General features: G+C 39.2%; 4 protein-coding genes and 1 pseudogene across 5 annotated transcripts; 2 read left to right on the top strand and 3 right to left on the bottom strand.

Moving 5' to 3' along the window:
• Nucleotides 1-6,315: 6,315 nt before the first annotated feature.
• LOC145769605 (mediator of RNA polymerase II transcription subunit 4-like) lies at nt 6,316-7,541 on the top strand. The gene has a single exon (XM_082581269.1). The coding sequence runs from the start codon at nt 6,316-6,318 to the stop codon at nt 7,075-7,077; it is 762 nt and encodes a 253-aa protein (XP_082437395.1). The 3' UTR covers nt 7,078-7,541.
• A 3,709-nt stretch (nt 7,542-11,250) lies between these two features.
• Nucleotides 11,251-27,329, top strand: LOC145768920 (lipoyl synthase, mitochondrial-like). Its single transcript, XM_082580524.1, has 8 exons — nt 11,251-11,256; nt 11,499-11,635; nt 11,978-12,152; nt 12,997-13,153; nt 23,424-23,610; nt 23,877-24,022; nt 24,327-24,397; nt 25,620-27,329. The coding sequence occupies exons 1-8, from the start codon at nt 11,251-11,253 to the stop codon at nt 25,791-25,793; spliced, it is 1,053 nt and encodes a 350-aa protein (XP_082436650.1). The 3' UTR covers nt 25,794-27,329.
• On the bottom strand, nt 18,193-19,874 carry LOC145769553 (uncharacterized). The gene has a single exon (XM_082581206.1). It carries the CDS (start codon nt 19,016-19,018, stop codon nt 18,254-18,256), a length of 765 nt encoding a protein of 254 aa, XP_082437332.1. The 5' UTR covers nt 19,019-19,874; the 3' UTR covers nt 18,193-18,253.
• LOC145768226 (uncharacterized) lies at nt 19,483-22,954 on the bottom strand (annotated as a pseudogene). Its single transcript, XR_014288924.1, has 3 exons — nt 22,705-22,954; nt 20,332-21,543; nt 19,483-19,893 (listed from the first exon to the last, which is right to left on the bottom strand). The product of XR_014288924.1 is annotated as an uncharacterized LOC145768226 (transcript).
• A 7,112-nt stretch (nt 27,330-34,441) lies between the features above and the next one.
• Nucleotides 34,442-51,228, bottom strand: LOC145768509 (acireductone dioxygenase-like). The gene is made up of 5 exons (XM_082580016.1): nt 51,048-51,228; nt 50,383-50,502; nt 37,318-37,415; nt 35,412-35,493; nt 34,442-34,960 (listed from the first exon to the last, which is right to left on the bottom strand). The coding sequence occupies exons 1-5, from the start codon at nt 51,165-51,167 to the stop codon at nt 34,841-34,843; spliced, it is 540 nt and encodes a 179-aa protein (XP_082436142.1). The 5' UTR covers nt 51,168-51,228; the 3' UTR covers nt 34,442-34,840.
• Between the last annotated feature and the right edge of the window lie 20,861 nt (nt 51,229-72,089).

The raw sequence follows: 72,089 nt of genomic DNA on the forward strand, positions 1-72,089 counted from the left end.
TAATTTAAACTTTACTATTAAAACATCAATTACTCCAAAAGTGATAGGCCTATGACATTTGGACAACACCATGAACTCCAAACAGACTTAAGCTATGATATCCATAAGCAGACAATAGGCAAAAAGTGTTTACTAATTCCCTTTAATTGAATCTTGCTTGAACATTTTTAATTATTCCAGACATGTTGGATGAATGTGCTTGGCCTACGCAGTTTTTGAAGTCAAGATTCAGTTGGTCAAGCAAAAATAGTAGGCTACACGTTTAGCCAAACGCAGCAGCACCACTTTTCAAGATTGAACAATAGAAACCCTTTAATGATGCAGAAATCAGTAGTCTTAACAGCATCAAATTTTACGTCTTGAAGCAGTTTAACATCGCCTATCTTAATACGAGAAGTAGAATGGGGTGACTTTGGTCCAGTTATGAGACACCGCTTACTTTAATTTTACAATGGTTCTGGGAGAAAACTTTAGTTTACCCATATTGAGGGCTATCAAGAGCCCTTACATGTTACCAAGTTTGAAGTCATTTGGTCCATGCGTAGAGTTTAAAAAAAAAAAAAAACTATAAGTGGTTTTCACTCCAGTGTTTTAAAAAAACTATAAGCAGTAATCTTTTTTCAAGACATGCTCATTGCCAACCCCAAAAAGGGGTGTCACTGGCCTCTTTCAGAGTTTTTAAAATACTTTGGTTTGGTATTTTTATTGTAAAAAATGAATTGCGGAGAATTGGTACAAAATAGTAAAGTTTAAGTTAACGCTACATACATATAATGCCTACTTTGGATTGGCAATTAATCCATTCGGGTAGATGAAGCATAATACCATCCAACGATAGTAAAATTGTTAGAATCCGAGCAGAAATGAGAAAGCTACAGCATATTTGGTGGAGGCAGTATTCATCGATCACATGAAACTGTGGGCGGCTTATACTGAACCTCGATCGAATCGCCTTGAAAAATGCATTGGAAAAAAGCTTCGTCGAGCGGTTACGTTTGAAAAACGATTGCTCGTTTTGTGGATTAGATATAAATGTGAAAGTTAACATATGAATAAACCAAGACATACTCTTTTAATTTGTGTTGGTTTGGTATTTTTATTGTAAAAAATGAATTGCGGAGAGTTGGTACAAAATACTAAACTTTAAGTTAACGCTACATAAATATAATGCCTACTTTGGATTGGCAATTAATCCATTCGGGTAGATGAAGCATAATACCATCCAACGATAGTAAAATTGTTAGAATCCGAGCAGAAATGAGAAAGCTACAGCATATTTGGTGGAGGCAGTATTCATCGATCACATGAAACTGTGGGCGGCTTATACTGAACCTCGATCGAATCGCCTTGAAAAATGCATTGGAAAAAAGCTTCGTCGAGCGGTTACGTTTGAACAACGATTGCTCGTTTTGTGTATTAGATATAAATGTGAAAGTTAACATATGAATAAACCAAGACATACTCTTTTAATTTGTGTTGGTTTGGTATTTTTATTGTAAAAAATGAATTGCTGAGAATTGGTACAAAATAGTAAAGTTTAAGTTAGCGCTACATAAATGTAATGCCTACTTTAGATTGGCAATTAATCCATTCGAGTAGATGAAGCATAATGCCATCCAACGATAGTAAAATTGTTAGAATCCGAGCAGAAATGAGAAAGCTACAGCATATTTGGTGGAGGCAGTATTCATCGATCACAGCAAACTGTGGGCGGCTTATACTGAACCACGATCGAATCGCCTTGAAAAATGCATTGGAAAAAAGCTTCGTCGAGCGGTTACGTTTGAACAACGATTTCTCGTTTTGTAGATAACATATAAACGTGAAAGTTGTTAGGTTAATAAAACAAGACATACTCTTTTAATTTGTGTTGGTTTGGTATTTTTATTGTAAAAATTGAATTGCTGAGAATTGGTACAAAATAGTAAAGTTTAAGTTAACGCTACATAATTATAGTGCCTACTTTAGATGGGCAATTAATCCATTCGGGTAGATGAAGCATAATGCCATGCAACGATAGTAAAATTGTTAAAATCCGAGCAGAAATGAGAAAGCTACAGGATATTTGGTGGAGGCACTATTCACCGATCGCGTCAAACTGTGGGCGGCTTGTAATGAACACTCGAAACTGATCGCTTTGTGTTTGCATTGTTTTGGTAAAAAGCTTCGTCGAGCGGTTACGTTTGAACAACGATTGCTCGTTTTGTGGATTAGATATAAATGTGAAAGTTAACATATGAATAAACCAAGACATACTCTTTTAATTTGTGTTGGTTTGGTATTTTTATTGTAAAAAATGAATTGCTGAGAATTGGTACAAAATAGTAAAGTTTAAGTTAGCGCTACATAAATGTAATGCCTACTTTAGACTGGCAATTAATCCATTCGAGTAGATGAATCATAATGCCATCCAACGATAGTAAAATTGTTAGAATCCAAGCAGAAATGAGAAAGCTACAGCATATTTGGTGGAGGCAGTATTCATCGATCACAGCAAACTGTGGGCGGCTTATACTGAACCACGATTGCTCGTTTTGTAGATAACATATAAACGTGAAAGTTGTTACGTTAATAAAGCAAGTATTTTTATTGTAAAAATTCAATTGCTGAGAATTGGTACAAAATAGTAACAGTTTAAGTTAGCGCTAGATCAATAATAATGCCTACAAATATTTAAAAATCAATAGGCTTTCCGCTTTTACTTCTATTCCGCGTTTTTGCACCCTTCCTACAAGTAGTTGCGTTTTTTTGCATGACGTCACAGATTTTTGTGACGTCACTAACCAAGGCGGCCGATCCTAAACCAGCACCATATAACCCAACGGTTACAAAACCCGCCGACATGCCAACAAATGTCAGCGACAAATTAAATTAATTAATATTAGTTTTTGAAAAAATTTGCCGGACTTGGGTCGTTTTATTTTTATCCACAGTTATCAGACAAAAATACCCCTATCTACAGGTCGGTCACCGCCGGTTGCATCAACACAGTGCTCTATTGAGATGAATTTTTAATTAAGTTGGCTAGGCCTACGTAAAGAACTACGAAAACATTTTGCGTATGCCTAGGCTATATATTGTAATTATCGACCAAGGATTTTTTAAATTTAACTTTTACTTGCCCTTTTAGACTCTGAAACAAACCAATACAAAGAAAAAGGAAAGTGGGGCTGAAGGGCGAAAGAGACGAGACTTGCAAGCAGCAGAAGCTGAAAAGTCAAGCAGACAAGCTTATGTCCGATTGATTTTGTCCAATAATTTACTTGGTATAGTAGGCTACAGTAGACTATACACACACAGCGTCAGATGAAAAAGTAATAAGCCGCGTTGGCTAGTTTTTATGTTAGAAATAACTTGGAAAGGCGCAATAGCGCAGCATTCTATCAAATTGATTAGCTCTGCAGAGAGAACAAAATTTGCATGACGAAACAATCTCTCGTGACTGCCTTTGAACATTATAAAACGGCAATAATACATTGATTTATTTTCTTCACGATTTGTTCATAAAAGACTTGTATGCAATATTTAACTTAAATTGTTAAAAAGGGCGCACATTTAAACTTTGCCATGGGCGCCATTTTGCATAGATCCGCCACTCGTAGCAGTGGGCTACCGTATTCGTAGGTTATGTTATTTTAAAGAAATAATAATAAATAAACAAACTGTTTACTCGTCAGCAACAAAATAATTAACCCTGGCTAGCGGACATTTGAAAAAAAATTAGCCTAGAAATTAATTTTTATTTTTGAAATTAAAATAATTTGTTTGTTCATCTGAACAAAAAAAAAATTGTTTGTTCATCAACTAATCCCACAAGTTGTACCAAACTGAAAGAATAACGTGAGCATTGACGCTCGAGCTGAAATGCAACAGCCCGCCGCATTTTGAAGTCTGTTCGGCAGCGTGATTCATGATCACTCACTGGAGACGACATGGGCATTGACGCTCGAGCTGAAATCCAACAGCGCGCCGCATCTGAAGCTTTTTTTTGCCGGCGTAAATTATTGCGCGTCCCGATGTATGAGGGTACGACATCGGCAGGGGACGACATCGTCGCCACCCACCTGGAATATAAGCGGAAGAAGTTCGCCAAATGATGATCACTCTCATGTCGTGAGCAGTACTGTATCAAGAACGAGGGATCAGAAAGAGAAAGAGGAAAAATCAATGAATGTCATCGCAGAGGTTGAAGATACTTTACTTCAAGAGCTGTATGCCCTTGAAAACAGCAATGTTGGTGAAGTGGACCTCGTTAAAAGAAATATGCTAACTAAGCCATCACAGCACCCTTGAAACAGTGTCACAGTGATAAGGCTACCTTTCTGAGTAAACGTTTTCAAGACTTGTTCTTGAAATACAACACACCAATACCATTCAGCGCTGCTGTGGAACGCATGTTTTCGCTTGGAATGGAAATTATGCGTCCCAAACGCAGCAGATTGTCAGACAAACGTTTTGAGATGCTTAGAAGTAACTAATAAGCTAAAGCAGCTAATTACAATACAAAACATAAAACCTGCTCTTTATTTATAGCTATTGTTCGCCTACACTTGGTTGAAATATATTCTTCTGTTTTGCAAGACCCTGGCTAAAATAGTGCTAGAAATTAGCACTGACGCCGTCAATTTGTTTAAGAGCTGACGCAGTAAATTACGCCGTAAAGTTTTTAGGCAATTCGTGCTGACGCCGTCAATTTATTTCATTGACGCGTACAACACTGCCTAACCGATACTCCGAATCCAATACCCTAACCCTTTTATAATGTTTGCGAAAACTGCGATCAGCGACTTCGGCTTTTTTTAATTTTTCTCTTGATTTTTTCAAGGTATGAACTGATGGTACGAATTATTCATGGTATGAAATAGGTTGCATCCTTATTCAACCTATATTTGAAGAAGTTCCAGTGTGGTACTTTCAGCATTGAAGAGCCCCGGGTCTGAAAACACTTGTCACGTTTGAGAAAAATATATTCAGAGTAGTGTTGGGCGATATATCGAATTTTCGATACGATACGATATCTTTTCAATATCGATATTTATTTCAATATCGTTCGATAACTCGTAACTGCAAACCCCTACAAAAACGTTGCCAAAGCCAAACGGCAAAAGTTGAAATTGCCTCAGCAATTGCTGTGAACGTTTATTACGAAAAAAATTGTTCTAAACATGGAAAACGAGAAGCGAAAAATATGTTAGAGTAGTCCATCACGACCGCACTGTTTGATTTTTTGTGATGTAATAATACCAAAAGTAGCGATAAAGCGAGCAACGCGATACGCATGCTGTTACGGTAATTCACGTTGAATAACTCACGGGGAGGAAAAGTAAGTTAATTTTGGGTTGATTCAACGTTCGAGTCAGCTATAATCGATTTAATTTTCCCGGCTGGTTATAGTGGTTATATTGCATAACAACAATGCCCAATAAGAAACTTACGTTTGTTTTACATTAATTCGACATCTAGCGACGTTGAATTATCATAAAATAATGTTAATTGCTCAACCAAGTACCGGTAACAAATTAATCGCTCCCTGCGAGAAGACTGCCTCGATTTAGGTATGCACTAACATAATTTCGGCACAGTTGGGATACTGCGAGCAACACAAAGTCTGTTTGATGAAGAACTAGCTGTCAGAATCGGAATCATCAGATGCTGTATCGGAGGATGAAGTTGTCGTGTCATCACTGGAATCGGACACATCAAGAGGCTCATCGCTTGGCTGTAAATCTACACTGTCTTCGCTGTTTGCAATGAAGCGTCCACGTTTTGCCGCTTTCGTGCTTTGATACCCATCCACACGCCTCTTTCGCAGAGCTCCATCAGGGTGTTTACTAAGGAGCAAATCTATGGCTGTGACATAACGACTTGGAGGAATGTCTAACCCTAACCCTACAAGCGCTCGTGTGGCCTCGGCATTTTTATTGCCGACGCTAATGCGCCATTCATGCATCTGCGTCGGCAATCACCTCGGCAATTGCCGACAATAATTTTGAAGACTGAGAAACTCTTTTCTTAATTAGTACAAAAATATCGAAAAGTATCGAAATATCGAGTATTTTTTCAAATATCGTATCGTTTTGTTTTTTTCAATATTGCCCAACACTAATTCAGAGCACTGTTAGTCATTGTATATTACTAACAGTAAAAATGTATGCAAGTGGATAGAACGGAAAATAAGCTAACCATACTTAAATAATAATTAAACATTTCATAATAGATCTTTTTCAGAGCACAGGACATAAAGTGGCCTATTGAAACTAGACTTGGTGATTATTTGGTAATTTTAAAAGTCAGTTTACTTGTTGCAATCAAAACATGGATGAAAAAAGCAATGTCAGCACAAAGAATCGACTGTTGCTGCTTGTAGATGATGTTGATCTTATAATTCGTCAATTGTTTGATACTCTTTCACAACAATCGATTAAAAACGAATCAACGGAAAATGAAAATGTGGCATTTAAAATGGATCCTGGTCAGCTTACGGATCTTCTCATACAAAAAAATGATGCATTAATTAAACTTACTTCAACTGCAAGAGAACAGCAAAAGCTTTACTATCATATTGAGTTGGTAAAAGAAGAAATTGATCGTCAAGATAAAATGATTGCATGTTTACAAAAGCGTTTAAAACAGTCAGAAAGTTTGCTAGCATCAGCTTTGTATCAAGCTAAAGAAAGTTTACGTTCATTTGATGATGCAAAGAAACAATCTGTTATGAGCGAAGATATTGTTCGGTTTGCTCATCAAATCAGTGCTTGTTCCTCCACAGCAGCTCCACTTAATTGGACACCTGGTGATCCTAGAAGACCTTATCCACAAGACATACAAATGCGCTGTGGCTGGCTGGGTCAACTTAGTAACTTGTCAAATGCACCTGGTGTGGATACAAATTTGAAACCTCCACCATTGCAAGGCACCGATGGCATAACTTTGCCTGACTTTTCACAATTAGACCAACGTTGGCAACAAAATTCAAATTTATCTAACTTTAACTCAATGAAACATGGTGATGAGGTTGATGTGATGTCATCCGATTCATCCAGCTCAGATTCATCTGATTCTAGTGGAAACGACTAATCATAATTCAGCGTTTGTGAAGTTTTCATATATACAATTGAGCCCTGTTTGTAGCAGGCAAAATGTCTCAACCATGGCTTGGTCTCAACAAAACACCGCTCTTGCACTCTATCTGTCTTTGAGCTACTTTGGAGAAAAACATTAAAGCTTTGTTGGTGTTGGAATTGATTTGATGTGCATAAAAATACAAATTTATGTAATAATGGTTTGACTGATATTTTTTGCAATTATTTTCAAAAATTGTATTGATTTTTGCCACCTTTGCATTCAGTAATATTGAAAACTTTTCATTTGCAGAGCACTCAAAATAATAGTTTATGACATTTACACAATATCACTTTCACTTTTGATTCTTCACTTTGTTCAGGGATTTTATAACATTTGCACAATATCACTTTGACTTGGAACAGATTGGTTAGCTCAAAACCAGATTATTTTGTCATTGGTTTACTTTGTTCTTAGGCCATTCTGGCACCAGGGCATAACTATTTTGAGTGAAGAGTTTTGTAACTGTGTATTTTGTTTAATGTTTCAGTGGTTGGTTAAAACAGTTGCAACTGCGTCATACTCATATGTCACTGTTTATTATATGGGCAAGTGATGATTTCACAAAAATAGAAGGCCATAATAATAACAGAATTGAACGTTGAAACGAAACGTTGAAACGTTTCTGTAAGATGTTATGTGTGTATTGATTGGCACGCAAACTAGAGAAACTAGATAATTCGAGTGTTTGCCGTGAAATGGACTAGGCTTGTAATAATTTGGTCGGATTCCTAAACATTCTGACAACAATGTGAACAGAGCTGCGATTTTTTCTTTCTTGTCGAACGACCAAAAATTCTGCGTCTGTTTGTCGAATATTAATATGACGTCATAAGAGTCAGATTATATGCGTTTGGCTGCGAATTGCCGTACAAGTTGCGTGGTATCAGAGTCACTTACTTAAGTTTTTAATCGCACGCTGGTTGAGTGATTGCAAAGGAGTATCAACCGCTAAGTTATGTACAGTCTACCGGACATGTATATTATTTGTTTTGCTCCATGAAGAGAACTGTTGTAAACGCGAAACCGAGGATCGCAAAAGATCTTTTGATTGTTGGTGGTACTTAAACATCACAGGTCGTTTCAACTTCCTGATGAGCTTGAACATCTAGTGAAGCCGTGCTATCGCCAGGGCCTGACCTTGCATTTGCAAATGGTAGCTCACCGACCGAACTGCTTGTGCAAACTCAGAAACGTCATCACTGCCTCGTCGAGAAAAAAATGTAGGCTATCGATGCGTTGTTCCTTATGCACTTGAACGGTTTATCTATAAAATTTTATTGTTGAAAACTGAAAACGTAGTAGGCGCATTTTACTAAGCATGCTTTTGCTTACCACTATTAAATTAAACATGTTCAAAATTGAGAATGCGTGCGACGTTAGGCTACTAAATGCTATTAGCCGGAAGTTTACCTGAATGATAAGTTCCAAAGTGACGTGGCAATGCTTCTCTCGATAGCTGCTTTGAACAGATCCCGCACTTCACTCGCTGTTTGCTGAACCTTAACCGCTTCTCGGTAAGACCGACCGAAGCTTTTGCCATCCGTGTTGTCGGAGGATTCTTTCGTTTTTTAGTCATTATAGGATACTGACTACCTGAAGACTATCCTATCTGTATTTGGGCAAAGCTATGCTGTTCTTACAACTTGCCTATTACCTTGCCTTGTCCACTCCCAGTGACCACCTACTATTCTTCTAGAAGCGAACTCCTATATACAGCGACCTTATCTGTGTTTCTGATTCTGAACATCTGGTCGGAAACTAGGCTATTTTCTTGATGTAAAAAACTTGCGCAATAAGTAGGCTTTATTGTGTTCTTTTATTGTGTGCTTCTGCGATTATTTTCTCCTGTATCAACCACTTGCTTTAAGTTATATAACGGAAAAAAAATCTTAAATTTGTTTTCGTCATCATGCACTGGCTACATAAATCTATCATTGTTAAATCTTTCAAAAGATGGCATCTCGCCTGGTGCGAGACAAATTTCCTGCAGATGTCCAAACTTCCCAGCCAGCAAACTTGTTTATACATGTCATGCATTGTGATTCAACGTCTGCAGACGAATCAATGTAAAAACGACGGGTTTTGCTAGCTGGGTTGTGTGCTTTTGTGAATGTGCAAAATCGCCCATTACGTAATCACAGAAACTCTTTTGGTGGAAGGAAGTCGAGTTGCAACCGTGTTTATCTGTCTACTATTCTTTATTCACATTGCAAAACATTTCTGCAATCTTGGAACAACAAGTGCATAAGTCAGACATAAATACAAACTTGCAAACACGTTGACAACTAAAAGTAGCCTACTTCGGTTATTTTATCTATAAAAGAAACCCGTTGTGTTGAATAGCATGAAACGTGTGTGGCGAAATGTTTGATGACAGGCGTTAAAACTTCGATCAAAGCATTTTCCGCAGTGTTCAAAATGTTCTGGAAGAGAACTCCTTTCCATAAAAATAGCGGCTTTTTTCATTTGTATTTCTGAACATCTGGTCGGAAACTAGGCTGTTTTCTACACGTGAAAAACTTTCATAGTAAGTATCCAAAAGTCATTTTACCAAAGCAATATTGTTAATTGGCTCAAACGGCGAAATACAAACTGGCATAGACGTTGACAACTCAACTTAGCCTAAGTTATTTCATCTATGAAAGAAACCCGTTGTGTCGAATAGCACGAAACGTGTGTTGCGAAATGTTTGATGCCAGGCGTTGGAACTTCGATCAAAGCATTCTCGCGCAGTGTTCAAAATGGCGGCGCTGAGCCACTGACGCCTTGGGAGTTTCTCGTGTGAAGCGTCGCTTTTAGACCTTGCTTTGAAGTACCTGGCGCAAGAAAGTTTACGTAAGTCAGCACTTTTATGATTGCATCACGTGATGTCCCCCCCCCGATTGTTTCTCGACCTGACGACGTTTTGTCCTCTCTGTGTTTTTTTTTTTTTTTTTTTTTCCTTTTTTTTCGTTTTTTTTTTTTGTAAGGCATGGCGTTTGTCTAATAGTGATGGCGCATGTTGAGTGACCTCGTCACCAAAAAAGGCGAAAATCGCAGCCCTGAATGTGAACCTACCAATTGAGGTCACGTTTTGCTGATATAAGATGAGGAACATATGACATTATTTGCAAACGCAATAACGCTATCGGTCTGTCTCCATTTATTGTGTTTTGTGTATCTTGTAGGCAAACGCAATGTATTCAATTCAAACTTTGGTATATAACTCTCATTATGGCTTATTTGCCAAATTGTTGATGATATTAATTTTAACAATTGCAATTTAGCGTTATATGTCTTGGTGAGAGCTCAGCACAATGTAACAGGTACGGCAGTACACAGATCAACATTTATGGTTAACTAAGTAGGTTATACACGATTACACGGCCTCATGCTAATTATAGAGAATCGGTTTTTAAAACATTCTCTGTAATGACACATTGCATATTCGTGAAATAAACAAAAAAGGTTATAAAAAGTTTATGTCCTATTGATCAGTCAAACTTGTTTCACTTTTAATATAACCATAAAAGTTAGTTTACTGCAGCTTACTGAGTCAACATGTAGTGATTGATCATTTTTTGGCAAAAATTCAACATATTGTGTACCGTAGGCTAGCCTATTTAATGATGTTACCACTTTACTTTCACTCTGCAGAATTTGAAAATGTGAAAAATTCAATGCATGTTTCCTTACAAGATTTTTCTTGTCAAATTCAGTTATTCATTTCTTTAACTATTTACTCACTAAGCTAATGCCTCAGTGCTCTTCAACAGTAGGGTTTCGTGGAATATGTAGTGGGATTTCATAAGTTTAAAGAGTTCCTCCTGTTTTAGAAAAAAAGATTTCTTGATTGATGCATCATTGTGAATGTTTAGATCACCGTGCCACATTCACACTCCAAGTTGGCCAGTTAGTTAAACAAGACGTTGACTGCAGTCAATAACTTGAAAAAAACACTGATAAATTGCATCACATGTTCATTGATATACAATTAACAATTGAACGTTATTGTTTTAATCTAGATTTTGTTACTTGAAGTTCCGTGACAAGTGTAAAAGTAAATCAGGGGTTCCGTGATGATAAAAAGGTTAAAGAGTGCTGATCAACTAGCTCTTTTATACAACATTGTAGCATTGACTAGTTATGCAAGTATGGTGCATTAGTGTCATGCAATGTGGAGAAAAGGTTTTGGGCTTTTTAAATAAACTATTATACAAAGGAAGCCTTTTTTGATTACATATGAGATGTTTTTATTCTGGTATTTCACTGCATGCATTTGTGTTTTTCCAAGGTTAATTATGCAGTCTGCTCATAGTTGTAGGCTACTATCATCCCTATCTGTCAGAAATTGCTTTTTACAAAAGTCAACTTTCACTGAGCGTTCTGCTAAGGTTATACAAGAAACTGACAAAAAAAAGGCTATTTTAAATGGACCAGGGTTAGAAGAATTTATCAGTGGCGATGTTGGCGTGGACGATAAGTGGTCCAATTATACCGGGGAGCTTGTGAAGGAAAAGGGCATGAAGAGGTAAAATGTTTAAAAGATGTCACACTTAACAGGTTCAGGTGCAAAGATGCGTTTTGTATTGTGAGTAGCCTACTGGTAATACCAGAGAAAATGAATTTTGACATATTCCAGGCAACAGAACAAAGGCACATATGTGTATATAATTCTCTATGATGCATTAAATGTGAGGTCATTTTTTATAGTAATAATTTTGCAGTGTTCCAGTTTCAAACAAAAATATGGTTTATATGTTTCTACAAAGACGGTATATGTTTTCTGGCTCACATACATATTCAATTGAATCAGAGGATGCATGTCTACTGTCCAGTATTAACAATGTGTTTACTGGTACATGTTTTTTAGACTGCGGTTACCTCCATGGCTTAAAACTAGTTTCCCAGCTGGAAACAATTACAAACGAATTAAATCTAACCTTCGCAAGCTTAACCTACACACAGTTTGTGAAGAGGCTCGCTGCCCAAACATTGGAGAGTGCTGGGGTGGAGGAGAAGAACAAACTGCCACCGCTACTATAATGGTGAGCTCACAAATAAATTACTGACATTTACTGCAATAAGTGAGTTATTCAAATTTCAATAGACGAAAGAAAAAATATCATTGGACTAGAGATGGTCTGTAAACTGTTGTAGGCCTACCTATTTGGTGTTCCTAACTGTGTAACTGTGATCACCAATCCTTAAGGCAACATCCTGTTTCTTGAAGTTAGTGTTTGTAAATTGTTTACACAGCAGATTGATTGATTTATTTCGTTGTAGGTAAATATAGTATAATACAATAAATACAGCAATAAAAAAGGAATTTCCAGCAACGGGAATCTGCGAAGAGACCATGGGTCTTCGAGTCAAGCAGATACCCCAGATTCTAATAGAAGATCTAGAATTGCGATAACAGTTAGTTACGTAATCTAAAAGATCACTACAAATAAGCGACATAGGTTAGAGAACACAATGAATAATTCAATAACGAAAATTGAGACAAGGTGTTAGATGATAGTCTTGCACAGAGAAATATATTTAGTAGCCAAAGTAGCCAATCGGTAGCATGAAGGTAGTACAAAATTATTCCTGCTAATATTTGGCGATGAGTGAATATTTGTGTTGCTTTTTAAAAGAATAAAATGACAATTTACGCATGCTCGTTGGTAAGGAGTGCCAGACTTTCACTCCGGTATATTTAATGCTGCGCTGGAGTCGGGATGAGGCGTAACGTGGGACAAAATAACAATCATTGGTAGAGTGTCTAGTAAGACGTGCAGTATACATGAGTTTGGTTTTTTCAAAGTAGTGTGCGAAAGGCAGAGGCAATACATCCGTATTCATATTTGAGGCAAATTCATATTGGCTTTCTTTTCCCTTTCTCAGTTGTTGGGAGACACATGCACCAGAGGATGTAGGTTTTGTTCTGTGAAGACTGCAAGAAAACCTCCTCCTCCAGACCCTAATGAACCCACAAATACTGCAGCAGCGATTGTGGAGTGGGGATTGGACTATGTTGTGCTGACTTCAGTAGATAGAGATGGTAAGACAAGTTATTTGTTTGCTGCACAACACTGTTTGTTTTTAGGAATAGTTCGGTAAAACTTTATTTTTTACTTTACTGTGGTATTTTAGTTTTCTTACAAATGCGAAAATAGTATACTAGACTATGATACTAGACGTATTGGAGTTTTCCACTTCCCCTACACCAGTTTCAGGTGGCTTTTTTGGCACATTCTTTCATTCAAGAGTTGTCTGATGTGTCGAGTGCTTGTTTAAACAGCAGACATCACTCCAAATTTTTAAAGTTGAAAGCTATTACGACTATTTACCCAATTTATCCGTGTATAAGTCTTATTCGTGTATAAGTCGCACCCCAAAATTTGGCTCAAATATTGGTACAAAATTTTTTTTAGCAAATTTTATTGAAAAACAACAACCAAGATTTTAAAAGCCTTCAAACTCGTTTTCATCTTCACTGATGCCAAATAGTTTGTCCCATTCTCATTGCAATCAAGCGTGCCGCACACGCACATGCGAGATGTTCGCGTTAAAATTCACATGCATGCTGTGCAGTGAGCATGTTAATGCGATGCTCGCAATCCTCGCACGCAAAATACAAACGCTTAATAGCAGCGCTAACGCGCGATCTGCGGCATTCGTTTGTCGAAAGTTCAGAACCTTGTGTATAAGTCGCACCCCAACTAGGGATGGGCAAAATAGAATAATTAGCTATTCTAGAATTATTCTAGAACAATTTTTCGAATTTAGAATTTCGAATACCTATTCTAGAATAATTTTGTTTAATTTCAGAAAATGTCGAAAAGCTTTGTTTTTATTCTGGTTTTATTGAGGACACATAATGAAACGAAAAACAACAGTAACTGCCCAGGAGAGCAAGTCTTTGTTAATTGTTACAGTGAAGAATGTTTAAATCTTCTAAATGCTCGCCAGCTATCTGAGTTGCAATTGCAGTTTTGATGCTGTTAATCCCGCACTCGCGAAGGATCTTTCTGAGGATGCAGGAGTGGCTAAATACTTCCTCTCAAGATCAAACAACAGCGGGAACTTTCCTTAATTTTTGTTCCACCATTCAATTGCATCTCTGTTTTTCACTTTTGCCTAAAGGTACGATCGGATTTTTTTGGCAGCTGAAAGCTGTTTGTTGTCGTCATTACTTGATGCTGAAGTATTTGTCACTTCAACACCGGAGCTCCATAGATCAAGCTATATTGGATCGCTGCATTGTTGTGGAACTTCCGACGCTAGGTGTGGCGCCAGCGGTAGCCTCACTCAGAGTTGAATTGCGTTTAATGTTTAGTACGATGAAAATAGATGCAAATCCACAGCACAACGATCTTCCGACGTCCACAAACCGCACTGGTAATGGGAGCTGGCTAGCCGTTTTCGCTAGAGCGAATAGCTATCGCTAAGCCGAATGTAATTGATCGGCGAAAAATCGATAACAAATTTTGGTCTTCGGAAAAGGGGATAGTTTCATTTCGGTTTGGAAAATTCGATTCGAAATGTGATTTCAATTCGAATAATTAGATATTCGGATTGCAATTATTCGAAATTCTATATTTCCCATCCCTAACCACAACCTTTTTGGGCAAGATTTGGTGCAAAATTTTGCGACTTATACACGAATAAATACGGTATCTACTTTTTCGCATCAAGTCACTCTCATAACACCTTTTTCAAATGCTCAAGTCACAAATTTTTAAATTCACTTTTTAAGTTTGGTAACATGCCATGGTAACATCTCAACCAAAAATGTCTCAGTAAGTTTAGTTAGCGTATGGGCAGGACAGACGCGTCTTCTTTTTGCCACCATCATCATCAGTCGTTATCTCCGCCTGCGGCAGATTGCGCATCAACATGGCTTATTTGTTTCCAAGAGTGGCGATTTTGAGCCAACTCGCCCAGTGTCGTCAAGTGGAGTCCAGTCCATGATTGAATGTTGTCTTGCCATCGTTTTGGTTGTCTGCCACGTTTTCTTTTTCACCAACAACCATGCTAAACATGACATTTCATGTGATTTATGTAATCAACGCATTTGAAATGTGGATTTGTACAACATTACTTAGAACTTCATGGAAGGACATCACAAACGAAGACATACTATTTAAAATGCACGGAAATTCTACTAATTAAAATAAGAAAACTCAAATATTTTGCCCATATGATTCGCAATAATTCCATTCAGACATATTACTAGAAGAAAAAATGAATGGAAAACGAAATCGGGGCAGACCACCAAGAATTTGGACTAATGATATCAAAGACTGTTCAGGACTTGATTATAACACTGCAATAGAAAAATCTCACAGCAGAGAAACTTGGCACTTCATTGTGTCAAACCCTTAGCGAGAGGAAGGAACTTTGTGATGACGTAACCAAATCAACGATGTTTTTAGCATGTATGCGTCGGAATTCGATCTTAAATTTTATGCTCTTTCGGTACTGTTGAAAATTTATCTTTCATGTCCTTACCTATATTTTCTTGCTAGAATCAACTAGGGGTACGAGGGTATGATTTATGAAGCGTCAACACAGAAATAACTGCAGCTTCATGCTGTTTTACCTGGCACAAACAATTAGTCCTGTAGAATTTTTGGTCAACATAGAAAAAATTCTTATAAAGACGTATTATATATCGTTGGAAAGATAATTTTATCAGCTTTTCAATGATGGGTTTTGTCATTTTTTTTACCTTGGGGAAAAAAAGTTACGACCAAAAACGTGTCAGGGGGTGATACACTAATTTGCCCCCTGTAGAATTTTTGGTCAACCTAGAAAAAATTATTATAAAAACGTATTATATACTGTTGGAAAGATAATTTAGGGTCAAGCGGGGTCAAATGGGACGCGGGGGCAAACGGGCCATTCTGTTACTCTGTTTACTTATCACAATTTTTTTCCAACTTGTTCTTTTCTAAAATCGGAAGTTAATAGCTCATTTTAAAGCTGCTTTCCCATAGATTTGCATCATGCAAAACAAACACAGATCTACATTTGGAAAATATACTTCAGATGATGCAAAAAGTGGCCAAAAAATGTGAAAATATTAAAATTTGAAAATTTACCAAAAAAACTTTGGTATACCACAAAAACTAATTAAGCTGGAATGAAAATTTATTCAACAGCATACACCCCAGAATGCTGAATTAGTATGCTGAAAAAATTAATTGTCCCACTTTTTTACTTTTTGTATTTTTTCTGTTTAAATAAAATGGGGTCAAATGGGCCACATTGGCTTTTTGACAAGTTTTAGCTCACTTGCATAACTTTTTTAATTCTATTTAATTTATATGGTATTTTTTAGGTAAACAGACCTTTTATTACTATTAGACATAGCTGTTGGTTGCATGATTAGCTCTAGACATGCCTTTTCTCTTTGAGCAAAAAGAAAATAGAAAGCATAAAACTGAAAGTGGTAAAAGCTTTGAAAAGTCCAAGATTTGAGAACCCTTCTAAACGTGCCATTGTAGACTTGATGACTGTCAATAGGAAAGAATTGCAGGACTTCATCACAGCAAACACCACACGATTTAAAAAAATTACTGAACTGCATGTTGACTTTTTGAGTCAAGACCCACCTCTTTAGGAACCCAATGACACCTACATCGCTACAAAATCGACTCTACTTGGCATGAGAGTTGTGAATGACATAACTGAATGTGGTGTGGCGAATACAAATTTGTGCGTGATGAGCAAATACAATTTTCTGCACACCAATGACAAAGAGCAAAAGTAGTTCCTCATCATGACAGTTTAAAACTTCAGACAGCTGTATCCAGATGGGAATAAGTCTACATTGATGCAATAACTATAACTAATAACATTCTGGACATCTGTCAACACTGAACTAATTAATTTTGAGTAATTTTGCCATTATATTCCTATCATGTAATCTCGTGTTGCTATTAGTGTATTCCGTGAAGCTTTCAAAGTACGTAGCAACCTTAAAAATGTTTTCAGTTGCCCCAAAAATTTGACAGGATTATTTTTCAGGTATTGACATGATGCGAGAGGGTGCCCGATTTGAATTCAAAATATTAATGTTTTCCCCAATTTATGAATCACCCTATTGTATAGTTTTCAATTGTCAACTATAGACCCTGCTGTTTGACTTGGCCCCTTCTACTCTGTTTATGACTGCCAGTTTAAAATTGAACATTTGTAAAATGTTTCCTTGTTCATATCGTTCAATTTTAGTTGCAAAAAAGAGCAGTGCAAATTATGTGTTCTACCTTTATCTGAAAAGGGCGTAGAAGGCCTTTATTGCTAAAATTGTTGAGCATCACTTGAACAAAATACATGCCACCCAACAGGTCTGTGATAAAATAGCAAAAATGAAGTTCTTTCCTTACCATTTAGACGTATAAAAGTTGTGGCCCATTTGACCCCACAGCTGATGGGGTCAAATGGGCCACACCTACCCCAGTTTAGAACATTTTTTTATGTTTTTGCAATTTTTAAAGTTTTCTGAAAAATGTCTTATTTCATTGCTGAAAGGTGTAATGCTCTGTTGTAAATATTTTTTTTTTAAATTTCATCATCGGTTTTATGTGGCATTCAAAAAACTGAAAAAGTGTCCCGTTTGACCCCGCATGACCCTATCAACTTTTCAATGATGGGTTTTGTTATTTTTTTACCTTGGGGGAAAAAAGCTACGACCAAAAACGTGCCAGCAGGTAAAACACTAATTTGCCCAACATTATAATACAATAAAGTTAAAATACGATACCTTCGTAAGAGAATACAACACCATAAATTGGAATATTACTATCAGCAAAGCAAACTAACAATCGGAAAGCAAAAAAATAAAACATGAATTAATTAAGAGGTATTCATCCTACGTTTAAGCGGGTAAAAGTTGACAGAGACGGAGATAATAGGAGAGATTTCACCGAAATAAAAGGTTTTTCTTTTATAAGTAAGGACATGTAAGCAACACATAAAACCTATCTAAGACGTAATGAAGAAGTTTTTAGTTAAAGTGCTATTTCATAGGGTATTTTGCTACAAAAATACAAAAACAATATGTCCTCCCCCCCAGTCCTGGAGTGCCCAGCTGTAAAGATGTAAAAACGACATTTACAATTTTAAGTTTTAAGAAAATATAAATACATTTCGATCAAAGTGATGCAAACGCATCCATAAAATGTCTCTCTTCTTCTTCCAATTCGTCATCAAACACGACTGTAGTATTTGTGCATGTCATTCCGCGACATTCCTTGCATGACGATGTGCATGTTAAGCCCGCTTTCCGACAAGAGCAGCGTCTGTCACATGATCCCTTGCAGCTACATCGAATGATTTTCAAGACATCTTCTGGCGCAGCAGCTACGTCCGTCATGACTGGAGAAAATATGTCATCTTTCTTCTGCCAACCCCATGACAATGGTTTCAAATCTGAGTTGCTTAAAGTTCTCCAAACTTTCAGCTGGTGATATACTCTGAGGCCGTGGTGGTATGCAGCTCGTGGTGATGGTGGAAGGAGAGCCGGATCAACGTGAGAGCGATTAGACATGACCATTTCCTCGTACTTCTGCTTCCTGATTTGTAGTAAAGTATACTTAGACGTGTTTAAAAGTTCGAAGAACCGTATCGAAGCTCTGCCAACTTGGTGTGGAGACACGTCGTCTTGGCAGAAAACATCGGCAACATTTCGCAAACTGCTTGATTTTAACCTCTCAAATATAGATATCTTGCCGAATTTATAAACTGCTGAAGTTGTGTCGCAGCCAGTAAATGCATGAGCGAATAACAAGTACTCCAAAACCATAACATCTACTTTCGCAATAACATCTCTAACTCTGTAGCACTGTCTTTGCTGGTAGTTTTTCCCTCTTGTAATGTTTGTCAAGAAGATATCCGGATAGTCGTGGACGTGGTGCATAGCATGATGCAGTAGCAAGCAAAGGACATCAGTATCGTCGGAGTACACAGTTACAGGTGTCTCACCTACCGAATCAAAAGCAACTTGAACGATTGTTGTATCTGCATCACTAGGGCACAAGTAAACTTTGAAACCATTCAACTCCAGTTGTTTCGATAAAGCCACCACAAATCTTTGTTTGTTTGTATAGTTTGAGAAAAAGATGTTCCTTTCAGTTGGGCAAGGATTTTGATCATTTAATTCTACAGTTTGAGACGTCGTACCAGATCGTTTTTGATGGGTCGAATCTTTGGTTGACACCTTGTAGCCATCAAAAACAATAATGTTGGCGCGTAAGTGCTGAAGAAAACTGATCTACTTTTTGAAGATCTCATGGAACTTCTCATTCTTCTTCCAGTCACAACACCACAACAAGGTAGGCTACCGCCATTAATAATTTTTATGGAGTCAGGTTCTTTTGTCATTTAAACTTTGTCCAAGATGTATGACTTCAGTTTTGATTTTTGCGCAGTTCGTAAAACTCCATCTTTGAACAGTGACATTGGGTACGGTGACAACTCGTAGAAGAAGTAGTCTGCAATTTCGTTTTCAGGCTTTCTCTCTGTGACAACAACCAATCTCAAAAAGAGTATTAATGGATCAATGGTGATAGTATCATGACCAATTTTTAGACGGGCATAAAGGCTCTGTATAGCACTTATTTGCTTTTTCCTCTTGAAGGAACAGCTGGCAAAGGTTTTACCATCAAGTTCAGTTTGGATAGACGCCCCTATCTCCTCAGCTCGGTCACAGGTCACGCTGTTGTTGTCATCAATCAACCCTGAATCTAGAGCCATAAGCTGAACTCCAACTTTAAATGGATTGTGCACAAATGCCTGCAGTTAGCATGCTTCCTTGATTACTTTTGCACTCCTTTTGTCACGTGTACTCCGCGAGGCAGTACTCTGTTCTATTCGTATCATTTCATTCTGGCAGGCTAGCGAACAACAGCTTCTTTTGTTCTAGTTCTAGTGTTGAGTTTAACAATCTTACGTTGTGTATTTTGTTGCAGAAATTGCGATTCGATCATTTTTCTTTTGTTAATACATTTAAGAAAAATAACCGTCTTTGTTCAGATTGTGTGAACGAAACCAGGTTTGCACTTTTCTAAAATCATCATTATCACGTTTGATTCTTCCAGCAAATGCCTCTTTGTGTTTATCTTCAGAATTTGGCAATACTGAGTCTGAGCCAGGAATGAACAAAACAATTCTAGCTAAATTTTAGCTACCGCAATGCGTACTGAAAGAAAGTCAACAATACTTAGGGCCTACCTCGTCGTAACTCACAGCAAATCCCAACCTTGACAGCAAAGTGTTCAACCATTTTGAAGAGAGGTGATTGTCAGTCGCTATAGCAAGTCCAAATTGCAGTGGCATTAAAGATCGTGTACGGGTTGCAGCAAACAAGGCTTGTGATAATGCTACCTGTTTAACTGGGGCCATAACCAATTCGTTCATGAATACTTTCAGCAATTCAGGTACATGGGGGTTTTCTGTGCCAAGAATATCTTCAACTGAAGGATACGTACTGCTTTCGTGTTCATGATTTTTTATGGTATTCTTTATGAGTTTTGCTGCTGTTTTAACAATGCGCTCAGTCTCCTGAGCTACATTGCTGTCTCTTTCCTGATACCATTTTTCACTTACAATTCCACTCACTCTGTCAAGGAGACTACTTTTACTCTTGCCATTTCTTTCGACTAAGCGCAATGAATTTCCATACTTTTCTTTTATTTTTATTTAGGTCATCTTCAATGAATATACATCATCCCCAAGTTCCTGCATCATGGAATGAAACTCTGCAACGGTGTACAAGTCCATATCATCTTCCATTTTTTTACATGCAGCATTGAACAATGTCATTTTTTCAGTGGATGTTGGACGACCAGGTGTTGCATACTGAGCAGGATTTTCAAACCTTGTTCTGCATGGTACATGGTATCTGGCTTCAGCAGCCACCAGGTCGTGTGCACTTAGCAGTCGTTTCTGAACAGTTTTAGCAAGTTCATCGTCTCTACTTTTGCATAAAGCAAGTGTTACGTAATATATTCCTGACGATTTTGTCCGCACCTCTTCAAATTTATTTCGATCAGGGTGCCGTTCATCAAACATACAACTATATCCACAGTAAAAACACTGCTTTTTAAAGTCGAACGACTGTTGATCTGACCGGGTCGATACTCTCTTGCTACTGGATTGTTCATTGCTTGAGGCTGGACGTTTCTTGGATCTCGCGTGGTTTCTCAAGAAATTACGGCATGATGTATGGATGTACGTAATATGGCCATTTGCTCTATTTTTCTGCAGAGTTGCGACCAGCGTTTCACAATCTAGTTTCAAAGCATGACCAATTATAGTGTCCAAAGGGTGTGTGGTACTATCACTCTCGCAGAAATAAGCTCCAACATGACACAGTGAATCACCAGTCCGATAGCCTTGTCTACACTTAACACAAATTGCTGTTTCTTCTTGACTTGAATCCATCTACTGTGATATTATCCTGTATCACGAGGCTCGACGCAAAGGCAATCCGACTGTTGTCCAATATAAATAGTTTATTGAATTGGAGCGAAATTGCCAGTGTCCAGAACAGGAACAGTCACAAGACAAGTCGTTTTCTGAAATAACATAAAAGCACAAATCACGCATTTGCCTAAAACTACAAGGCAATAATGATTAATGTGAGTTTTTACATTGCCACATTAATCGTGAATATGCGTCGATCTTGGCGCTTTTGGAAGCAGATAGTGTCAACAACATTAAATGAGCAATAAAATTCACATAATTAGAATGTCCATAGGCTACCAATTTTTGCCAAGTAAGCCGGTAGAATTTCGACAACAGCTACAGTCTGAAATTCTTTGCACATGATTCAAATGCGCCTATAATTCAGCTATAACAAATGAAAATAGCACGTTACGATACGTCGAAAATACGTAGATCATGCGCAATAAAGCTGTGTCATTAAGTGAGCCTTTTCCCAAGTTCACACAACGCGTACAAAGCTGATAGATATATCAAACGATTAACACATAGCAAAAGCCAAATTAACAATCAATTTGTACTCACATGAAACAATCTCTTTGAACCTGATTATCCGAATTCTACAAATCTCGACTTACTAAATAAGTCCGAACTGCCTGATAAAAGCGCTGTCACAAACCAACTTTACAAATGAACAGAACTCTTAATTGCCCATTTGGCTACAAACTGTGTGATAATAATATTGCAGGCACAAGTGCGCTTATTTAAGATAAATTTTTACGTGTTTTGAAATTCCCAAGTTATAATAAAAAAGCAACAAATCGAAAACAATATTTTCAATGAAATCATGGAATGTTGTTTCTGTATGTAATAAATTAAATCCCAAGGAGCGATAGTTTCAGTAAATTGTTATGTCATAAAAGCTTGGAACCGCCATGTTTTGCAAGGGCGTATGAAATCACCAAAATATTTCCCAATAGCCTACAAAGTGTTTTTTCTATATTGTTTCCAACCAAGAAACTTTTCAGTTAATCAATTGCAGTTGATGAATCGTCAGGAGAAACCTTCTATGACGTCAAAGAGGGCATTTATCAACATATTGCCATTCGTAAACACGTAAACTTCAAAGAACTTAGGCAGTGTAGAGAAAATATCTTATACCTACAGTGTATCACACTACTTTACTAAGCATTATCTGAAAAAACAAGCAAGGGAAATAAAACTGACCGTAGTAAGTAAATAATAACATAATGAAGTTATAATGAACAACGACAGCTCTACTGATGCCCCCCCGTCTTGCTCACTCTTACCCCCTGAAACAGATATATAGTTCTATTTTCATTTATACCTTTTGCATCTACCTGTATATCCTGCTTTTCTGTTGATAATTCATTAGTTTCTAGCCTTTTGTTCACCCATTATAAGAAAGATAAGAATATGAATATTCTCATGTTAAATTTTTTTCCCTAATTTCAATTTTTAACCCCCCGGCACGTTTTTGGTCGTAACTTTTTTTCCCCAAGGTAAAAAAAATGACAAAACCCATCATTGAAAAGCTGATAAAATTATCTTTCCAACGATATATAATACGTCTTTATAAGAATTTTTTCTAGGTTGACCCATTTTTCGACGAAATTCTACAGGACTAAATCACTTATAAAAATTGTAGTGTGACAACGAATGGGAAAAGGAAGGATTGGATGTGACAAACAAGGCGCCTGTATTTATCAAACGAATTCTCATAGCTTTTCTATCTGCAGACATTAAATCAACGTAAAATGACTAATTTTCTGTCTGGGTTGCGACTGGCCAGCAATACAAGAAGCTATTCTCACTTGAAACTAACACATCTCCGGTTAATTTACTATTTTGTAATATAGATTTACCAGACGGAGGTTCGAAACATTTTGCTGAAACGGTGAAGAACCTCAAGCGGCAAGCTCCACAGTTACTGGTCGAGTGTTTAACTCCGGATTTTCGCGGCGACCTAGACGCAATTGAACGCTTGGCGATCTCAGGTCTTGATGTCTACGCGCATAACATTGAATGTGTCAAAGATTTTACTTGGTAAGCCCTGTTGAGTAGAGAAGCGCTAAAACGTAAGTTATAAAAGTTGAAATCTTGTAAATCTCGCTTACAAATATGAGTTATTTTTTTATTTAATTTTGCAGCCGAAATTTTGTTGTACCGCTAATTTCTTGTGGTACTTGGTAGCAGCCAGTTTGGCTGGGCATACGAGTGTAGAAATGCTCTGTAAAGCCTGCATGTTAAAAACAAAACTCGATGATGATACACATGCGCTATCTGCTAATTCTCAACTCATTGCATTTCAGGTTGGTTCGTGATCCTCGAGCGACTTACGACCAGTCGCTGGCGGTTCTCCGTCATGCAAAGTCGTGTAATTCATCTATACTTACAAAGTCGTCGATTATGCTCGGGTTTGGTGAGACTGATGATCAAGTAATGCAAACGATGAAAGGTTCGTATCGGACGTTGCATCGTATATAGCTCTGCTAAGCAGTTTCAAGGAGTAATACTCAAGCATATAGCGAACTTCAAGGATGCATTGTCTCCTTTCTACCATGTGATTAAAAGCGTTGTCCGTTCCTTAATAACATTTCCAGATAGCATAACTAATGTCGGTCAAATATTGAATGATATTCATGCGATGCAACTAAACGTCATTTTATATCTTGCTATAACACTTGCACGATGTTGTTTCAAATTCATAAAAAGTGATGATGATAAGATCTCTGACTATCACAGACTCTTCGTATTTGCAGATCTTCGAAATGCCAACGTTGACTGCGTTACATTGGGCCAGTACATGCAGCCAACCAAGAAGCATATTAAGGTAATGGAAACTTAAGAGGGCAGCAAACCATCCAGTTAGAAAAATTGTCCCCTTTTTACATTGATCGAACTTCGGCAGACCTTGAGTATCTCTACATTCTGGGTTGCACTACTCTGACACAGTAGCCTGGTCTCAACTAAAAGGAAAACTTGAGCTTGCATACCTGGCCGAGCATAAAACAGCATTTACATGACTTGTCTGGTAACAACCGATGTGAGCTTACGCCGATGCGGACCGCTTGTCGCGCCATGTTTGTCGTATCAGCTTCCAGTTACTCTTTGCGAAAAAATGACAGCACCGGCACGCCTAATGTAAGCTGTGCTCACAAAGCCGCGTGATACCGAATAATTGTTGCGTAACAACATACAAGTAGAACTCGGTTAATCCGGATTCGATTTGACCGGCGATTCCATCCGGATTAGGCGAAGATCCGGATTAACCGATGACGGCTCTATCAAGCGTGACGTTACCTAGATAGAAGGGTATCGGTAAAAATCACCGAAATTGAACGCATTAGTGTGGTCATCTGCCAATTCCGAGACGCGCGACCACCACATTAGCGATAGAATTCTTTTGAAATGCAGTATGCATGTAAAACGAATGTATTTGTAAACTCTGCGTCTAACCCAAGAACACACTGGCAAAAGTAATATCTTCAGACATGCGTGTCGGAATAATCTGTAGTCACTAAAAACTTTTGAAAACAGTTACGGAAGACGAGTTTCTTTGGAAAACTTACAAAAAATCACGGTCAAACAAAGTCTTCTATTGGAAAAACGTCACCAAAATACCGCCGAAAATTCCACCGACATCTTTTCAAGTTACAGTACGAGTTTGGGCATTTGCGCACGAATTTTGCGTTAGGAGGGATTACTGTTCATAAAAGGAAGAAATCCGCAATAATTTATTGCGTCACATTAACGGAACAATAGATAAGAAATTTCTCGCAATAAGCCACGTTAGGTTTTACAATAAAATGGCAAAACTGTCGGGCAAATCCGGATAAAGCGATAGAGAAAGCGCAACTTTTGTCCGGAATAGGCGAAGATCCGGATTAAATAATCCGGATAATCCGAAGTTGTTTCTCAAGAAAAAGATTACAAATCATTTGTACTTCCAGTTTTATCCGGATTAGGCGAAGATCCGGATTAACCGAGTTCTACTGTAGGATGAGCGGTGCCTAGTATTACAATGTTTTGCTGACTTCATATTTGCCTCACAGGTTGCCGAATACGTCACACCTACTAAGTTTAACTACTGGGAGAGTGTGGGCAACGAGCTGGGATTCGTGTACACGGCCAGTGGGCCCCTAGTTCGATCCTCGTACAAAGCAGGAGAATTCTTTATCAAAAACATTATCAAGCAGCGGCAATCGGACAACGTCGAAGGAAGATAATAGTGGTCATACTTTTTACTGCCATTGTATGTAATGTGTAGCTTCAACCAGTAAAATCCGTCGTTTAGTAAGCTCTCCAACGTCTAAAAACGTTAAAATATTGCAAACAACGGGTTTTCCTCACAGAAAACGGTCATTAAACCAGAATATAGAATGGATATACTGATCGTTAGAAATATCTGCGCTTGAAATCACAGATATTCTCTATCTGCAACTTGCTTCATTAACACAACACACTTACAAATTCTCAAGACAATAAAATTTCACTTTTCATGACCTCCGTCAAAGTATTGCTTTAGCATTTCCATGGTGCATTTAGCTCTTTTCGTTGGCATAGTTTTTTTCTTTTTTGTGTTAGTTTCGGAGTTATGAATGTCAACACCCACTCATGGCTTGTATAAGTTTAACCGTGGCGGGACAATCTTAGGTGTATACAAGGCTGTGTGACCTGAATTCGAAATGTTTGCTGTGGGATTCAGATCAGAAAAGAACCAAAATCAATCCAACGCAGAAAACTTTTTCGAAGCAAAAACATCCTGGATGTCAGCCTAGTACTGGCGAAGAGAGATCTATGAGTGGATGTCACTTTACGTTGTTGACGGTTGCATTCTAAGAAGTAGTGGGGCCATGGTCATAAAAAGTTTGTAGAAAATTATTGTCATAATGATGTGTTAGGTATTGACAAAATACAGTGTTTTGTGGTAAAGGATAAAACACAGTAAAGGATTTAACACATATTGTATGTTTCTTAGTAAAGTATCGCAATAACAATTGAGATCCTTTGCAAGTTTATGTCCGGTGGAGGCGATCACCCCTCTAAATACTTAAGAAAATAACTTCATTCACTGTTATAGTTTCTTTTTGTCGCATGTCGCGACCGTACATGGCGCATTGTACGGTAAGCTATATCGTTTTGTGGCTGTTTCTGCACTTTTTATTGTGTCATTCTATAACTTCTATCCACATTTTAGAGTTTTGTTAGTTAGAAAGAAAACTTGTTCGAATAGTACGAAGTACCATTGAAATCCTCTCACTCCTAAAGTTACCAGCTGGATTCGGCGTATGTTAGTTTTTTTGATTTGCAACTTGTGGTAAAGCTCACACTGTTCTAAAGGTTATACCGTATGCTGTATTGGCTTGCGTAACTGTCGGTGTGTTATTGGTTAAGGGAGGTATGAGACAAAACCCTGAAACTAAACTCTGACATCGCTTTTATAATGTGAAGTTTTTTTGTTATTTTTGTCTTTTACCTGATGTTTCTTTAAACAATTTAGATTTTTCAATGCAAGCGTTATTAAAACACAATTCTATATGTCTGAACGTTTTGGGAAAAACTTAATAACCAAACGCATTTGGTGCGTGGTGTTGTGGCTGTGCAAAACTTGCTGGAACCATTGGCAATGCAGCTGAAATGAAAGCGTGACGTTGTTGTTGGAGCATGTTTCGATCATTACTGATTAATAAAAACGTTTTGTTCGTTCAACAGCGGTCAAGTTTCACAATTTGCTGCACTGCGGTGGTACAATGTAGCCCACTTTATTATAACCGTGGAGCAGCATGTAGCGATCCATTATTTCGTCATATAAATTCCCTTTCTTTAACTAAGATGAACCATTTCAAACCATGCGTAATTTACTAAAGTTTCTGTAATTTTCCATGCAACTGCTCCCAAAGAAAATAGAAAAAAGGGCACACACAAAAAAATGGTTTGTTCGTCCTTAGACAAAGAGCTCTTTGTCTAAGGACGAACAAACCATTTTTTTGTGTGTGCCCTTTTTTCTATTTTCTTTGGGAGCAGTTGCATGGAAAATTACAGAAACTTTAGTAAATTACGCATGGTTTGAAATGGTTCATCTTAGTTAAAGAAAGGGAATTTATATGACGAAATAATGGATCGCTACAAGCAGTCCCCAACCCTTTTTCTTTCACCGACCGGTTTTTAAATAAAAATAGCTTCGCTGACCGGCAATAGGAAGAACGCAGCGTTGCCAGATGGGGAAATAGGATACCAAATGAAAAAATTCTGGTGAAATTTAGAGGTTTTTGGTGCCAAGCTTTTTGACCTTGGAACCAGACAACTTTTTGGTGAAATCTGGTGAAATTTTCCCCACTCAAGTTTTTCTAAAATTTTTTCAACTTTTTAGAAAAAATATCCCCGCTCGTACAGAAATCGTTTTGCAAGAGGTTTGCGCATGCGTGATGGCAGTGTGTTGCAAATTCAGACTTCAGAGTGACCGATTTGCGCTCTTCAATCAATCTTTTGAATCTAACAGCAGCACTGTACCAGCAATCGTGTAGCTTTTGCCACTGGCATGGTTGCAGGCAGTGGCGAGACACTGCTTTTTGGAGAGTTCTTTTTACCAAAAACTGGCCAAAATGGCAAGTTTTATATTTGAAGTTAGTGAAAGAGGTTGTTGTTTGCCCAAAAACTAAAAGTTTATCAACATCAGTGACCTTACATAGGCTACATGCATAGGCTACAGTGGCCACTTATTTCGTTTTCATGGATATCCTGAGCAGGATATGGAAAATCTTTCAAATTTTTTCAGCGGAATGTTATTGCATCTTTGAGTGTGTAACATGTACCAAGTATGGTACATGTTACAAGTGCATTTGTTTTATTTATTGTTTGTTTTATTACCCTGGGAGTAACATTGGCAGTTTTATTACCATTTTAACCCTGGCAGTAAAAGTTGCCTAAAACGGCAATGATAATTAAGCTACGGTACCCGATAACTAAAAAAAAAAAATTCAAAAAATTAAAGAATAGGGAACTCTCCGAAAAAGGCTCTCACCGAATAGGGAACTCACCAAATCGGACTCAACAAATTGGACTCACCGAAACGGGCCATTCCAGACAAAACATGTGTTTTGCATATTCGTTTCATTTTAGTCTTATGTCTCAACAACTATTTGTATTTTTAGGCGAAATTGCTTTATTTAGGGTGTTTTAAATATCTGGTGAAATTGTATGAAATCTGGTGAAATTTTAGTTACTATTTGGTGCCAAGCAGCTTTCAGAATCTGGCAACGCCGGAAGAACGAATTTTGGCATCTACTTATATGGCTACACCTAAGCAAGATTCGTAAAATAAAATAACACAATGTACAAGTCGGAAAAGGAAAATAGTTTAGCAGGGCTTCTTATCCCGAGAAAGTTGTGACTAATTTAACCCTATTTCATCGCTTTTCGTGCACTTTTAGGCCTGTAATGGTTTTTTGATTATTGTATTTGGGCAATGTCATCAAACTGAAACTGGATTTCTTTAGAAGTTTGAGTGACACGTTTTAATTATAAATTGAATTTACGTTTGAAGTTTCAAATAATTATTGTTTCTTTCATGACTACAGAAGGATTTCAGTAATTTGTTGGAAATATGCGGAATGGCCCGTTTCGGTGATTCCGGGAGATTTTTTCAATTTTTTTTTTTAATTATCGGGTAGGGGAGAGCTTGTATGGTTGTAACACTGTGATTTTCTCCCAACGCGGTGAACCTTTTCTTCACGTGATAACGCCATTAAGTATAGTCTGTGTCTGTACATGCAGTTTGGTGAAGACCTTCGCTTCTGCAAGAAAGTTTTATCAACAAAAATCTGTTTTTCTGGTAAGAAACAAACTTTTTTAATTTTTGCTAGATTTTGTTTTGCTTCAGAAGTGTTTTGAATATGTTAAGTTCAAGCTGTTTAAGGTGTTGCTTGTAGTTTTAGATATCAGTAGGTGTGTTTGTGGACTTCAAATTACAAGTCGTTTAGTAGCTAAGCTTGAGGAAACATGGCTGACACACTTGGGTATGGTTGTAACACGGTGTTACAACCATACCGCAAATATTTTTGAATTGTTTGTTACCATATAGCCTAAACATGAAAAATGCTCACCCACATATAAGAACATCAATACTTGTATTTTGTTCTACATAGTATGCCACGATGGTCAAAAAGGAAAACTGAACGTGGAGTACCTCCTGATGTGCTAATAAAAGCTTAATTAACTTCATGTCAGCCAAACTAGTTTACATGCTTTGCAACACTGCTGCTTCGCCTTTAAAATTACCAATTCAAGTGTGACTAATGTTGTCAAATTCGTTTTTTTTTCTTTGTGTTTGTTATTATTTGGCTAGCTTAATAAAATTACTAACTGTATGTTAGGGTGTGTCGTGTGCCCCCAAAAATTTAAAAAATGGTTGAAAACAAAATTATTTTTTTTTGTGGGTGAGGCTTGACTAAAAAAGCAAAATTACAAAATTTCAAAAAATTTGGTCAAGGTTTAGGTGCTCCACATCCCAATTGCCTGTATCCCCTTGTTGGCTTGACAATAGGGTGGATTGAAACAATTTTTTTTTTATTTAAAAAAAAGGAGGTCTAGACCACTGACAAATTGGCTAAAAACAATAACAAAACTGGTTTCAGGGAGTTGTACCACATATTGGCCGTTCTACCCCCCATTTTATGGGGGAATACCCCCAAAATTCTCAAATCGGATGTAACTTTGGAACTGCTGGTGCTACGAACATGAGTTTGGTATCAATTGATGCAGAATCATAATGTTTCTATCTGCTTTATGAGGATTTTTTGCCTTAATTTCACTAGAAAAAAAGTTACGACAAAAAGCGTATATTTGACAATGTTTTGGACAAAACGGTAGTGCAGGCACAAGGTAATGGGTAAATGCACATGCTGTACTGCATATGTTGATGCAGGTCACAGATGACTTGGATACTTTTGCTTATTGCATTTGCAATAAATATACAGCATGGTATGCATAATATACGGTACACACTACACATGATGTAGAGAATACAAGGGTTAATCGAGAGCATGTAGGCAGTGGTCTAACGGTACAGTAGTGTGACTGGAAATACAATATAGTGCTCGTGTCATGTACACACACAGTAGCAAGTAACAACTTTACTGCACGACCTGGGGGTTACTAACTGGACTGTTCAAAGTGTAGGTGCATAAAACAAATACTGTAATTAGTAGACATAATTGGTGATGGGTAGACTGTGATCTGCCATGAAATCATTGTCAAGGAAATACCAGCACACAGATTGATATACTCCATACTGCTGCATGTGCTAGACTACCTGTACTACATTGAGACTTTAGCAACCAGCACAAAAAGGTGAACATGTCAATCTAGTGGGAATTCCTTCTTGCTGTTGAATTCTTTCATAAGTTGACGAGATTGCACCTTCTGACGAATCAGTCCATCCCTTCTTTCAAAACCTACTGCATATAAGCTTGCTTTAACAGTCACTAGCTTAACGTGACACTCCACTGCTTGGTTGTGGCAAGGATAATCCAGCCGCAGAGGTTCGTCGATGACATTGTCAAGCTGTTGATCTGCTAGCGATCTCATGATAGGTGGCTCAGACTTATGAACTGTGCCAAGCTTCACAAGTTGGTGGTATGATTTTGCTTTAGTATTAAGCTGTGGCACAAGAAATCTGCATATTGCAGGTGGCACGGCTGGTGAAATTTCCTTTCTCAGCTTTCGATTTTCATCTTCTGCTTTTTGTGAGGAGCCAACATGATTCTTGCTTTGCTTTTCCTGTGCTTGTGCACCTAAGGAATAGATTTGTTGGCCTGCTGCTCTTCTAACTTGGCAGTCTTCATCACCTAGCATTCCAACAATGACATTTTCAGAGTGAGCGAATAATGCATTGCATTCCAAAACCTTCTTGGAAATCTTTTACTTCTTGGTTTGGGAAGATTTCTTTGCAACATGTTGAAGAAGTTTTTTGACCCATCAGATAATGAATTGTGGTGTTTTATTTCAAACCAAGGTGGAAAGCAAACCTTGATGCAGTACTCAGACAAGTTCATGAAACTTTTGGAAGGGTTGATTGCATGAGTGTATTTACAAAGTAGCCTACAAGCAAGTGTTAGCCACCTTGAATGACATAATTTCCCGACTGACAAAAACTGCAAGTCTTCATCAACATTCAACATGCCCAAGCACAATGCAGGCATAATCCATATATTACACTGGTAAACAAAAAAAGAATTATTTTTTGCTCCATGAACTTTGAAGACTGATTTAGAGTAATTTTGCGGTGCTGAATTCGAATCTAACCTCAGATCACGTCAGGTTTGTGAGATATGATAACAACAAATGGTTACTTTTGTCAAAAGTGGAAGATTTGGCATTGCGTTCACCACCAACATATGCAGTGCTATAACGAATGGTTAGTGTTAGACAGACCAAAACAGCCTAAGTAAGGTTACTGTACAAGCATTGCCACAGGCCTACTTAATCCTTCGTGGTTTCATGCAAACCTTTGACGGGGGGGGGGGGGGGGTCAGTTATACTTTTAGCCTCCCTTTTAGATTGTTATTACTGCATGGTTAATAATGTTGCTTAGTTAGAAAACAAATTGGTATCAAAATTATATTTGGTGTATTTCAGCTACTTATGCACGACATGGCCTGGATTTCTGCATATAGCAAAATATGTATGTGCAATAAACGCAACGTCAAATCTTCCACTTTTGACAAAAGTAACAATTTGCTGTCATCATATCTCACATACCTGAAGTGATAGGATAAATCTGAGGGCAGATTCGGATTCAGCACCCCAAAATTACTCTAAATCAGTTTTCAAAGTTCATAGAGCAAAAATCGTATTGTTATGTGTTATGTTAAAACAAGGTATTTATGGAGTATGGGAGTCGAAATTCCTGTATTTTTAACTGCAATGTGGAGCACCTAAACATTAATATTTTTTGCTGAAACTTCATATTATTGTTGTTTCAGTGAAACCTCACCATTAAAAAAAAATAATACAAAAAATATGAACATTGGGGCACACGACGCACCCTACTGTATGTTTGTTTTGTACTTAAATTTTAACACATTCAGCATGCTGTTACAACCATACCGCCCATTTATTACAACCATACCCACTGTTGGGTATGGTTGTAACAAATGGGTGTCTCTGATGTAGCACCTTCGCGTGGGTGACACATAGGCGACATAGAGAAGACAAGGACTACATGTCGTAGCGTAAGAAAATACGAATCAAGTGTCAAACTTTCAAAAGTCTGTAATGAAAATCCTTTGAGTTATTCCATTTTTTGCAAAAAGTGTTACTACCATACCAGCTCTCTCCTACCGTAGCCTAATTATCATTGCCGTTTTAGGGTTAGGTTTTTTGGGGTTAGAGGTTAGGAACTCACCGAATAGCAGCAGACCCGGAAATATGTAGCCTATAGCCTACTAAGGAAAATCGGGGCGTGTTCCATGCACAGCACGACTTCCATGCGATAAATCAAACGTAACCGCGAGTTTTCAGTGAAAGGCATAATTTTCAGTCCTTCGTACAAGCAGTGAAGGTTAAGAATTTTGTCACCAAAGCAGAAATTATGAGGGGTGTTATTGAAGTTTAGGCAAAATTAGGTTTTCCAACTAAACTAAAAAATAGTCTGGCAAACTAAGGTATGGTCATGACTGACCAGGAAAGATACCATTGGATAAGCTTTTCATCATACCAAGCATATATGACATGCAGCTGAGATTGTCGAAACCACGTGATTTCATGCCTTTGGTACAAAACGTGATACATGTTGATTTGTGACAACACGCCCCGGTTTGCTCTACGCAGTCTACTGTGTGAACTTTCAGTAAGATTTTGGAAATTTATTTATGCGGTGTCCCCACCTTTTCGTACCGGTATCTTACACCAGTGATGTACGCGCATACAAAAAATATTGACGCCCTCAGCGTAAACGTTCGAAAAACCATACGCCGTATGCGTCAACGTAACTCGTAAAAAAAAAGTTGGCGGCGTCAGCGCATACACTAGCGTAAACTCATTTTGTTTGCTAGGTGCCAAACATTCACACGGTATAAACCACTCGAAACAAACAAGTTTTATTTTGAATTTTCACGAAGAAACACAAGCATCTGAAAGTGTTCATCTGAAATTTTGCTGCGTTTTGGTTTCAATATGTCTTTGCCCATTGAAAACATTCTTTCAACTTATTCAAAATTTGGAAAGTTTGATACAAAAAAATGCAAACAGCTGAAGCTATGCGCTAAAAAAACCGCGAAAACTTTACGGCGTAGCCTCAAGCGACAACTATCCGAAAAAATGTGGCCGCAAGCGTTAGCGTAAACAAAAAGTCTACGGCGTAGAATTTGCGGCGTATACGTACATCTCTGTCTTACACAAGGTACATTCTACCTCAACCAACGCTGAAATAGGCCGAACTTTAGTTAGTGAGCGATTTACTTCTGAATATTTTTATTAGTACCGTACTGTATCTTGGTTTTGGAGGAGCCATCAAATACCTTTAGGCTACTATTCCTTAAATCCGCTCCTCAAACCGTGCGTTCCCAATGCCACTCCTTAAGTTAATAATATGGAATATCCAGCGAGCGAGAAACTTTTGCCAAAATGCACACGTTTTTTTGGGGGTGGGGGCACGTGACCAAGTGTCCCCTCCCTAGATCCGCTACTGTTTTACGTATTAGTGTATGGTTGCAAATGCTTTCCTGTGATCAATTTATTTTATGGCTGAAGGCATAGGCCTACTTTCAACCAACTCGCATGCTTGACGGCCATTTTGATCGAGTGTTCTTGCGACCCGGTGTTTGGGGACCTGCTCTGGAGGACGTTAGTTGTTTGTGGCGCCATTTCGGCGGGAAACCATCAACACAACATAGTTTTATTTAAATTGTAAAAAGAACAATCGTGACGAGCTTTGGCAAAGCAAAACAGGGAAATCATAAAAGATTCATGAATGATAATTGCACTTGCAGATAACCACTATCATGCGCAAAGTTATTGTGATTCGAGATAGCAACATAAAAAGGCACAAACAACGAGGGTGGCGGTTAGTGACGTTTATTGAATTTCTACGTGGAATGATTAGAAAATTTAACGACCCTGTCCATCATTCAATGGAATATCATACGTTGAAAGTTGTGCGGCCTTGTCTCTTTTTAAGCAATTCGGCAAATATTTACACAATAATTATGAACATAATGATAGTTCAATAGAAGGTGATGCGAATCTGAGAAATCCACACGATACGAAAGACCTCTCAGTTGCACGCAACAAACTTGCTGACATAATTCTTCCTCTCTTTCATGTCTTCAGCAGGTCGGTTGTGCGGCGTCCACACCGGCTCGCCTACAAATAATCTCATCACGTTGATGTAATTCTGCAACAGAAGTTTTCCATTAATTTCACATCAGTTCGGTGGCGTTTCATGGCAATTCAATAAGTGAAATTGAGTCACCAGATTCATGAACGCTTTTAATAACTTGAAGAACTAAAAAGGTTGTGCATTGCCATCATTCGTCCCGATAGCTCAGTCGGTTGAAGCGCCTGGCCGTGTGCACAAAGAAACCGCAAAATCTTAGCAGCGCTGTGTTCCGCTGTCAGGGTGTGCTTGAACAACGCATTTTGCAACAAACGTAATTATACAAAAAATTAAAAGAGGACGTTTTTTATCCGACAAACGTCAACTCTAATGTGTGGATAAACAAAAACGTATTGATTTTGATTCGCGGCTTCCTGGAAATTGGGGATCCATTACATATCCCTCTGGTGTGACGTAGGCTCTCATTGTAATGGAATAATGAAGCATATAGTTTAACAAACAAGCTTACATTGTGGTCCAAAGTAAATCGATGATATATTCCAGCGGGAAGCACAATAAGGTCGTTCTTCACAATTTCAATACGAATCCATCTACCGAGTATGCTTAGCATTATTAACATGTTAGTGATAGGAAATTAGATCTCTAGAGTATATCGAAAATTTGTTTGGAGGAACACATAACCCATGAAGGTTTATTGTAACGCTTATCAATTCAATCTGCATGGAAGATGTTAAATCGCATAGACCAATGCGTCTGCCAAGCTATCTATCTTTTCTTGTGAATGCCAGAATGAAGAAATGCACACATGACAGACATTGCGTTAGATCCCTACGTTAGGTGGAGAAAGTAAAAAAGAGCGCTATCACCAAAAACGGTAATCAACAGCTTACAAGTCAGAAGCATATCTAGTAACTCATACTGGTTGTTGTTAAAAAGAGTAATAGAAGACCAAAAGTGCACTATTTATGTTGTCCATGTGCCACCACACAAAGGGGACAATACTGGGATTATATTTTCTCAGCATGGAGAGTCAGAATTTACGTTTTAACGATTGAAAAACCTTTATCGGCATAATGTGCCAACTCAAACTAGGCTGTTTTTGACATCGTGTTTAATAATGATGATCATGAACGCTTATCATCACCACTTAAATTCGGTTTTGTCTCCACTAGTGGGGTTTTCGATTCTTTCCTTGCAGCGATGGCCTTCACTTCTATTCTCCATCTCGTTTTGTTCTTGGTAAAAATAAGAGCAATAGTGGCGTATTCTTCATGCATGCAAGGCATGCCTTACAATTCTGATGAAATCAAAAATCTTTCAGGAACAACGAATTTATGCGTAAAAATTGAAAATGTTAATTGCAGAACCTCCTCGCTCTCTAAATTTCAATATTCGAAACAACTGTTTGTTTTCAAAATTTGGCAACTTTGCTGACCCTGGCAACCCTTCATGCTGAGGAGAGCGGTAGCCACTTTAACAAGTCGAAATTCTGCCACTGTGAATGACTACAATGCAACCGCCAACCAATCAGAACATGTTATAAGAGACTACCGTCCAATTGTGACCCTTCTAGCACTCATCCAGAGAGTTAATGCTTGTTTTGAACTTTATTTGGTAATTACAGAAGAAAAAGAACAATAGCAGTGGTGGAAATCGAACCCGCGTCAATGAAATAACTACTTTCTAGCCCTAACCCCTAAGCCAACCAGCTGTCAAAAATTCCATCACTTAATTTGCTTTTTATCATCTTCTTTTCGCCATTTTTACGTCACTTAAACCGTAGCTTATGATTGGTTGGCGGTTTCATTCTAGTCATTTTTAGTGGCAGAATTTCGACTTGTTAAAGTGGTTACCGAGGAGAGCTCAGCATGCGTTGATAATACAATTTGCCTTTTCGCCACTCTTTTACGACAGTGTGGCGCAAATGGGACCAAGATTTGAAATTGCATGCAAAACAAAAATCACCATCCGGAGACATTCCCATTATGAAAGTTGTAAGTTATTTTATTGCTGACACTAGACAACGAATTTTATTCTTTAGATTATTCCAGTATTAGGTTATAGATAAAAAAAACAAAAACAAAACAGATAAAGATGTGATTAACTAAGTAGAAATGGTTAACGGCCAGCTCATCTCATTTACTGATAAACTAATATTCAAGTGTTAAGAGGCAATCCGTGATTCTATGTTATTATTCAGCTGTTAAGTGATTTTCAAACTTCATTTTTGCAATATACAGCTCAAACAATTATCAGCTAAGTAAAGCTCAGATTGTAAGAAAAGCTATAAAACCCAAAGCAAATTTTCCTGACATGCCACCAGACCCCCCTAGACTGGCTATAACCCTCGATCCATTGCATGCCAAGGAAAATCAACCAGGATACGCCACTGAATATACATATGATTTACTAACTTGTCATTAACATCACGCACGTCAAAATATCCACTTCCATCCAATGTATAACGAATTTCTTCATCTGTATGAATATGTTCTTCAAAAAATGCTTTAATCTAGTCAGAGAAATAATTCATTAAAATCAGCGGCTTTTTATTGTTGTGCCGTCCACTTCTGTCGTCACATATTTTCACTGTGTCATAGTGACCCTTACAAAAATGACAACAGGACGTTGAGACAGCATAGCCCGTAGGAAAGTAAAACATTTTGGAGGGGCAGACAATATTTTCTGTCCAAATTTTTTCTGCAAATATACTTTCAACATTACTCACAATCTCTGAGGTGGTGTATAGTCTAATTATTCTAATACAAGGGTCGGGAATCTTTTAAAGTAAGGGAGCCATGAAAGCTACATTTTTGAAAATGTATTATCGTAATTCGTAAGAACCATATAGGCCTAATGCTTTAACACTTAACACAGCCAACATGTAGTGGCAGGTGATGAGTTTGTAAAAGTAGAGCCATGTGTTTTCTGAAGATAAGAAAAACAACGAGGGATCTGGGGAACCTTCCCCAGAAACTTTTGAAAAAAATGCATTTAATTTGGTGCATTCCGAGCATATTTTCAGCTTTAAATTGGAAAGAAAAAATAAAGATAAAATTTCTCTGAGCCCAGATGCCATTACAAAGAGCCTCAGCCATATATGGCTCATGAGCCATGGGTTCTTGACCCCTGGTTTAATAACTCCACAGTCATCAACTTGGCAGTGTACAACAATACAGGCAACAAAAACGTTCAACTTAGGTAAACAAGATTGACTTTAACTTTAATCTACATTCATGGACCTGCCTGTGCGGGGTGTGCCCCAATTACCGTAAATTAACTACCATATTGAATCTTTCTTGCATCAAACCTGCACCTTTGAACAAAACTACTTTTAGTAAATATTCACTCTGTCAATCTCGGTGACCGGGCCTGCATCAGTGATTCAAAGCCTTTACAAGTACGGTATGTGAAACTGCCAGTAGTTCAAGGGTTTTACTTTGACTTAATTGGTGTAAAGCTGAAATTTTGCGCATTGGTTCTGTTCATTGTGTACAATGACCAAAAACAAATCCCAGTGAAAACTTTTTGATGAAAAAAAGTTATCCGCTTTTTTCGAAATTCCGCCATTTTTTTCAAAATGGCGGATGTACAAATACTGAATTATTCAATTTATAGGAAATTATTGTTTGTGTTGGTGCTCATTTAAAAGTAAATTTCATACTGCAATTATTTCACATTGGCAAAGTTTTGGTCCACCGTGATTGCCGGAGGAAGTTTACGGATACACGGAAAAAGGGTTCAGGGAAAATGCCTGCAAAAAATTGCGATCTGCGACAAGGAAACTCAAGCTTCTGAAGCCTCCAGTGTACTGCGCCAAAAGGGTGCTGATGGGATTAATGCTGCCAGTACTCATAGAGGGGACAAAATTGTTGCGACAGCTGGTCAAAAAGTAAACATAGACTGTCGTAAACGTTCCACCAACCCAATCGATATACACCTTAAGAAAAACAGAGAGGAACGTGGGTCCTGCGTCACGAGGAAACAAAGTGTTCAAATTCTTGATGGTAATTTCGACAGTGAGACTCATTGTTTGTTTTGTGGGACTCGAGTTCTCACGGACAGACCTGGCTTTAGTTTTGCTAAAACAGATGTTTTTGCAAGGACTAATTAGTTATATTGGAGTGTTGTGCGAGACGTTCTGACGATTCGTCATTCGCCGTGAAAGGTCGTATTGAATATTACGGTGGCAATTTGCATGTTGCGAACTGTTACCAAATAATGGTCTGGCTAGGATAGGAGAGTGATATGGAAACTTGCGGGTGGGGTTGGAAGGCAGTCAGTTTGTGACAACAGAGTCGGACATGAATGCGGCCCCAGATTCCCTCATAGATTATGCACTGCAACTGTCAGGTGTAGCTGTAGCAAGCCTTAAAGCAGCCGGCGGCCATGGCCGCTAAGTAGTGCTTGAATGACCGCCGGTGCTACCTCCTCCATCGGCCAACTTTGGCCGCCGGTTTCTTCTAGCCAATTATTTAATTTCGCAATGGAATGATCGTGGATTAAACGTCGAAAATGTGTAGCATCAAAGAGTGACGCAGAATTAGGTCAGAGCATCATAGACACTACTGTTGTATTGAATATATCCAGCTGCGATCACCAGCGCTGTAAGTCTTGTTTGCAATTCCCCATGTTTATTTTAACGAAGTGTTAATCCGAAGTGCTAATTTACATCTGCTGGCAATATTGTCGTTTTTATATCGATTGAATGTTGTCGGACATTGAATCGTTGTTAAAAAGGAGAACTAGGTTAGTTGACTCCGTGGGTAAAACACGTGTCTTCATAGTTGAGAACGCTGTGGGTTAGTGACTTCACACGGTCACACCCTCAATGGTGACATCATAACGGAATAAATGGTCAGGTTTTATGAAAGGCGGTATGCAGTTGAAACAATTTACTGAGTTGCGAGCAGTTAAAACAATTTAGGGTCGTTAGATGGTCCCGCAATACCGGATTACAATCCCGATAAAGCATTTAATGTGTGGTACAACGATTCTATTGCAGGACGTCGCCCAGACTTCAACAACGCTAAGTGATCATTTTAACATTGTTGCAAGTTTAATGCTATGTACTTGTGCTATCGTTATTGTATTTTGGCCTCCAAACACGCAGATTTGGCCGCCGAGAAGGAGCTCTCGGTAAGCCACGATGGCTGCCGGAAAAAAACACGAGTTTTAAGGCCTGCTGTAGGCAGAATAATCTACCCTGTACCTCAGCATGTGGGCAGTGCAACTTAATGCCTGTGTCAATACGTACAATCAGTCATTACTGGATGAAGATGATGACCAGGACTTATTAAGCAACTGAATGTAAATAACTCAATAAGTGGTGTGTGATTCTTGTACTGCCAGTGTTTCACTATTGGTTTTGTTTCATATAGTCTTTTCATTAAACTAATGAGTTAATTTCATTTTGATTTGTTTTTATGAATTCCTTACCACCTTAAACCCAGCGATAGACGCCAGAATTAGAGCTCTAGCATAAATATTAAGTGAATTATGAACTATACTGTTTGGCGGCCATCTTGAAAATGACAAATTTCCGGTGTTCTGATTCTCCTGGATTTTTAATATATTATTCTTGATGAAAAATATTAGAAAAAGTATTGGAAAACCTTTTGTAGGAATTTTTTGGGGTCAAACCATATATTGACCAGACTATAAGTCAGGGACCTCAGAATACCGGGACCGCTCACTGGAGAATTTTCGGTGTTTTAGTGGCCACTAGTAGGGTAAAAAAAACACACACGTTTTTGAGAATTATGAATGTGATTCTTTGGGGTCGATAGTGGTCTGTTTTTTGCAAGCAAGTGATGAATCCTCATGATGTGTAATTTTATTATAACAGATGGTATTCCTAACATATGAGTACAAGCAATAACGTGGTGGTTCTCGGTTTAAGAGACTTAGCTGAAGACCAATTGCTACCCTACTGACTGAGAGATGACTTTTACTTAAATTTGTTTCTAGCTGTTTCAGTGGCAAGTGCTATTATTACTTCACTAGCTGGTACAAACAGGTTATTTTAAGCATAGATTGTAGTCATGGTCATCCCTTTTACATCAGCAATAAACATGTGTTAGGGTGGGTACCATAGCCTACTGTTTCTCCAGTTCTGGTAAACTTCCTAATAATTTTGTAAACTTTTGATCAGCAATGTTGCCTTTCACCTATCAGGCTACATACGGTACCTTAGAAGTTTTATTCCAGTAGGCTATACTTTTTTTGCAGGTTCTCATAATGGTAAAGTGTTTTTTTGTACTGTAGTCAACTTATATTTAATTGCAAGGTTTTAGCTGTTTTTTTGGTTGAACTATCAATGTCGCTGTGCAGTGTGCAACAATAGCAATGTCAAGTGAATTTAAGCATTACAGTTAGGCTATACACTACAAGATAAAAACAGTGCACTTTTTTTCTTCTCCTCTCGTCCTTTGCTTTAAAAGAGAAAAAGAATACGTCATAATCAGTCAAATAGTGTTTCAGATTAAAAGACCGGAGCCGGTCAAATAGCCAGTGCCTTCAATGTGCGTTATATCACTAGCCTATCAGTTACTTTACATGATTTTATTAGGTTAATAACTTTTGCTTAATGTCTAAATAAGTATATACAACTAAGGATAGTGCTGTTATGCCAGTGTTTAGACACCATGGTGTTTACTTGCTATATTCCAAAATGTAAAAGTGGATATAAAACAACTAAACCAACCACCACTGAAAAAATCGCATTGTTCAAATTTCCAGCTGGTAAAATTCTATAACGAAAGTGGATTAGAGCAATTCCTCGTCAAGATTGGAATCCAACAGAAAAACATAGAGTGTGTGCAAAACATTTCAATAATGATGATTTCATTACCACTTCTCATGATACAAAAAAGAGTCGAAAGATTACTCGCAAGTCTGATAAACTGCAACGGATACGTTTTAAACCTACGGCTGTTCCACATGTTTTTCTGTGTCTTCCTAAGTATTTATCTACGCCTGGGATCCCATCTCAACCTGCATCTGCAAGACTTAACTTAGGAAATGCAGCAATAACAAAAATGAGTGAAGATCTGTTACAACAGGAAACATTTAATGATTTTGCATCATCCAGCAGAAAATAAAGGATGAACCATTGATAAGTGGGTACATCACAATAAAGAAAGACAATTGTATGCAATTTCATTAAATGAAATGCTCAGGGAACTTCGTTGATGCTCCACAGTTGCTGGCATCAGTAATTATTACTGATAGTATAGAAATTAAAGCATGTAGCTGTATGTGCAGATAATCATGTTTGCAACAGGTAAGCTAAAATATGTTCTTATATTGATACATGTGCAGCATTTAAGAAATTGTTGTTTAGACAATTGACATTTTTGGTGTGCAAAAAATTAGCTTGCTTTGGCAGCTAATGACAGTTAGTTGTCGCTAATCTCCAGTGTGATTTGGCATTTTGGTTTTGTCAAAGCAGCGTGTTGCACTGCTTTTAATATTTGGTGCATACATAGCATCATCCGATGATAACAGTTATAAGCATAATTTTAATGCTCTTTTTCTCTGTGTGGGTTAGTTTGTTGTGTTATGGTAATTTATAAACTGTACTAACTACTGGTACTGGTGTATGTAGGCTATATTGTATATTATATGATATCATATATATATTTTTAGGAAGCTTTTTGTAGACCTTTGTGATGAGAAGTTGTCACACAGCATTGATCACCCAACACGGAATGGAGAACGTTTGTTTATTTTATTCAACTTTACACACAACTTCAAAAACATGTACACAGGGCCGGATTTAGCTGATGGGGGGCCCGGGGCACTTTTAGATCGGGGGGCCCCGTGCAAAAAAATTTTTTTGCGCCTACGGCGCGAAAAACCATCTCTACGTCTACAGTAGCATCAGTCCAGTACTGCACAGAATTTTGCAGAAACTTTAAAGGCCAAAAGGAAAAAAATCACATTTTTTTCCACATAGGGGGGCCCTTCAAAAGTCGGGGGGCCCGGGGCAACTGCCCCCTCTGCCCCCCCCTAAATCCGGGCCTGCATGTACAACAACTTTCTTAACAGGAAAATAATGTATCTTCCCACTGTTGGCCATGAACAAATATTGGGTGAAGCCTGTTGTGCTGAATTCTCAAACACCAAGAAGCTGTAGGCCTATGCTCTAGAAGAAAATAAGACTCTGAAAATAGCCCACAGCTTGAAGAAAGTATAATTAAATCCAAGCAGTATAGCATGAACTTCTCAACATGCTCTGGGTAAGTACATATGTTTGTTATACCTTGGTTACCTGTTTATTTCACTAATAATTATGGATATAACAAACTTTATATTGTATATAGACATAATTTAATGTATTGTTAGTTAAAATAGCGGTTACTGTATTATACAGTACCAGTGCTGTATTTCCATAAACACAGCAAAGTTTTGTATGATAGCAGCTTGATGTCAAGCCTTCTTGGTAAATGACAACCTCTGGTTATATGAACAGGTTTGTGCTCTGGTTTAAAAGAGTTACCTCTCTACCCAAATTCTATTTAATTCGTTTGCCTTTTGTAGGAAGTCATACCCCTAGACTAGACAGCCAGAAGCCTAAATTATCCTTCTAAAGTATACTTTTAAATTAGAGACTTAGAGTCTCAATATTCTTTTAAATTATCCTTTATATTTACTTTTATAAACAAAAAATATAACAATTAGAAAGGCAGAACCCTACACTAGGGGACATAGAAACGTAAAATCCCTACACTGGGGGCTCGTCCAAACAAAGTAAAACATTTTTAGTTTGTGAAAAAATTTTTAGTGTAGCCAAATCAGACAGAATATTTATCAGGTACGGTAGTCAGACAGTCTTAATATAATTAACTTATTAAACCTTTAATTTAACATATGTAATATAAATATTAGCCTACCACATTGGTGACACTCAGACAAGTAAGTTTAGAGAGATTTTTCTCCAAACTAGGTATAAAAAAAATCTGGTAAGTACGCTATGCTACAATGTTTTATTTCTGAGGTAAAAAAAAAAAGCACGTACTTATAAGTATATTTTAAAAACATGTTACTTGATAACATTTCACACGTTAGTTCGACAATAAATTTTGTGTAGCCTACTGTACTTTTTAAGCGCAACGCCGGCAATTTATTGCTTGTCAAACGTAACTGATTTTTGTTGTTTGCTCATGGAAAGTAATAAAGCGAATTGTTCAGCGGCAGACAGCCCATTTAGACGCCGATGTCAACAATTTATTTACATGTCAAAGCGCCATTTGCCAGTTGTAATATTTTTAGACGTTCACATTAGAATAATTAGATTAACTGATTAGCAATTACCAACAAGTTGCCTTTTCAGGGAAACATAACAATGTAATTTTGTTGAAAAATCGCAGTGTCAAATGTAACTTGAATTTTTAGCTCATTTTAATATTCCTTTTATTTTGCCTTACTCGGCATCGCAGATTGCAGGACACCCCGTCCCAATCTTATTTGATACAGACGTGCAGGCACCGCTCTGCAAAGCGTTGTGGTTTCGCTTCCAAGCAACCACTCGTGATTTTTGTGCGTCATGGGGAAATCATGCGAAACCGCCTGGACACATAAGGTTGTTATCGTTCCCCCCATTTTTTTAGTATTATTAGGAGCTAACATGATTTGAGAAATTTTGTTTAGTTATTTTAGCCGCTGTTTTTCTTTTGTTTGGAATTGCAGTATATGCACAGTTATTTACCCTGAATATGGAACTTTGTGTGCAAAAGCTTGGTTGGCATTTGGCCATGTAATTTTTTGTTTCTTGATAAGGCAGGAGCGCTGCCACGTTCTAAAATCGATTAAACAGCACCATTCATCCCACGTCGTTCAAACGTTGATTAACCATTACAAAACATACTAGCCGCTTTATGCCTACCGATTTTATCTCGGTATGTTCTATTGAACCATTACTGTTTCCTGTTACATACGCCCTATTAGCCGTAAGCTTAGCCTACGCCATGACACTGTCATGTTACGTAGTATTTCCATTTACCCTATGTTATTATTTACCGCTTTTACATATCGTACTTCAAGCTACGCCATGTCTCACTGACATTGTTCATTCACTGATATCGCATCACCACCTGTTTTTCACTGCATTTTATTACCATTTTAGGTGCTCATCATTTCACCTAGCCTACGTTAACTAAGCTATTCGTCCTCAACGACTTCGCTCATTCACTGACATTGCATCCCCTTTATTGTATCACATTTTAGCCTACACACTTACATCAGTCTATCAATTTTTCCTGCCTATTTTCACACTTGAACAGCTTCTAGAACATCATCAGCTGGCATTTGCTACCATGACTAAATCATGTCGCCTAGTGGTTTCAACAATTTTATGCTATATTTTTTGTTATTGTGTTATACTACCATGTACGTACCTTAGTTATTACATGTATCTTGCGGATGCTACTCTGTATCGCTTTTTTCAGATGCACCCCTCACCACACTGTTGCTGCTAGATGAGATGCGAGAGACCTTGAGAGACTACAGCACTATGACGGATGACACGACAGAATTCTCTATCGCCACCACACTGTGGCCCCCATCAACTTACCTCCACGTGAGATGCCTCTATTCAGAGATGCCTTTACTTAAAGAAGCTCTGCGCAGACGACGTCAACTCGGCTAACCTCATAGTCGCCAACATGCACCGAAGCTGCATCGTTACCTTTCAACATGGTCAATCCCATGTCCACTGCTACATTGCGACACCACGCGTAGTTGCATTGTTACGCACTCAAGCCTTCTTCACACAAGAAGCACCAACTTCAACAACATCGCCGCAGCATCCAGCTGCTCAAGACGTCTGCTTTACAGCTTGCGACCTTACAAGCTGACTACTCATTCATGTCGTGCTCACTGCTCATCATCCGTCAACAGACATAAACTGAACTGCTTATCAGCACTGCTGTCATAGTCTCGAACTCAACATTGCTCGAACTCAATAGCATGTCTTGTCCTCAAAGACATTACTCTCATGAACGCCATCTTCGCCTAGCACAACTCTCGCGCACGCGTAGCTCACGGCTATTCTATTATTATTATGGTTGCTTCTATGAGTGTCAAGCCTATATCCCCGGACACGGGGCATGAACAGTCAAGGACACTCACCTGCCTGTATAGTGTATAGCCTACTATATTTGTGCATTTTATTTTGAAACTATTCGTAATACTTACTCAAGAATGACGCAGCAACGTAGCAGCTGCCAACTCATAGATCCTCCTGAGCATGAGGTGAAACTGCATCCCTCCTGGACAAGAGGTAAAATTGTACTCAACTCATAGATCCTCCTGAGCATGAGGTAAAACTGTATCCCTCCTGGACAAGAGGTAAAACTGTACCCAAGCCATTAGTTAAGCCACTGCTGCCTTGCCTACTAAGCCAAAATGGCTCCCAGGGAACTTAAGACATCGCCTTATCTCTTATGATAAACGACTGTTACCCCTGCAACCGCAATTACTGTAGCCTATTACAGTCCTGCAATTATTGTATATCGTAGCCTACTAAGCCAAAATGGCTCCCAGGGAACTTAAGACATCGCCTTATCTCTTATGATAAACGACTGTTACCCCTGTAACCGCAATTACTGTAGCCTATTACAGCCCTGCAATTATTGTATATCGTAGCCTACTAAGCCAAAACGGCTCCCAGGGAACTCAAGACATCGCCTTATCTCTTATGATAAACGACTGTTATTCCTGCAATCACGTTATCGACTACTTGTTAAATTATGTGTGCGTCCAATCTCCTCATCCCACGAAAGGAGGGGGGTCATGTGTCTTCCCCTAGCAATTGTTAGCCTACAATTGTCAAATTTCTTTGTAAAGTACATATCTTATAACCACACACCTATATATTGTTGCAACATGTATAACCGAGTTATTGTAATATTATTTATCTGTTATTTTGCCGTAAGGAGGGAAGTGTGTAACATGTACCATGTTTTTAACTAACAAATTTATATTTTAACATTTAACCGAAAATTCATCATTATTGCAAAATGCATTTCAATGCTGCAAATTCAAAACCTAACGTTCTCATAGAACATAAGTCAAGCTTCCTGTTACAAACGCCACTCACACAGAATCTAGCTCAACACATCTGTATTTCTAAAGCGACATAACTATGAAACCGGTATAGCTTTTCCCTTGATTCTTACGATAGCTATTATTCATGAAAAGGCTCTACCGGGATATTATGATATAAGCGGGGAATTGAAAAATGCAGACACTCAGACAGGCATTCGAAATTTGACTAGCAAAACGAACGGACTGAATTTTAGAACGAGAAGGTTAAATTCACGCCGGGAGAATGTCACTCATCCGACACCCGTCTCAATAAATTAAATTAGTTAGGTATTTTCTCAACTCCCCGAATACTAAAACTTGTAATATTGATAAACAATAAAATGTATGATTCTATTTAATTCGTTTGCCTTTTGTAGGAAGTCATACCCCTAGACTAGACAGCCAGAAGCCTAAATTATCCTTCTAAAGTATACTTTTAAATTAGAGACTTAGAGTCTCAATATTCTTTTAAATTATCCTTTATATTTACTTTTATAAACAAAAAATATAACAATTAGAAAGGCAGAACCCTACACTAGGGGACATAGAAACGTAAAATCCCTACAAGTCTTGTTTCTGAATTAAATAGGTACTGTCGCTAAGAACAGTCGCACAATAGTTATGGTTTTAAAAGCATTTTTTTAATCTGGCCAGAACTCAAAATCCAGGTCTGGTATATCCCTATTAGTGTCTACTAAAGTATATTATATTATACACAAAATAATTCTGGTTATGTTTTGGTAGATTTAAGAAAAAGAGACCAAATGTGTATGAGGATGAAGGTAGTAGATGGTGAAAATCATGCAGCATTGGCATACTTGCAAGAAGCAACACAACTCTTAAAAGAATGGCAAGCATCTCATAGATCTGGACTTACAACCGAAACCTTCACAGCGTGCATACAAACTATGGGGGCACTCCCTGAATTAACTCGGCATTTGCAAGATAAACACAGTTTCCAGTGTGTTCTGTCTGGCAAACTAATATCGAATCTTTTGCAATCATCAGTTTAAGCAGAGCCACAATAGTGGGTAGATTGCTTGACCCACGTGCTCCGTTGAATTCTGTTGTTTGTACTTTGTATGCTTGTGATATTTGATGTATGTTCCTACTTGAAGTCTCTGGCCTGACCCGACTGGGATACGAATCCGGTGAATAGTTACAATAACTGTTTGTACCTTTTTGGAAATGTCAAAGCATTGTTATGTTCAGCCTATCCAGTATCCACACCACCTTACTATTTTTATTAAAGAAATGTGGCCTTTTTCTCCAAAAAGGTTGGATGTGTTAAATGTCATTATCAAATTAAAACGGTCTAGTTTTAGTGTAGTACCGGTATTTGAAGAAACTTTCCCTTTCACGCATTCACTGTTACATTATTATCGCTGCAAATTGTATTTTATCCTTTGGAAGCCAACTTTGCTACCGCTTATTGGTGATATACTTGTAATAATCTCTACAATGTGGTCTGACGAAGTGAGTTAAGTTGCCCTCAAAACATCAAAAAATAAATGTGGTGGATCAGCGTTATGTATTGACCTCTTAGAACATTAATTTAAGAGAACATTAACAAGTTTGCAGGGTTTCGAAAATCTACCCTACTAGTGTCCGGGGCAAAAACAAGTGAGCCATCCCGTACTTCAGAGATCCCTGCTATAAGTGAACAAAATTATCGTTTTTGGAACTACAGTAGAACTCGGTTAATCCAAATTTGGTTAATCCGGATCTTCGCCTAATCCGGATAAAACTGGAAGTACAAATGATTTGTAATATTTTTCTTGAGAAACAGTTTTGGATTATCCGGATTATTTAATTCGGATCTTCGCCTATTCCGGACAAAAGTTGCGCTTTCTCTATCGCTTTATCCGGATTTGCCCGACAGTTTTGCCATTTTATGCTAAAACTAAAACTTTGACCGTGATTTCTTGTAAGTTTTCCATAGAAACTCGTCTTCGATAACTATTTTCAAAAGTTTTGAGTGACTACAGATTATTCCGACACGCATGTCTGAAGATGTAACTTTTGCCAGTGTGTTCTTGCGTTAGACGCAGAGTCTACAAATACATTCATTTTACTTGCATACTGCATTTCAAAAGAACTCTATCACTGGGTCGCTAATGCGGTGATCGCGCGTCTCGGAATTGGCAGATGACCACACTAATGCGTTCAATTTCGGTGATTTTTACCGATACCCTTCTATCTAGGTAACGTCAGGCTTGATCGAACCGTCATCGGTTAATCCGGATCTTCGCCTAATCCGGGTGGAATCGCCGGTCAAATCGAACCTGGATTAACCGAGTTTTATTGTATTATACATTAGCGTAGGCTATTATATAATATTTTGTTAATGTCACTTCGTTAAAGTCAAATATAGTTGTTATTGAGTAACTACTTGCTTATTAATTGTGACAATAATAATATCATATTTTAAAGAAGCCGTAGTATGACGATACTTCGGAAAAATATTCAAATTTTGTTTATCCGCCTATTTGAGAAAAAAAATGGCGGATTTTCAAAAAAAGCAGATCACATTTTTTCCCCGAAAGAAAAAATTTTCACGGGGATTTTTTTTTGGTCAGTGTACATAATCAACAGAAACAATGTGCAAAGTTTCAGCTTTACACCAATTAAGTTATTACCAATTAAGTTACTTTTTTTTGCTTCAATGACTGGACTACAGGATTAGCTCTTCAAGAAGCTTTGCTAGTCCGAGGATAAAGATTCAATCAATCATTTGATGTAAATTGTAAAATTACAATGAAATCATAGTCACTGTTATTTCAGTACCATACCATCGTTACCTTAATAACTGGACATTTTATCCCGAATACTTTTACAAATAACTGCATTATAGTAGAATATGGACAAAAAACTAAACAGATTTCAGGTGCTAAAACAGAAATCTCATAAGGTTACCTGTACCCAGCAGGTTTTCAAAATTGTACCGATGAAGAAATGTAGGCTAGTTAAGTATCCTAACGAATATTTGAAATAAGCTTACATCTGCCTACCAATGGCATTCTCTTACATTTAATTTCTGCAGATACTGAATCAAAGCTTAATAGTCACCAGTCAGCCCAAATTGTAATACCAAATACAAAAGATTCCAAAATTAATGATGCTACATTTTACATTGTAAGAATAACGTTAATGTATTGCGTAGAAAAACTGAAGCAGCAGAAAAGGTGAAGCTATAAAACAACTTTCACATGGTTGAATGGAAATGCTAATCACATACTTCACCCTATCTTTTTTAGTCAATTCCAATTTATGATGTCATAGTATTTTGTCCAGGGCAGAGACTTGCACAACAGCTCCCAATATGTGATTGTTATCAGCAAAATATCGCATTAGTAATGAAACTCAAGTTTTACAGGCAAGGAACAAACCTTGTTGTCATAATCAGGCAGAGTCTCTTTGCTGACTGTTATCTTATCTGAGTATGTGTAGCCTCTCTCTTTGCGTAAGTTCTCAAAAGCATCATTCTCTTCATAAGTTTCTGCATCAATCTGAATAAATTTTATTGTTATTTACATACATATTATATATATACTATTTCACACTTATACTGTTTTCATTTTTAATAATGAATTGTTATTTAATAGTCAATATCAGTGATTGTCATTTCAATAAGTAAACTCAAAGAGGCATAAGATCAAATATCTTGCGATAGTAAAAGTTATTTGCGATAGTATTTTTTGAAAGTTCAATCAATCAACGTTTTATTTGTCAGTAACAGGAACATAGTACATGTTTAAGATATGCAAGTAATATACACAATGCAAAAGTTACACAAGTTCCAATACATACAGGGAGACAACGAGACGACCATACGGTCTACTAGTCAATTGCCATCCTACGGAAATGACAATTTTGCCATTTAAAATACAAGAGAAAAAAATAAAACGTTAAAACATTCCCGCGCTTCAACATACGCACCAAAGGAATAAAAAACATTAAGATAACGTAAGTTGTGAAAGTCCTATCAATATCTAAAATAAGCAAAAAAAAGTCAAACATGTCATATATACATGCTAAAATTTTGTTAACTTACTTCAAAATATTCCACTCCAATATTTTTAAGTTCATTCAATGAAACTGTTTTTTCTGTATAGCTTGGATTTTGTTGATCTTCTGCAACTGCATCCTTATTCAAGTACCATGCACGCACCATGATAATACAAAGCAGCAAGTCAAACACTAGTTTTGTAGCCTAGGCAACAACTTTACAATCACAATCTGAATTATTTTTTTCAATTTTCATACATAATTTCTTTTAAGCATACCACTCAGTGTCTTGCCAAAGACACAGTCGCATGCTCTTGAGTGGTGTCAAACCTGTGCCCTTTCAAGGGTCTCACACGGCGACACCAGGGTCTCATCACTCGGCTATGCAGCCGAGAATCAAGATAAACCAAGACAGTTGAAAACGAACTGGAACAACCTACGGTAAGTCATGCAGATTCATATAATTCCATACGTACTTTGTACGGTACCTTCCTAAATCAATGGCACAGTTGCATGAATAAAAATTTACAATTCCAAAAATAAAAACAACTGAACAAAAACAAAATTAGCTGTGGTTATATTTACACTATAAAGTGTAACAATAGCCTCAATAGTGTTGCCAGATAAGGAATTCTGCCCTAATTTGAGAAAAGTTTAAAGCTGTTGAAAGCAAAAACTTGTATTTTGGAAAAGATCAAAACCCTAACATGGGTCCTGCGCAAAGATCAAAACCCTAACATTATTCCTAACTCAAACCTTTACCTTCCTGTTAAGCGTCACTCCTGGTCCTGGGAAATGAAGTTGCTTTCGTTATTTCGTATTGTCATCTTTTTTGCCAATTATCGTGCACCGCGTCAGGGTTACCAGATGGCCTAAATTTCGGACTAAAATCGATAAATTGGCCTCATTTTATTTACTGTGTCTGACAGCTATCAAATCATTCGGACAGTTAGCTTGTGTCCTAATTTGGCTGAATTTTTATGACCTCTGAAAAGTTTTTTGGTTTGGTTCGTAGCACCAGTTCCGTGCAGATTGTTTTCTGGGTATCAGCAAATCAAAGGGTGCAACGAAAGGCTATTCTGAGTTTTATGTTTTTTCTTGCCTGTCTGTCCCTGCATTAATTGCTACAATTGTGCGGCTTTTCTTCATGCTGTCATTCACATTTTACAAAGACAAACACCAGAAAATAAATGAAATCGATGTTACTTTATTTATTTTGCCAAGAAATGCTCTTGTATAAATGCTAAAAAGATGAATGAAAGGTTCTCTGCACATGAGAGATGTAGGCTACTCATTACTCAACCCAAGAAGAAATTGAAAATTTAGCAATAAACATTGGTGGTCACAGCGGTAAACCATAATCTCTTCGTGGGAAAATTGTAACATAAAGTTCCCGGATCCGTTTGTCTGCATGTAGTGACCGAAAAAGAAACACTCCTCGAAACGTCTATTCTTAAAGTGTATTCCTGTAAAATTAGCCCGCGGCTATCGAAATCGAGATGCCAAGCCGTACACCTCTAAAACTGTCACTACGATACAGATTACTTGGATAAAAGACGGAGAGTTTGTCCAAATAGCAAGCACCAAATAAACCAGTTAAATGTGCGACCGACTTCTAACAAACAACTTCGAGAATGAATCAGAAAAATTTGTGATAACTCAAAGGCACGCCAGCAGTAGCGCGACGCAACATTTCATGTCCAAACAGGTTTCAAACTGAAACAGGTTTAAACCGGTTTGACACAGTCTTACGAACGATGGCGCAATTTTGGCTCATGTTTTAGGAATTTCCATGACGTAATATTCAGTAGACTTGAACGGTTTTTATATGACGTTTGACCAGGCGAACAACCGTCTGGAACATAGCGGCCCCTAGTTATGACAGTCTGACATGGCATAACTAAAAAAGAATTGACGACAATTGTGAGCCAATGAATAAAAACACATGATACACAAATTGTTTGAATCACTCACGTTTAAGTTAATACGCAAATACAAAGGGCATGCAAAGAATGAACAGCAATAAGAATAAACACGACGATACATGAAATTGGTACCATAAGTATTAGGTACACGCAAAAAATGACGTTCTATACAATGGTTGCGATAATAACCGACTGTTCTGGGCTCAGACAAGTGTCGGCCACCGCCCACCGCAGACAAAACTGTGATATATTGGAATCTTAATTGTTAACGTGGAAACCCTGTTCTAAACGAGACATGCGCAGAACATCGAATCGGCATTATGTTGAGAGAATCCGCTGTAAAGTGGGCTGCACTTGAAGCATGTGTCAGCACCAATTCTTTCCACAAAATTAATGCAATCAGACTCCAGCTACCTGTAGATAATAGAGAGGATTTGAATGCCCTGCTTCTTGCCTTTGAACAATACAAACAAAAACCTGGCCAACAGTTCAATGACTTTTATGCTGAATTAATAAATCTGGTCTCATCATGCAAATTTGACCACAATATCTGTGCTGAAGACAAGCAAAAAGTTGTAGATCAGATGCTATTGCACAAAATTGTATTTAATTGTGACCCTAAAGTGCAAACCAAACTTTTCGAAATAGCTGAACTAACATTGCCTATGGCTGTAAAAATAATCAATAATTTTGAGGTTATGCAAAAAACTCAAGCTACTTTCTCAGGCATGGGCCTCAACTCAGTAAATGTAGTAAACAGGACCGATAAAGATCAATCCAAGTCAAAAGAATGTAGAAGATGTGGCTACTATCATGCATACCATGCCAAATGTCCAGCAGAAGGGAAAAAGTGCAATTTTTGTCAAGGAATGGGCCATTTCGAAAGGGCATGTTACAAAAAGAAAAATCAATTCAAATTTGAGATAAACAACAAATACAAAACTGGTGCAGTTGTATCTTATATTGGCACCAAAACAGAAAGTGTACAAGTAATAGTCACAACTGACCAAGGAGGCAGTCATCTTCAAGACTTCACTATTGATACTGGTTCTGATTGGACTGTAATAGGGCCAAAACATCTAACAAATTTTGGATTGATGCAAACAAACCTGTGTCAAGCCACTGATGAAATGAAACGCACTGTTACAGCAACAAGTGAAAAAATGCACCCGCAAGGATATGTAAAAGCTACATTTCAGTTTGGACCAAACATCACAGAAGCCAACATAGTTGTTTTTGAGGGTATATCAACACCATTGCTTTCCATTGATGTTTTAAAAGCATTGGGTATTGTAAAAATTGAAGTAACACCAACCAAACCACCAAGTCACCATGTGGCCCAACTCTCTACCACTTCAAATGTAGTCCTCCCATTTTCTGAAGGCAAGATATTTCTAGAACCGAAAGTACCCCAATGCACCAGCACTACTGTTGACAGTAAAATAAATAGCATGAAACAACAATTACTTGAAGAATATCAAGACGTCTTTGAGAGCAGACCTCCAATGAAAGGCGAACAATTTAAGATCACCCTTGTTGATGAAGCAACTCCACTATGTGTCACAAAGGCAAGAAGAATTCCAGTAGCATATGAACAAGCACTCCGAGAAGAAATTGATGAATTGTTGACAGAAGGCATCATATCACCTGTGACAACCCCAACAGAGTGGGTGAATCCAATTGTGGTTGAACCTAAGAAAGACAGTAATGGCAATTTCAAAGGTAAAGTGCGTCTTTGTGTTGATTTTCGTCATTTGAATAAGTACTGTTTACGCGAGCATTATAGCTCACCTTGTGTTCTAGAGACTGTTCAGGCCATTAATGCCAATGATGCTAAATTATTCACTACTTTTGATGCATGGAAGGGTTATCACCAAATTGAACTGGCTGAAGAAAGTAAATCACTTACAACTTTTATTACACCATTTGGACGTTTTCGTTATGAAAGAGCTCCCTTTGGCATAAATTCCATCAGTGAGCATTATAATCGTAGAATGTCAGAAGCACTTGATGGGTTGTCTAATGTGAAAAAAGTTGTTGATGATGTTGTAATCTACTCGTCAAATGATATTGATCATCACTTGCAACTAGTAAAATCGTTCCTGCATAAGTGTAGGGAAAATGGCATTCGTCTACATCGCAATAAGTTTAATTTTTCGGAAAATCAACTTACATTTGCTGGGGTAGTGCTTAATCAACATGGGTATAAAATTCAAGATAAGATACTGAATGCCATCAAGGAGTTCAAACAGCCACAATGCCTGACTGATCTTCAGTCATTTCAAGGCATGGCAAATCAATTGGCACCATTTAATAAAGACTTGGCAAAAGCATTGCAACCTCTACGTCCTTTGCTCAAAAAGTCAAATGAACCATTCAGCATGGATGAGTTTCAGGTTCAAGCATTCCTAGATGCAAAAAATCTTCTAACAAGTGAAAATGTGTTGGCCTATTACCGTCCAGGTGCACCATTGCAACTCTTTACTGATGCAAGTTTAAAAAATGGTCTGGGATTTTTTTTAAAACAATTACAACCTGACAACACATGGAAAACAATTCAAACCGGCTCAAGGACCCTTCTAGATGCTGAAACTCGTTATGCACCTATTGAGATTGAATTACAAGCAATCGTGTATGCCACAAAAAAATGCAGAAATTTTCTTGCCGGTTGTAAATTCAAAGTTTTTACTGATCATCGCCCTCTTGTTACTATCTGTAACAAACGTAGACTTGATGAAGTGGACAACTCAAGAATTTTAAGATGTCTGATCAAATTAATGGACTATAACTTCATAGTAGAGTACATTCCAGGATCTCATAACAAAGCTGCTGATGCATTTTCTAGGCATCCTGTTGACCCACCCGATGAGAGCGACAAAGCAGACCAACAATTACAGCTCTTCAGTGTAAATATTCTTCGAACAGCTAAAGGTGAAGATGCCAATTGTTCTTTCAGACTGGAACAAATACGGTCAGAAGCAGAAAATGACATTGAGTACCAGTTATTAAAGAGCCAAGTCTTACAAGGTTTCCCACAGCATAAACACATGTTACATGAAATGCTGCATGCTTACTGGAATGTTCGTGATGACCTAACCATCAGTGATGATGATTTCATCTTAAAAGGTACAAGACTGCTCATTCCCAAAACTTTACGGAAAAATGTTTTGTGTGAACTTCACGCTGGCCACCGTGGCATCGAAGGTTCAAAAGCAAGAGCAAGACTAGTCGTGTATTGGCCTAACATTGATAATGACATAGAAAACTCTTGCAGAAGTTGCAAGAAGTGTGAAAATGACCGTCCGAGCCAAGCAAAAGAGCCGATCAAACATCTTCCAACTCCTTGTCACCCATTCGAATTTATTTCAACAGACTGGTTTGACCTCAATGGGGACAAATTTTTAGTAATTGTTGATTGGTACTCAGGACATTTTGATGTCAAAGGGCCAGTGGCTCATCCTGATGCGCCTTCCTGTATTGGTTATCTAAGAGAGTGGTTCATCAATACATCAGTCTGTGATTACTTGTGGAGTGACGGTGGACCTCCATTTGGGTCAGCCGAAATGAAAGACTTTCTCTTACGATGGGGAGTAAAGTGGTCACCCTCATCACCTAGATACCCCCAAGGGAACTCAATAGCCGAATCCGCTGTAAAGTGGGCCAAAAGTTTACTCCGGAAATGTTGGAAAGGAAAAGGCCAACCCTTGAAAACAAATGAAGATTGGATCAAAGGCTTACTACAATGGAAGAACACTCCCCATAAATCTACTGGCTTATCACCAGCCATGATGCTGTACAACCACCCCATACAAGATCTTATCCCATGTCACAAAAGTGCCCTCAAACGCAGCTGGCATGATGAAAAACTAAGAGTAGATCGTGAAGCTGCACAGCGTAAAGAAAAACTGGAACATTATTACAATAAAAGTGTCAAGAGCTTGAAGCCTCTAAAGGTTGGGGATCCGGTGTGCATACAGAACAACATAACTAAAAGATGGGACAGGTATGGCATTGTCCTTGAATGTTATTACAGAGCACGGAGGTATTTGATTAAACTAGAATCGGGCATGATCATTCGTCGCAACAGAATTCATCTTAGGAAGCGATTCTTTTCAAAAGAATGCACTAATAATCATCACTACACACACACGCCTGTTGTTGACAATGAGAGCACGACACGGCATTTGTCTTCTTTTGAAACTATTGATGCCCAACCGTCACATATTCGGAGATCAACCAGGTTGTCGAGACCTCCAAGGAGACTTGCTGATTATATCATGACATAGTTATGCTTTAACATTAACTTTGTGTACAACCCTGTTGTATAGGCTTACAACTACTTGCAAGACAAACCGCATGTTAAATTTATTGTTTCATTCTTGTGTATTCATTCATTGAATTTCATTCTTGTTTTGTGTATGCTTTTTTGTATGCTAAATCGGGGGATGTGATATATTGGAATCTTAATTGTTAACGTGGAAACCCTGTTCTAAACGAGACATGCGCAGAACATCGAATCGGCATTATGTTGAGAGACTCGTGTTGTGAGGACGTATTGTAAACCTGTGTATCCGTCTTGATCAATATATTACAAAAACCAGGCTCAAACCCTAACACTTAGGTGTTCTTTACGGGGGCGAGGCACGAAATATCCCTCAACACGTAGTCTACTTTCACTTTCCCCGTACTCTCATCATAGTTGCAGACGGCAACTTTAGCTCTACGAACCACAGGCTTCCCTTTCCTAATTTGTGGAACTACCTCATGCACCCTCCCAAGTTGATACTTTCCACGTTTACCAATGTCCTGGAGAGAACCTACCACTACAAGTTGACCAGGCTCCAAATTCTCGGCCATTTTTAGCCATTTTTTCCGGCCCTGAAGACCTGGCAAGTAAAAATCGATCCATTTACTCCAAAACTGCTGAGAAAGTGACAAATTGAACCGATAATCCCTTCTTAATTGGTCACGATCATGTGGTTGCCCAACAGCACAGTATGAGTCTAAGTATGGGGTCAAAAGTGAGGCAGGGGTGATGACAGTAAAATCCCTAGGGTCGTCACTTTAAGGTACCAAAGGACGTTCGTTCACGATCCGAACGGCACTGCCTGTGTACGTAAGCAGTTCAATAAAATTGGGCTTACGTATTGAAGAGTCCAAAATGTGAAAAAATGCAATTTTAAATTGTTTAACCATTGCCTCCCAGGCGCCACCTTGCGCCGGAGCATACGGAGGTATAAATTCCCAGTTTATCTCTCTTTGTCTCAGGGCATTGTGAAATTCAGCTGATTCTATCAACTCGGGTAACTTTATTTGAAAGAAGCATTTAGTCACATCAGCCATGAGACCAAATCTACCAAGCCGAAATCTAGCCAAGACATCTACCAGAGGGTTTTAACAAGTCAGGACCCGAAAACATTACATCATTAACACAAGTTCCTCGAAATTCAGACTTGCCATCGTAAACAATGCGCTTTTTTAATTGTGACGTAACAAAGTATGGTAAATACCATTCAAATCCCTTGACATTTCCTGCTTCACCAGTACGCTCAATATAGCCATTTGATTTAAGATCTTTCATGGTGTCAGTAAGGAAATCACGAAGTTCAGGTTGTTTTAAAGCCTTCTTCCTTAAAGCAGCAACTCTATCTGACGCCAACACAAAATTGTTAGGTGGCAGCAGTGGCCGAGTGGTTAGCGCGTTGGGCTCGCAGTCGAGAGCCTGCATGTTCGACTCCAGCCACTCGCACTTGCTGTTGTTTCTCTGGGCAAGAAACTTTACGATAATTGCCTCTACCCAGTGATCGATTTCGAGTAATGGGTAGTACCAAATTTAAGTCATAGCCTAAGTAGAGTAGACAACCGGAAACAGACATTGCCGTCGTCTGCAGCGTGGGTCAGGTGTACGTCGGAAGGCGTACACCGATGCATAGCGCTCAAGTCCGCTTTCCCGCAATGCAGGATAAAGATAAACCAAACCAAACAAGATCAATATCTTCCTTCAACGGAACAGTTATCTCAAATCGACCATCTTTCAACTCAATATTCGGTTCAACAAGTTCTCTAGCCAAATTATCATTGCGAGACAATTCACAGGTTTCATTTTGCAACGTCAAATCCTGAATGACTTTATTTAGGTCTGCTATTTCCATATCGCGAGACTCAATTTTACGCTGAAAGCCAGAGATGACATCCGACTCTGAAGACGTCTGCACTCTGCACACTTTAGCAACGCTTTCATCTAAGGGTGACTTACCACCACAAGCCAACCAGCAGAGAGGAGTGAGCAAAGCATGTGGTTCACTACGATTTTCACCAACACGCTCTTTTTTTGCACACATCAAATAGCCTAAGCGTTGTCGTTGCCAATCAGTACATCTACAGTACTACAATCATTCAAATGAAACATATTCACGTTATGAAAATGACGGAAACCATTTAAATCTTGTTTATGCGGTAAAGTTTTAACATCGTCAGCCCAAGCTGGGTTAACCACCGAAGTTATATCACAAAACAGTTCATCTGTCTCTAACGACTGGATGTTGAGTTTGACAAGGTCAGCACAAGTAGCTTTCTGACCAGCCAGGGTATCCATTTTAAACGACGCTTTATCGTACGGTTTAAGATCAAGTTCACACACCAAATCACTTGAAACAAACGTCAACTGCGAACCAGGATCATGCTGACAATACACCAACTTCGATTTGCCAGTCATTGGATTCAAAACACGAGCAGCAGTAACGCGGAAGGCTGCTTTAACATTTCCAATCTTAACATTACGCACAGGAACTCTGGCACGAGCATCATCTTTCCTAACCGAATTCAGAGAATCACGTGACGTCACATAAAAATCATGCAGAAGAAAATAGTGTTTCCTATCGTTGTTAGGCCCACACTTACGACAGTTATTTGCATGAACGCAATCCCTAACCATATGCTGGCGCAAACAATTCAAGCATTTGCCAGCTTTCACAATGACATCTCTCCGATCTTTAGGTGTCAAGCGCAAAAATTCTTTACAATTAGACAAAAAATGATATTCAACTTGACCACGTGACAAACAACAAATGCATGCCGGTAGGTTTTTACGTCTGGCTTCACCACCGCGCGGTGCGCCAACAACAGTCGAGTACTGCGAACTCCCTGACATCACATCATCATGGGGTTTTACGGACGTCTGCCTAACCGGACATGAAGGCAATTTTCCTTTGCCAAACTTTTTAAAATGCTGCGACTCACCAGAATCGCCCATTAGCATAATGCTAAAATCAGTCGACTTACGCGTTTCCTCTCGTACAACAAAATCGAACAAACTCTGAAAAGTAGGCTCATTAGTGCCACCATACTGATCACCTAAAAAGTCAAGATAACGCTGCTTAGCGTCAAACGGGAGTCGCTTAGCCAAATCCAAGACAAAACGTCCTTCCAATTTATCACGCTGACCATAAGCTTGCGCGTAAAGCAAACACTGTGATAATTCATCTTTAAACTCTTTCAGATCACTGGAAGAGGTCGAAGTCAATTTGCTACCATAGCGATACTTTCTAATTTCTGGTTCTGCGAAAAGACCTCCACGAACCCCAAAACGCTGGGACAAGCGAGCTAATGACATTTCTATCCTGTCTTCCTCTGACAAGCCAGGGGTGTCAGAAACCAAATTAGCAATCGTTTGCGCAGCTGTTCTAACACAAGCTGCTTGTAGCAAAGTCAAACAAGTCCCCTTAAAGGGCGAAGCTGCCATTAAGGCCGTAACACGATTTTTAAAGAAGATAAATGGCATATTGTTACCATCGTAACCAATCAAGGCCGCCTTATCGAAAAACGTCCTACTATTTTGGTATTCAAAAAAGCAATCCTGTTGTTGAAAACTCGATTTAGCGGGAGAAGAAAAGCTATATCCCTTAAGGGGCTGAGTGGGCTCAGTCACGTGCACAGCCCGATCACGATCCTCACACACGTTAAAATCAGGAGACGCGATACGCCTCTCACAACCACCCAAATTACGTGTAGCTGGGCGATCAAAACCTAGCGGCGCAGAAAACTGTGAAGGGGGCAAAGCATTACTACTAATGGCGGCCCCGTGACCTATACGCTCTGGGGGAGGAGTTCGGTTGTAATTCGCAGACCTTGGCTCTACAGCATTCGGAAGACCCTTAGCCGCGGCCCCGAGACCTCCTGAAACAGCTGGAAAACGTGTGGATTGCCCTGGTCCACTCACAGGTTGAACGGGCGTTTGGAAAAGGTTATGTAAATTAAACTGCGATTGATGTTCATTTCTGGAATGCCTAGAAGAACCCTTCTTAGAGCTACGCCGAGAACCCACCTCTGATCGATATTCAGCTAAAACTACCTCTTTACGTTGTTCAGCCCTCAACTGAGCGTCTTTGAGTGCGAACTCAGCAGCTCTAGCTTCGGCTCTCGCGGCAGCCTCAGCAGCTCTCGCTTCGGCCTCAGCTCTCGCGGCGGCCTCAGCTCGAATGGCCTCAGCTCTCGCGGCAGCCTCAGCAGCTCTCGCTTCGGCGTCAGCTTGTATCTGGAGCTCCTCTCGTCTTAGCTGTAGGTTAATTTGTGCCACTATCCGAGACGAAGTCTTAGACATCCTAGTGCTTACATTTGAGGCGCTATCCTCAGGTTGTATGTCAGCATCCAACATATCTGAGAACTCACTTTCTTTTTGTTCAAAGTTATTTTTTAACGAGTTAAATTCGGGATCTAGTACCCTATCACGAAGTTCTGCCAAGATTGCAGAGTTAAAAATTTTAGTCAAAAGAGCATGGAAGTGCCGTAATTCCTCTTCTAAAGTAGATAACTTAGATCTAAAAATTAACAGTTCCTGCTTATCACTCAAAGAACCTAGGGCTACAGAAAGTTTCCCAATTTGAGTCAAAATATCCCGTCTAAGATGCCGGGCCTCTCGAACTGACTTAGCCTCATCGTTACTGGGTCCCTCCCCAGAATGGCCTGCCCGACCGCAAAGAACATCATCAGGCTTAAACTCAGTCGAGTCTACGGCGGTCGAGTCCTTGTCGTCACCGAGTGTAGACATATTAAATGTTGGGGCTAAATTAACAATTAAAAAAATTAAGTTACACAAACACACAAAATTATTAGGCTACAGTAGTTATAAAATACTTAACTGCAAAGACCGTAAAAATACAAAAAAGAATTTAAATGCACGATACCGTAGCTGTACGGGTATGAAGTCCTAAAGTCCACAAAACTTGCTTGGATTCTTCCACTTGAATCTACAAGCACAGATGGATTGTCTTTTAATCTTCTTTCTTGCCAATGAATGTCAAAGTTATTTTTCTTCTGTACCAAACTGAGAAGAATTGTCTTTACTTTTCTTTGCTTCTGTAAGAGTGTAGACTACCAAACAACAAATCTTCTTTTATTATTTCTTGTACTTCTAAGTAGTTCTTCTGCACTAGCTGACAACAAACACGTCGTTTATTTTTATGCCTTCAAGTGCTTCTTGGCCTACCAGCTCACAAATTCGTTTTTTATTTTTCTTGCTTTAATTTCTTCTTGACCTACCAACTGACAAGAACTCGTCTTTTATTTTTTTTGCTTTAATTTCTTCTTGACCTACCAACTGACAAGAACTCGTCTTTTATTTTTTATGGTCACAGCGGTAAACCATAATCTCTTCGTGGGAAAATTGTAACATAAAGTTCCCGGATCCGTTTGTCTGCATGTAGTGACCGAAAAAGAAACACTCCTCGAAACGTCTATTCTTAAAGTGTATTCCTGTAAAATTAGCCCGCGGCTATCGAAATCGAGATGCCAAGCCGTACACCTCTAAAACTGTCACTACGATACAGATTACTTGGATAAAAGACGGAGAGTTTGTCCAGATAGCAAGCACCAAATAAACCAGTTAAATGTGCGACCGACTTCTAACAAACAACTTCGAGAATGAATCAGAAAAATTTGTGATAACTCAAAGGCACGCCAGCAGTAGCGCGACGCAACATTTCATGTCCAAACAGGTTTCAAACTGAAACAGGTTTAAACCGGTTTGACACAGTCTTACGAACGATGGCGCAATTTTGGCTCATGTTTTAGGAATTTCCATGACGTAATATTCAGTAGACTTGAACGGTTTTTATATGACGTTTGACCAGGCGAACAACCGTCTGGAACAATTGGAAGTATGCAATAGGAATTGGAGTTCTGCCATGTCTTGTGTTCTATAAAGCCTATGATGTCAGTTTTATGCAGTTTATGCACAACAACGCAACTTTTTATGCACAACAACGCAGTTTTGTGCGTTGTTGTGTAAATTGCTAAAGGGGTAGGCTAATAATTGCTTTTTGCTTTTTCCTGTTCTGTCACATTCTGGATGTGCTATTGTGCTTGATGGTTATGTGTCCATGTTTCATTTTTCTGCGAGAACAGTGAAGTGCTGGATGATAAATAAAACTGTTACGGACAATTTTCAACAAATCAAACGTCATATAAAACCGTTCAGGTCTACTGAATCTTAGCGTATTACGTCATGGAATTTTTCCTAAAAAATTAGGGCTACCATATGTCCTCTTTTAAGAGGATTTGTCCTGTTTTTTCATAAAAAATGAATTGTCCTCCGAGGACACTTGAAAATTCTCAAATGTCCTCTTTTTTGCATTGCTATCATTTTCAACTAAGTTTTATTTTTATGTGACCTTGGCGAAAGCTAAATAAGGCTAAGCAACGATACCAAAAAGGAAAAGTAGCTTATGTTTTCTGTGAGCTGTGGCAGAAGTAGGCTATCCTTGTAAGAAAAGTGTTTATTGACTTTGAGGTTGACAATACATTGCTTGTTGTGGATATGGTGGATACATTTATTTCTGTGGCAAACGAAAGCAATGATACTCGATGACCATGTCAGATGTATTTCTATTGTTTGACTCTTGTGTTGCCTATTTGGATAAATAGACCACTAATGTCATTTTCCGAGTTCACATCCTTTGATTGGATGCTTATTGCTTATGCTATCTTAGCCTATACCAAAGAATAAGATAACACTTTTCAGCAATGATGGCACATTAGAAAATGGACAGAATAGTTCAAATATTGCAGAACTATAGATTTTTTTATTGAACTATTAAAAATCGAGCAATTCTTCATCTGCAATAAGCTATGGCTCAAAATGCAAATTATGTAAAACGCATGTTTTCTGTGCAGAAAATCAAATCAGCTGCAAAATGTTTATTGACTGAATCTGACAAATAAATATGTTATGTTTTTTATTTGTCACTTTTGCTACATAGGCCCATACCGTAATCCAGTGTTGTACGTTGACGCTGTCGATTTGACGGCGTCAACTTTTTGTTGACGCTAAGGCTAGCGCCGTCAAGTTATATTTTAGTTGACGGAAGTGATAGCGCCGTCAACTATTTTGCCGATTTTAAGCTTCACGCGCTATGCGTCATTTTTTGTGTTCATGGAAAATCTCGTTTCACAATGAGAGTTTCACAATGTATTCTGGCCAGCGCGATTCATTCGAATTACCGACTTTCGCGTTGGTTGGAATGGCTCCTTGGAAATACAAGCGGAAGAAGTTCGCCAAATGGTGATCACTCATATCGTGAGCAGCATCGAGAACGATGGATCAGAGAGAGAAAGCGAAAAATCAATGAAAGTTGGAGGTTGAAGATTCTTTGCCCCTGAAAAGAGTGATGTTGGTGCAGTGGACCTCGTTAAAAGATTTATATATGCTACACCATCACAGCACGCTTGTAGCAGTGATACCTTTCCGAGTAAACGTTTCTAAGGCTTGTTTTTGAAATACAACACACCAATACCATCCAGCGCAGCTGTGGAACGCATGTTTTCACTTGGAAAGAACATTATGCGTCCCAAACGCATCAGATTGTCGGACAAACATTTTGAAATGCTTGTGTTTCTACAAAAAAATAACTAATAGGCTAAGCAGCCAATTACAATACAGTCTCAAAATATAATACCTGCTCTTTACTTACCTATAGTTATTGTTAGCCTAAACTTGGTTGAAATACTTCTGTTTTGTGAGACCCTGGCTAAAATAGCGCTAGAAATTAGCGCTGACGCCGTCAATTTCTTTAAGAGCTGACGCAGTACTTTACGCCGTGACGTTTTTCGGCAATTCGCGCTGACGCTGACGCCGTCAAGTTAATTCATTGACGCGTACAACACTGCCATAATCATATAAGAAGATGTAAAAATTGTTTAAACGTAAAAGTCCACTGTCATTTTACTTGCTTAATAAATATGTCCTCTTTTTAGGTAATGAAAATATGGTAGGCCTATAAAAAATGAGCCAAGATTGCACTATCGTTCGTAAGACTTGTATCACACCTGTTGAGAATTACTTCACAATGTTTCACTATGACGTCACAGTAACTGCGTACGTGAGTTTGAGATATAGCAATGTATTCTAGTCATTCGTAAAATGGATGCTTGAAAGTTGGTAGCATATTTAACTGTTTGCTTAGTGCTTGCTAGCTGGACGAAAGTTCCGTCTTTATCTAAGTAGTTTGTTGTAGTGACAAGTTTCAGTGGTGTACGGTGTTGCATCCCAATTTCGATAGCCGCGAGCTAATTTTACAGAAATACAATTTTGAATAGACGTTTTCAAAGGAGTGTTTCTTTTCGGTCATTACGTACAGACATTACGTACATCTGTGGATAAGTTGGTAATAACCAACTTCACACTCGCAGGCGCAACCTGCAGCAGGAAACACGGCCTCGCCACGTTTGTCCATGACCGGCTGAGCTGGTCCTTGGTTGACCAATCCCAAGCTCAATCGGAGATCGAGTGGCTTTGTGTAGATGTAGCAGGCTACAACATCGTCAATGTCTACAAGCCCCCACCTTCGCGGATAACATCAACAGGCATCCCAGTGTTCCCCCACCCCAGCCTCTACGCTGGCGATTTTAACTGCCACCACACTGACTGGGGATACAACTCCATCAACAACGACGGAGATAATCTGGCCGCTTGGGCAACCAACCACAACCTCGCCCTCTTATACGATCCTAAGGGCGCACCGAGCTTCCACTCCGGTCGTTGGAACACTGGCACGAACCCAGACCTGGCTTTCGCAAGTGATGACCCCGATGATCGCCAGCCGGACAGACGTGTGTTAGAGAAGTTCCCAAGGTCTCAACACCGACCCTCGCTAATCACGGCCCCCTTGCTTGCCACACCTATTCCGAGCAAGCCTGTCAAGCGATGGAACTTCAGAAAGGCCGACTGGGAATACTACAGCTTCCTCACAAACGAAGCTACGCAGTACCTCCCATCCCCACACACCATCAAAGTGGATGAAGCCTACCAGGACTTCTGTGATGCAATCATATCTGCGGCAAAAGACTCCATCCCGCGAGGTCGACGGAAAAACTACATACCTTGCTGGGATGTGGAGTGCGACAGGCTTTACCGCGACTTCCTCCGTTCCCCCCAGGGTACCGCCACCACCAACTCAGCAACAGCCCTGCTGGCAAGATTGGATTCAAAGAGGAAGAAGCGCTGGACAGAAGCCATAGACTCAATCGACTTCACGCACTCCAGCCGCACAGCTTGGAGTACACTCAACAACCTCACTGGCAGATCACGTGCCTCTCGTCGCCAATGCCCCATTTCAGCAAATGCCATCGCCTCACAACTTGTGAAAAATGGAGTGCACAGAACGAGAGACCGTGAATCAGACAAGTCCGTCCTCAAGGAAATGACGGACCTCTGGAAGGTCCCAACACCTGTCGAGGGCAACATCTCTGGTGAGTTTACCCCAGAAGAATTTGCCTCCGCCCTCCAGCACCTAAAGCCAGGCAAATCCCCGGGCCTTGACCACCTATGCCCGGAACTAATACTCCAAGCTGCCCCCTCTATGAGGTCCTGGTTAAAAGAATTCCTTTCCTGCTGCTTGCGTCACCTGCGCATCCCAAGAACCTGGAGAAGAGCCCTAGTGGTTGCAGTCCCAAAGCCGAAGAAGCCCCCAGGGGATCCGAAGAGCTACCGCCCCATCTCTCTGCTCTGTATCCCCTTCAAGATACTCGAAAGACTTATCTACGCCCGTGTCGAACCGATAATAGACCCTCAGCTCCCTCGGGAACAAGCCGGCTTTCGCCACGGAAGATCAACTGTAGACCAGGTCACTCTGATGACCCAAGACATCGAGGACAGCTTCTCGGCAAAAAAGAAGGCTGGCGCCGTGTTTGTCGATCTCACGGCTGCCTACGACACTGTATGGCACAGCGGCCTTACCTGCAAACTACTCCGTCTCCTTCCTGACAGGCACATGGTCCATATGATTATGAAACTTGTGCAAAACCGCAGCTTTACCCTCTCCACCGGTAGCGGCCGACGAAGTAGACTACGTCGACTCAGGAACGGCGTCCCACAGGGCTCTGTCCTGGCTCCCCTCCTCTTTAACACTTACATCTATGACCTGCCTGACACCATCTCCAGGAAGTATGCTTATGCAGACGATCTGGCTCTCCTGCATCCAGCCGGAGATTGGCAGTCAATGGAGAGGAACCTAAGCCAGGACATGTCAACTATATCAACATATCTCCAGAAATGGAAGCTACAGCTCAGCAAGGCAAAGACAGTGTCGGCGGCCTTCCACCTAAACAACAAGGAAGCAAAACGTGAGATCAACATTACCACCGATGACGAACACCTCCCCTACTGCGCCGAACCCACCTACCTCGGCGTAACCCTGGACAGGTCACTCACGTACCGACGACACCTGGAGTCACTGCGCAAAAAACTATCTGCGCGCGTTGCACTTTTGAGGCGGCTGGCGAGTTCCGGCTGGGGAGCTGATGCGAAAACCCTTCGCACAGCTACCTTGGCCCTTGTCCATTCTACCGCTGAGTACTGCGCACCAGTGTGGTGCCGCAGCTCTCACACCCGCCACATTGACACCGCCATCAATGACGCACTACGCACTGTGACTGGATGCCTGCGTCCCACTCCAACGGACTGCCTTCCCATCCTTGCAGGCATCCAACCTGCTGAGCTTCGCCGTAAAGGAGCCATGATTTCCCTTGCTCGTCGCGCACTGGACCCCGACCACCTCCTCCACAGTACATTCCAGCGCCTACCTGGAGGACAGCAGCGACTGAAATCAAGACGCCCATTTGTGCCCGCCGCACGACAGCTTCTGAACAACGTTGAAGATCTTGGAATAAGTGCGGCACACTGGACGAACTACACATGGAACATGGAGTGGCAAAACAACACCTCCCGACTCCGTGATTTCCTACCCGACGTCGATCCCCACCCTCCGGGAATGTCCCTCGCAAGACTTGCGTGGGTCCGGCTTAACCGCCTGCGAACCGGCGTCGGTCGCTTTCGTTCAGACATGTGCAAATGGGGCCTGGCTCCCTCACCGGGATGCGAGTGTGGCGCCACAGACCAGACAGTAGATCATGTCGTCCATGACTGCCCAATCCATCAACCACCACATGGAGCGCTTGGACTGAAGACCCTGGATGACGAGACTGTCGAGTGGCTGATGACATCATGCCCAAACATATAGTCCAGAAGAACAGCTCATACGACGAAGAAGACGTACAGACGAACGGATCCGGAAATTTTATGTTACAATTTTCCCACGAAGAGATTATGGTTTACCGTTGTGACCATAAATAATAAAGACGGAGCTTGTTAGTTGGTAGGCCAAGAAGCAATTAAAGAAATATTAAAGACGGTCTTGTTGGTTGGTAGGCTACAGAATCAAAATAATAAAGAAGATTGTTGTTGGTTGGTAGTCTACAGAAGCAAAAGATTAAAGCCGTTTTCTTTTCAGTTGGTGCAGAAGAATTAAAGCACAAGAAAATTAAAGACTTTTCTCAGTTGGTTCTGAAGAAAAAAACAACATTGACATTCATTGGCAAGAAAGAAGATTAAAGACAAGCGATCTGTGCTTGAAGATTCAAGTGGACGAATCCAAGCAAGTTTTGTGGAACTTTAGGACTTCATATACCCGTACAACTACGGTATTGTGCATTTAAATTCTTTTTTGTATTTTTTACGGTCATTGCAGTTAAGTTTTTTATAACTACCGGTACTGTAATAAATTTGTGTGTTTGTGTAACTTAATTTTTTTTAATTGTTAAATTTAGCCCCAACATTTAATATGTCTACACTCGGTAGCGACAGGGACTCGACCGCCGTCGACTCGACTGAGTTTAAGCCTGATGATTTTCTTTGCAGTCGGGCAGGCCATTCTGGGGAGGGACCCAGTAACGATGAGGCTAAGTCAGTTCGAGAGGCCCGGCATCTTAGAAGGGATATTTTAACTCAAATTGGGGAACTTTCTGTAGCCCTAGGTTCTTTGAGTGATAAGCAGGAACTGTTAATTTTTAGATCTAAGTTATCTACTTTAGAAGAGGAATTACGGCATTTCCATGCTCTTTTGAGTAAAATTTTTAACTCTGCAATTTTGGCAGAACTTCGTGATAAGGTAGATCCCGAATTTAACTCATGGAAAAATAACTTCGAACAAAAAGTAAGTGAGTTCACAGATATGTTGGATGCTGACATACATCCTGAGGAGTGAGGATAGCGCCTCAAATGTAAGCACTAGGATGTCTAAGAGTTCGTCTCGGATAGTTGCACAAATTAACCTACAGCTAAGACGAGAGGAGCTCCAGATCCAAGCTGAGGCCGAAGCAAGAGCTGCTGAGGCCATCGCGAGAGCTGAGGCCATACGAGCTGAGGCTGCCGCGAGAGCTGAGGCCGACACGAGAGCTGCTGAGGCCGCTGCGAGAGCTGCTGAGGCCGCACGAGCTGAGGCTGCCGCGAGAGCTGAGGCCGACGTGAGAGCTGCTGAGGCCGTACGAGCAGAGGCCGCCGCGAAAGCTGAGGCCGAAGCGAGAGCTGCTGAGGCCGCCGCAAAAGCCGAAGCTAGAGCTACTGAGTTCGCACTCAAAGACGCTCAGTTGAGGGCTGAACAACGTAAAGAGGTAGTTTTAGCTGAATATCGTTCAGAGTTGAGCTCCGGCGTAGTTCTAAGAAGGGCTCTTCTAGCCATTCCAGAAGTGAACATAAATCGCAGTTTAATTTACATAACCTTTTCCAGACGCCTGTTCAATCTGTGAGTGGACCAGTGCAATCCACACGTTTTCAAGCTGTTTCAGGAGGTCTCGGGGCCGCGGCTAAGGGTCTTCCGAAGGCTCTAGAAGAGCCAAGGCCTGCAAATTACAACCGAACTCCTCCTCCAGAGCGTACAGGCCACGGGGCCGCCATTAGCAGTAATGCTTTGCCCCTTCACAGTTTTCTGCGCCGCTAGGTTTTGATCGCCCAGCTACACGTAATTTGGGTGGTTGTGAGAAGCGTGTCACGTCTCCTGATTTTAACGTTTGTGAGGATCGTGATCGGGCTGTGCATGTGACTGAGCCCCCCTCAGCCCCTTAAGGATATAGCTTGTTTTCTCCCGCTAAATCGAGTTCTCAACAACAGGATTGCTTTTTTGAATACCAAAATAGTAGGACGTTTTTCGATAAGGCGGCCTTGATTGGTTACGATGGTAATAATATGCCATTTGTCTTTTTTTAAATCGTGTTACGGCCTTGATTGCAGCTTCTCCCTTTAAAGGGACTCGTTTGACTTTGTTACAAGCAGCTTGTGTTAGGACAGCTGCTCAAACGATTGCTAACTTAGTTTCTGACACTCCTGGCTTGTCAGAGGAAGACAGGATAGAAATGTCGTTAGCTCGCTTGTCCCAACGTTTTAGAGTTCGTAGAGGTTGTCACAATCAATGTGCAAAGCCTCGCGTCGGGCTGCTTTGCGTCTTGACAGAATGTGCTGTTTTCATTATGGAATTCTTGAGCGGTATGTTATTATCGGGTATTGACCTAAAGTAACCTCTGATGACGAAATCTGTATTATGTAACGTGTTTTCTACAACCTTCGGCCCTACGTGACATTCTAGAGACTTCTGTTGTTTACATTTAAATGCTACGTGACCGACGATGAGTTCGTGTGATGCAATACTACGTTACCTTCTCGAAGTTACTGGACTGAACAACCAACTATATAAATAGTGGTGTAGTTTGTGTAATTTTTATTCTGAGATTATTATGGTGATTATTATGGGAGTTGTATTATTATTATGATTATTATATTGAGTTGGTTATGAGAGTTGTGCTATGAGTTGTGGATTGGTAGTTGATGCAGAAATTAGAGTTATTTGAGAAGCCGTTCGTTAAAGTTCTTCAAGAAGTCAGATTATCATTTCACTAGTAGAATTATTCGACATTCAATTGACTCCTTTTCGGTTTAACCCATTAAACTACGTCATTGAACCTTTCCAAGTCTTTTTCCTGGTAAGAGATAGAAAGAAATCGTGACATTCTGGGGGCTCGTCCGGGAACAAACCGAAAAAGGATTTAACCGAAAAATACCGAAGATTTATTGAAAGAATAATAAATTAATGTCAAGATGGCGGATACTGTCAAACATGAGATGATTGAAGACTTAGGGAGCATGGCTGAACGAATGGGGCTGACTGGTAATGAGAAGTCTCAGTTTGTGATGGAAGAGTATCACAAGATAATGGCCCAAAAAGCTCAGCGAGAAGCTGACGAAAGAGAAGATAGAAGAGCTGCTCGTGAAATAAGGAAAGCAGAGCTTGAAGCTGAAGAAAAACGAGCACAGCGTGAGGCTGAAGCTGCACAACTTGAAGCTGAAGAAAAACAAGCTCAACGAGAAGCTGAAGAAAAACAAGCTCAACGAGAAGCAGAAGAGAAACAAGCACAACTTGAAGCTGAGGAGAAACGGGCGCAGCGCGAAGCAGAAGCTGAAGAAAGAAGAGCGCAATATGAATTGGAAAAGTTAAAACTTGAATTAGAAAGACAAAAGCTGGACATTAGTGAGCGATCTAATTCTACTAATGATAATGCTCGAGATGTTATTGTGGCGCAAGTTAGACGTCCAGATTTGCCATCATTTGTTGAAGAAAAAGATGAGTTGGATAGTTATTTGTTAAGATTTGAAAGATATGCTACAATAGCTAAATTGGAGAAGTCGACGTGGGCTACCCAGCTAAGCATGTTATTACCGGGACAAGCTCTTGATGTATATTCAAGACTTTCGCAAGAAGAAGCCATGAACTACGACAGATTGAAGTTAGCTCTGTTAAAGCGATACAACTTTACCGAGCATGGATACCGTCAAAGATTCCGTG

This window comes from Aplidium turbinatum, chromosome 4 (genome assembly GCF_918807975.1).
Source record: "Aplidium turbinatum chromosome 4, kaAplTurb1.1, whole genome shotgun sequence".
NCBI classification, from domain to species: domain Eukaryota; kingdom Metazoa; phylum Chordata; class Ascidiacea; order Aplousobranchia; family Polyclinidae; genus Aplidium; species Aplidium turbinatum.

Bases quoted from the DNA above. Each gene is read 5' to 3' on its own strand.
- LOC145769605 (XM_082581269.1), top strand. From the start codon at position 6,316: ATGGATGAAAAAAGCAATGTCAGCACAAAGAATCGACTGTTGCTGCTT.
- LOC145768920 (XM_082580524.1), top strand. The intron at 12,153-12,996 runs GTGAGCTCACAA...TCCCTTTCTCAG, and splicing joins CTGCCACCGCTACTATAATG to TTGTTGGGAGACACATGCAC. The intron at 24,023-24,326 runs GTTCGTATCGGA...TCGTATTTGCAG, and splicing joins AGTAATGCAAACGATGAAAG to ATCTTCGAAATGCCAACGTT.
- LOC145769553 (XM_082581206.1), bottom strand. From the start codon at position 19,018: ATGCACCACGTCCACGACTATCCGGATATCTTCTTGACAAACATTACA.
- LOC145768509 (XM_082580016.1), bottom strand. From the start codon at position 51,167: ATGGTGCGTGCATGGTACTTGAATAAGGATGCAGTTGCAGAAGATCAA. The intron at 35,494-37,317 runs GTTAGTAAATCA...CATACTCGGTAG, and splicing joins GTGCGTGATGTTAATGACAA to ATGGATTCGTATTGAAATTG. The intron at 34,961-35,411 runs GTAAGCTTGTTT...CTTCTGTTGCAG, and splicing joins GATTTACTTTGGACCACAAT to AATTACATCAACGTGATGAG.